The following is a 72089-nucleotide window of genomic DNA, read 5'->3' as shown; positions in this document are numbered from 1 at the left end:
GCAATTGCGTCACTTTATTTGACGCAACTGCGGCGCAAACAATGCGCCCTATTTACAACGTGACGCATCTAGGAGATGCGTCACGTTGAAAAGCACTGCGCCATAAGGAGGCGTTCCTGTGCAGGGGGGGGGAGTTCCTGCGCAGGAACGCCTCCTGAAAGTGGCTGAGTGAAATCTATGAGATTTCACTCAGTCACTTTCAGGGCAATGCTGCGTCAAAACCCTGCGCCTGCTTGAAGCAGGCGTAGGTCTTGACGCAGCATTGTGCACATGGTGTACCCTCGAGCCTTGCTGGAGCTGCGTCGCGCTTGCGACGCAACTCCAGCAATGTGCCACATTTCCGGCACAGATGCGTTACGCATCTGTGCCGTTTTTGCACCATGGTGCGCCGCATTATAAATGCGGCGCACCATGGGTGGCGTAGCTGTGGCGCACTGTGGCGCACGTTAACTGGCGCATCCCTCGGGATGCGCCAGTTAACATAAATCTGCCCCTAAGAGATCAAAGTACCAACCCCAGACAACAGATCAGGTCAAAATCGAAATATATGGCCGACAGCGAAGGAGAGTGGCTCGGATACAAGAAAGGATTGGGTCCAGCTCAGCGCTTACTTTTGAGCCTACAAGAAATTTTGTAGAAAAGTGTTGCGAAGGTAAAGTTCAGAGTGGCAAGGCTGTATGAGGAGGGAGTGTCATTGTCGGGTAGCCACTGGACAAAGTTGTGAAAAAGATTTCTACATTCGGATTTAGTCACAGAAGTTGACAATCTCTAGCTGAATGTGGCAGGAAGCTGTAGCCGACATGAGCTCCAGGAGGCTGGATACCCTTTGGCAAAGGACAGCTGAACAGGATGTGCTGCTGCTGAGAAGAATCTAGCTGAAGCTAATGCAAAGTCAGGTTGACTGCTGATGTACCCCAGGCTGGTCAACGAGCAGGTTGGTTACAGTCTTCCCTTGGTTTTTAATAGTTTTAGCCAAAAAAGGTTCAAAGTCCCAAGTCTTGGTTTTTGGCTATCTAGGCACATTTAGCACCACCAACAAAGGTTTAGGACTGAAGGGGCACCACTTAGGGGGGTTAGGAATTGCTCAGACTTGGTCCAGGTGCGTGTTGAAGGTGGTGGGAACCTGTTATGCCCCTGTGACTCTGAAAAAGAGGCAAGCAAACTAGCCCTTTGAGTTTCTCTAGTATCCCTGGATTCAACTGGATAAGCAGGTCTCAAGCAGCAAGAAAGGCTTCTAAAGGATCAAGGCAGGCTCCTGGCAGTGAAACAGTCCTTCCAGGTGAAGCAATGCAGCAAATCAGTCTTGTAGAGTACACAGCAGGCCACAGCAGCAGGCAGTCCTCTGAGAGTCCTTCCACAGGCCCGGAAAGTGAAATGAAGAGTTGGTGTGAGGGTCCTATTTTTATATCTGGTGCTTTTATTGACGTGGGAGATATTTCAAGAGGTTTCTCTTTGAAGTGCTTAGAATTTCCTGCCTCTCCTGCCCTTGGTCCAAGCTGGCAGTAGAAACAATGCAGTGGTTACATGCACTTTGTGTGAAGGCAGATCACAGCCTATTCAGTTGCATGTGGGACTGTGCCTAGCTTTTCCGCTACCCTGCCAGTCAATGCCCATCCAGGCACATCTAACCCCTCTATTGAATGATTGTCGGGGAGGAATTCACAAAGTCTAACTGCCAACCCTAGTCATATGGCTTAGGACAGGCTGCAGGCACCAAATGATTAAGGGCAGAAAAATGCCACCTTTGTCATAAGCAAAAACAACGATTGATGGACAGAATGCAGAACAATGTCATACATTCACCCCAGTACAGAGATCTGGGCCTAAATCCATCGTTTATTTGCACTCCACACCACCCCAGTTCACCCCCAGGCCATATGCAAATCAGCCTTGACCCTGTGCATCATGGGAACAGTCCAGCCTGAACTGCCAAGCCATGTCTTTCCTGGACCGGAATCAAGCATCCTAGGACTGGTTTCTGGCTATCAGCCGTCTTCAGCCAGGATAGCTTGACTCCAGTGGTGTGGAGAGCACCTTTGTCATAAGCAGCATTTTCAAAATTGTAGTTTAAAATCCAACTTTAACATTATAGAGGATTTTTACTCACAATTCCATAGATACCAAACATGAACTGCTTCTCTGTCCACAATTAAAAGTTAGCTCTTATTAAATGCAATAAGGCAACCAATTGTTATACTATATGACACGTGGACCTCATAGTAGTGAAAAAACTAGTTCGCGTTTTTCACTACCAGGACATGTAAAATTGAAAGTAAATGTCCAACCTTTTCATTAAAATGCACCCTGATCTATGGCTACCTAGGGCCTACCTTAGGGGGGCTTATTTGAAATATAAGGAGAGTTCAAGTATTGGCAAGGGGATTTTAATGCCAAGTTGAATTGGTAATTTAAAACTGTAGCCAGTCTGTATGGCAGGTCTGGACATGTTTTAAGGAGTTCCCTATGTGGGTGGCACAATATGTGCTTTAGGCCCACTAGTAGCATTTAATATGTAGGCCCGATAATATGGTATGACACTCTACAAGAGACTTATAAGTAAATTAAATAAACCAATGTATTCATGCTTAGGGGAGTGAGAAGAAGCCCTTTAGGACTGGCTAGCAGTGGTAAAGTGCATAGAGTACTAGGGACAAAAAAATGGATTTCAGCAAGATGGAGGAAAACAGGCAAAAAGTATGGAGAAACATCACCATAAGGTTGACAGGTCTAACACTAACCATGTTATAGGCAGACAGTTATTGTGTTGCAATAGTACTCTCCATCCCAATCCTGTAAGGGGCTACTTCTGCTGTAATGTATTATACACCAGTATAGTGGAGGTTTCAATGTTACAATATGAGCAATCGGTCAATAGCCAAAATCTATAAATACTGGCAAAAGAGGTGCACTCTGCTGTAGTTTACTAATGATTTAAAAATATTGCTTTCCACCACAGTTAACTTGGTATCTTTTTCCTAACCCTATAGCTCAGCATAGAGTGCAGACCTCAGTGCTTTGTTCTTATAAATTCTACAGCTGGTGAGATGGTTATAAATGTTGCTTTTTTATAGAATTTTAAAATACCAGTGGATTGATGTTTTGCATTTAGAGCACTTTTGTTGATTTGGAGGTAGCCAGTTCATACTGTTGGTCAGCCTTATACTCATTCTTTTTAGCTTTTAAAATTTCCTTGTGGAGTTTGTAGGAGTTGAAGGACATGTACTTTGTTTTAGAAGTATTTATCTCCAACTCACAGCCTTTACAAATTTCCATAAACTGATCCACCAATGTCTGTAAACCAGGGGGAGTTAAAAAAAATAAAGGCATAACATCCACGAATAGAAACACTGAGAAATGTTATAAACCTATCCAATTTTTAGTCTTTCATTGCAAGCAATATATAAATAGGTTGCCATAACGTTGATCTACAATGAAAAGAGGGTCGGGCCAATATGCATCCATGTCTAATCCCTTTTGCAACTACTATTCGGCTAGTTATTTCGCCCATAGTTTCTCACCTCACCTGGGCACATTTGTTATTGTGTATGTGTAGCTGTATTAAAATTGAGAGTATATTTTCTGGGCTTCCCATTTGCTCCAGCACATTACAGGGCTTGTGGTGGAAGATCAGGTCGAAAGCCAACCAGAGGTCAACTAACGCAACATGAAGATGATCCTAACACAATGTGACTGTGTTCCAGTAAAAGTAGCAAAATCAGAAGATGTGATAATGGTGTTAGCTTTTCTATAGAAGCTAGTTTGGAACTCTGATAATATTCTTTTTTTCTCTATCCACTTCATTAATTTAATCAATGTTTGAAAAGTGTTATTGGTTGGGAGGGAGAAACCCTTCTCAAGCAACAACCACACTCTGTGTTAAAGGGAACCACAAATGTCACTAAATTACCTGTGTTTAACCCTCTGGTAACTTACCAGAAATGCAGTCAGGTTTAGCCAAGAGTCCACTAAGTTTCGGTTTTGTATAAATTGCTTTGTGAGATATAAAGAGTTATGAACGCTGGCCTCTCTCTGGATTTTAGTCATGTCCTTCATATGTGGCCAAAGCCTAAGCTTTAGCATTATGTAATATCTTCTACTTGTGCGGTTTACTCGATTAAAGGTACATGCACCTGCTAAGTGGGAAGGGGACTGACCAATAGATGCTCTTGAACAAAATTAATGGTCAACCCCACTAATTGGGTAGATAATTTTGTATTGGTAGAAGTTCTAATTTTGCCCTAGATGTATCAAGATTCCCTTTAGCGATTCTCAAATAGCGATTTTTAAGGAATCGCTATTTGAGAATTGCTAAATGGTATGTATCTAGAAATTCGCAATTTTTTAGCGATTTCTTAAAATTCCTTATTTGCGATTAGCAATAATTAAGGAATCATTTCCCATTCATTTCTATGGGCCAGGAGGCCCATAGGAATGAATGGACAGTTAATCTCAATTTGCGATTCGTAATTTGCTAATCGCTAATTGAGAATAATTTCAAGGGTGCAAGGGTGTCTTAAGGACACCTGCTGCACCCCTGAAATTGACATGTGTGCGCATATGGCGCACATACATGCCCTAAGGGCATGTATGAGCGTCACGTGGCAACTTTAGAAATTTCAAATAGTGCTTTTTTAAAAGAATTCGCAAATTACCACCAACTACAAGTTGGTGGTAATTTGTGATTTTTTTTGCCTAAATTCGCAAAGCTTAAATGCTACATACATAGCATTTAAGGAATCGCAATTTGCAATTCCTTAAATGCTTGTGCAAAATTAAGGAATTGCAAATTTTGCGATTCTTTAATTTTGCGGTGCGATTTTTTGACACATCGCATTTGCCGATTTTTTGTGGCAAACTGTGATTTTTTGCGATTTGCAGAGTTTGCGACAAAAAAATGGCTTGATACATCTAGCCCTTTATGATCCCGACTTCTCATCATTGTCCTCAGGGAACTAGGATAGTATGCCATGTTCCCTGAAATAAGCATATATCGAAGGAATCAATAAATGATCCCTACTCAGAGATTGCAAATTTCGCTTGGATCCCTACAACATTCCATGACTTTAAATTCCAATAAGCAGTCTTTTTATTTTCAGCTGGTAAAGCATGCTGATAGGCCCTATGATCACAGAGTCAGTCCCTCTGGGAAATGGGTTTTAGGCGTATCAGCATCAGGGTATGTGAGGTTGGGCTACAGAACTAATGCTGATCTGACTGTCATATGCAAAGACAGTGAAACTAAAAAGAATGGGGCTATTCACTAAGGTATTTTGGAGTACATAAAGTAGGACGCCTTTAGTGCTTTTTTACTGTACTCTTACAAGTCTTTGAGAATGGGCCCAAATACTTCGAACATGTGATTAAACATTTAGTGCAAACAGAACAGACTGTGTCCTCTTTCTACTTTTACTAATAGATAGATGCATGTTTCAGGGCCAATTCACAAAGGCATGCAAGAGTAGGTAAAACGGTACTCCTGTAGCGCTTTTTACCATACTTGTAAATGCTTTTGTGAATCGCCTCCAGAGTTCTAAAACAATGAGCAGCACTAATTTGACTTTCCTGAAAGCTTTTCCTGAAAATGGCACAGTCAAGGTCTCTTGAATTATTTCCAATGATGCTTCCAGTAAATTAGTGATATGGTAGTTCACTTTCTCTTGAGAGTACTGGGCTTTCTGCTCTGCCTTATGGTAAGTGCACTGCTTTTGTGGAGTTTATGACTGATCAGGACCTGCGTTCCAACTTTTCCAAATCACTCAGAATGGCTTGTGGACCAAGGTGCAGACAGCTTACTAATTTGTTAGTGGGTATTAACAATCTGACTAGTGTAAACAGCTTCTCATATTTGTGAGTCACCATCTTAGCCTCGGGTCATGGATACCAAATATAGGGGTCCATTAGGATGGCGGATGGATCGCCACCTCCATGCGGGCGGTGGCGATCCGTCCACCATCCTTGCCCGTCCGCCACCTTTCTTCCCCCCGCCATATTACAATGGCAGGGGGACCGTGGCGGAGGGGAATACCGTCCGCCGCTTTTCCGCCACGGTCGCCTTGCGACCGCAGCGGAAAAAGCCTGATATGGTGGCGGTGTCTATCTGACACCGCCAGCCATATTAGGATGGCCTTGGATGAATGCCTTTGCCGCCACGAAAAGGCATACAGTTCCTGCTTTGGGGGCCCATTGCGGGCCCCCATGGTGAAGGGGGGTGGGGTGGGGGGTGCACATGGGGGGTACCTATGGTATCCCCCTGCATTTGCATGCACACTGCGGCAGGCAAAGCGGTGCCTGCTGATTTGTGCATGGAAATGCACAGCATGCATTTTTAACCTTGCGGCGGGTGCTGCTCAAAGCAGCACCCGCCACAATGTTAAATATACGGGATGTGACCGCCAGGGTGGCGATCACATTCTAATTCCAACGGAGGGGACGCAGGTCCGGCCGCCATCATAATCGACCCCTTAGTACATCATAGGATGCATTTGCCAAGGGCGATTGGCCCTTTCTTTAATCTCATGCAGGCTCGGGGGGGGGGGGGGAATGGAATGTTGACAGCACCTCTATTAAAGTTATATAAATCACAATGAACTTCTATTGCAACATATGGAGCAGAAGTGTGGGGTATTTAAAACTGCGAGGCTATACAGCGGGAAGTGAATAGGTTTTGTAGACAGCTCCTTTTAGCCCGATATCTGCTCTCCATTACATTTGTCATGAGCGTTTGGACTTACCCTTTCTAGGGGACCGTACCAGTGCCCATCCAACTCTACTATGGCTATCAATCTGGCAGAATGAGGAGGTGGCCCTAGCTGAGAGACATTGAATTGGACTGCCTCTCTTGTGATAATGGCATTTGAATACCCAGGTTGGCGTTTGTCAAATACGAATACTCTAAAATTGGTCTCAAGAGTGCCTTTCAGAAGCCAGATACCTGGTATGCCCTTAACAAAAGACAGGTCTTACAAGCACTTTTTGTAACTCTCAGTCAACAGAACCCTAGACAGCATTGCCGGGATGGCAAATTTTGTGTCTTATCAGTCCTTTAATGTATTTAACTGTCCCACTGATTACCTGTGGCCAGCACGAGGGCACTGGAATTGTTCATTTCAGTTTCGCCTAAGAGCTGATACTGTTATGTATTTGTTGTGTTTCCCCTTAGGCTTTAAGCGAAATTTAGATATCAGTCCATGCCCACGTGATCGGAATTCAGAACAATCAACAAGGCACTTTATGTTTTTTTGCAAGTTTCCTTAAATTTATACAAGATTGTCTTAATTCCACCTTAAAAAAAGAAATATTATAACACAAGGCGCTGTAGGGCAGCCTATACTTTTTTACTGCAATTATCAGATGAAGAAGCCACCCTGTATGTTGTGTCCTTTCTGAAATGTGCCATGAGGGTCAGTGGCACTATGCTCTCCAAATCTACTGCTAATTGTGACCTTTTTTATGCTGCTGTTTTTATGTGGGGGGTTACATTATTTACTGATTGTTTTTATATTGTATGTTTTAATTGTCATATTTTACTGCGTCTTTTATGGACAAAAATCGCGCCTTCGTAAAGTTAATTCTGGTTCTGATTCTGAAAGTGCAACACTCCTCCTCCTGACCATTTCTCCTGACTGCTTCCCAGTGTGAAATAAGCAAATTCACACCTACATGAAAATCATGTCTATACTTCAGAACAGCATCTTGTTTATATGTTTAAAATGGAACATTCTCATGAAGGAAGGAAGTTAATAACATATACCTGCCTGCAGCGTTAGATTCAAGGGTTTAAACCATGAAATAGAATCAGAAAGAATCTGCATATTTCCTGTTTGCCAGTGTTCCTGAGCCCGCCTGATCTACTTTCATGTTAGAGTGCTGTTATGAAACTTACAGGCATATTTACAATCCCCCATCGCCACCATAACATCACTTTTTTTTTACATTGTGGTGGTGATATGGGATTTGCCTTATATACAAGGCAGTGTGAAGCCACTTAACATTGCTTTACTCCGCCTTGTAAATAGGGCCCCCTTTCATGCTATACTTGAAGGGAAAGGGGCGAGCAATGGGTGTTACGGTAGGCGTTCCGCCGCAACACCCATTGATTTTGACGCTGCCCCATATTTACAAGGGTGGCATAAATATGGGACCACGCTAAAATGAAGACCAGAGAAAACCTGTTCTTAACAGGGTGCGAGGAGAAGGAATGCTTTATTTCTGCTTGTTTTTGCTGTTTTATGTGTGCTGCACATATAGAAACAGCAACACGTCATGCATGATTGTTCATGTGCAGGAAGGTGTCCCTTCCTGCACATCAAGAATCATTTTAAAAATGACGAGTTGCAACTTTGATGCATGCTGCACAAAGCAGCACACATAAAATTCACAAATTGCCATTTAAGACTGTTTATGTGTAGGAAGGGACACCTTCCTGCACGTAAACAATCATTCCCCACAACACAGGCACCTTTGCACTATAGTGCAAGAGTGCCTGCATCGGCGCTCGACCGCTCAATGTAGCGCAAGCACTGGGAAAATGCAGGGCAGCACAGTATTGTTGTAAATACAGTGCAGCCCTACGTTTTAAAAGTGGCGGAGCGCTGCGTGAAGCCATGAAGGCCAACTGTGCACTCCGTCACTTCCTTGTACATATGCTCCTTAGCAAGGCAATATTGGTCTTATTTTTTTTGCCTACTACTTTTTTGACCCACTGACATAATTGTTTATGTTGCTGCTTCCAAAATGTGTTATTTGATTTAGTGTATACTTAAAGAAGCAGAAAGAAAATGGTGTGGCAACTCTCCTTCTCCAACGCACATTGTCAGCACCAAGATATTTAACACTGTAGGAAGTGGAATTTCTGTACATCACCCTCTTGCGCTTTGGTACCTGTCAATATTTTGACGAAGTATCAGGTTTCAGGATTATTTTAACAAATTCGGTCTGGTAAATACATTTTACGAACCTTAAGTAAACAATTCTTACGATATTTATAACTTTAAACACGACTCGAGGTCTGCTATTAACTTATTTGGGAGCATTAATGTGCTGTTAAAAAATATAACATGCCCAAATGTATACTTTTTAACAAAATAATCAGGCTAGGTAAAACCAGTAACTAAACTTCAGATATTAAGATAAAAAATTCAAACAATTTTTAAAGGAGAAAAATCTTCCTATTTCGACCAAGATTTCTGCAAAACATCCTAAAAATGAGGCCAATTTAGCCTTTGTCAACATAAACTCACCCAGTTCCGTACTGTAATGCTATTTCATAGATATTGGGTTTGTAACCCTTTACGTCTTTCACTCAGTTCGTGTTTAAATAGCAAATTCAACTTGGTTGCTATTTTAATTGAAGTAAATTGACTCTCCTATGATGCATTTTGATTAAAGAAATTTTTCAGACAAAGGCTGTTGTAGAAAATGTCACCTTCCATTAGAAGATAACCCATCAAAATGGTTTCTATGCGCACAATGCAAATAATCAGTTTGCCGGAATCAGTCTTTGTACAGAGATACAAAATATGAACAGCATACACATCCCAACATAGGCTCTCACTGATGAGAGATCCTGTAAGATCGGTTGTCTCTGTCTTATTTGCTAGTAACAGCCCAGTCTCCTGGAAAACTGTTTTTTCAGAGTCCATGGGTGATATCAACTCTAGTACCAGCCACCTTCATGAAATAATCTTTCAAAGTCTTTCAGATGTATTGTCCCATTGAAAATATTGTCTTAGTCTTATGTAATGGACAATCTTTGTATGGAGTTCAAACTCCCAAAATGCTTTCATGGCACTCACAGTGTTACAAAGTTAAGTAGAGTACTGACGAAGTTAAGAAAACAATTGAGGGGCATATTATCAAGACCAGTCGATAAAATTATCTCCGCTTTATCGGCAGGAAACTGCAGCTAAAGTGACTATTAATGGGCTTGATAATAGGTCCTTGTGAATTCCCATAGCAGCCCAGGTTGACACCAGAACCTGGGCTGCTATGGTGAATTCACAAGGGCCTATAATCAAGCCCATTATCGCCGCTTTAGCAGCAGTTTCCTGCTGATAAAGCGGCGATAATTTTATCGCCTGTTCTTGATAATATGCTCCTTAGTGAGGAGACTGATTTTAAATTAATTTATGGATTCTTGCATGGCATGCGGTTAATTAAAGCGAGGACCTAACTACTCTTACCTTACCTTACATTACCTACAAACTCCTAATATTGGTTGATTGACGTCAGGAGAGAAAACAGAAGGTAAGAGTAGCAATGTAAAGAGCAAAGTTTGTCAATTAATCATTAAGCCATTGTTAGATATGTGTACAGGACAAGTGTACTCTAACTAGTCGGAGAGGACTAGGAAAAGCCAGTTCTGAGCAGAAAGTCGAGTCGTGGTACAGGCAAACCTTCTAGCACCATTGATTAACCAAGCTGCGGGATTCTGGATCACCTGAAGTCGTTTAAGCGAGGAGCTAAGGATGTCAATTTCCATAAACAATGTAGACCCTAATGAGGCTGACATTTCAGAAAATGAACCCTTTATGAAGTGAGGGAAGCTGGTAAAACAGATTAAAGAACCTGGCACTATCTGCTTTACTATCTGGTATTTCTAGCACTGAAAGCATTCGCTAGGGATTCAAGAGTCTCTACGGGTCACCAGAGAGCCTATCAGGTGGCAGCGACAGACAAACACACAGAGTTTGTTCATATGGACGGTTTGGTTGCATTGACATGCGTTAGCAGGTTGGTCGGCTCCTAGTCATGAGGCAAAATAGGTGAGCTGCGCCTGCATTTTAGAGACTGTGTAATGACGTCAGAAACGTGAACGATCAAGAGTGTTAATTGCTGCTCAAGCACGGTACTCAGTGACCTTACCGGGAGGGACAAACAAAAGAGAAAGCAGACTATAACAAGACTGTCACAAAGCAGACTACAACAGAAGTGTCACAGACAACAATTGCAAAAAATAAATAGCATAGAACATGAGTAACTAAATGTATGGCATAGCGAACTATCGGTGCCATGATAAACCTAAGTGCATGAGAGGGCAAGTGCAGTTCATGACCAGACCCTACTTATAAGGTTGAAAGACCTCATAGCAGGAGAAAAACCCTGGAAATGGATCTCCTGTCCCTTATTGGTAGGCATGGTGAATGGGTTTTAGTATACCCTTTCACTGTGCCCTCTCATGCAACACTGTGAGCTCTGGCTCAACGCTCATTCAAACTCATATATTAAAGTTATGGAGATTACATACAGACCATCTGACAGTTGGAAAACCTTGAAAATAAATAAATAAATAAATAAATAAATATATATATATATATATATATATATATATATATATATATAGATAGATAGATAGATAGATAGATAGATAGATAGATAGATAGATAGATAGATAAATAGATAGATAGATAGATAGATAGATAGATAGATAGATAGATAGATAGATAGATAGATAGATAGATAGATAGATAGATAGATAGATAGATAGATAGATAGATAGATAGATAGATAGATAGATAGATAGATAGATAGATAGATAGATATTTGGCAAGTGTCTTCATGATGTGAATAAACAGCACAGGGTGAAACCAGCGATGGCCCGTGTAGGGCGTTCCACCGGGCGGTGACGTGGGGCAGGGGAGGGGCAGGGTGGGGGGGGTGTAAAATACGGGAAATGGACGATTACAGGTAAGTAACGTAAAAAAGAAATAAAACGAATTTCATTGCGCACGCTGCAACGCAAAATGCGTTGCAGCGAGCGCAACAAAATTTGTTTTATTCATTTCTTATGTTACTTACCTGTAATTGTCCGTTTCCCGTATTTTACAACTTCCCGCCCCACGTCACCGCCCGGTGGAATGCCCTACACGGGCCGTCGCTGGGTGAAACACCTCAAATTCAGTACTTCAAAAATTGGACATTTGAGCACCTTCCACCTTACAACAATCTAGCTAAAAGAACTGAACACACTTCAAAGATATCAATAGATGTAGGAAACCTCAGAGTGTCCATAGACTTCCACCTATCTCTCATCCATTGTTAATGAAGCCACAAGGAATGCATTCTGAATGATGTTGATACCACAGTACATTTTCCTTCACCAGGGTGAGCCATACAAACGGTAGACCACCATCAAGTTTCTCATGTCATGGGTACAGTGCTTAAGTTGCAAAACAAAAGAGTGCTGGTTCCCTACATTCAGATCAGAAGCCCACGGTCAGCACTATTAAATGTTGGCACGCCGAATACCATGGATGTGTCTTCTTGAATCCAGCCTAGGCCTCTATTATCCACTGCCAGACAGTCCCTGCTTTATTATCTTACTCCTGCAGACACCCCTGCTTTCTCCCTTTGTCAGTGATTATGTTTCCGTCGTTCACTTCCTCCTCCTTTTCACTTTGTATGTTTTTCCCTTTCTTGCTTTCTAGAAGTCTCTGAAGGAGAAAAATAAGTTCCGGTCCCAACAGGGATTGCAAACGGCCACCCAACGACAGCCACCGGATAAAATTAAGCACTGGATGGGTAGACTACACAAATGTCATGTACCAAAGAGCACGCTGCGTTCTGCTATGCAAACAGCAAAAAACCAAAACCACAATTGCAAGACCGCCATTGCACTAAAATCCTAGGAAACACATGACACCAGTGCTTCAGGCATTGCAATGGCTACAAACATCTAGAAGCTTTCCCTACGATGGTCCTGTGAGTGCTGCAATGTGACGTTAAGGCAAAGAGGGGCCTACAATCTAAATTCCAATAATACTTCCAGAACAGAAGGCTTCATTCAAGGCCAGCACCTCCTCTTACCATTAATGAACCATATTTGAGAGAAAATAATTTTCTCGTAGAGGTTATAGGTGGTGCTCCGGAAGCTAAAATGAGAGCAATTTTTCAATAAATTTACACCATCTTCCTCAGCCATGTGAGAATAAAGCCTGGCATTCTGAGTAAATGAGTAAAACATATACTTCCAACAAAAGCAACAGCCTGTCAGTTGATTCCTACAGTTTCAATGTGGCCTTCCACAGTGTAATAATGAACAATTAGGTTGGTAAAATTCTTCAGCATAAAACCCCTCACTTCCTGACATGAGGACTCTGGACCAACCTAGAGCCCTGCCATCACAAGACTGAACAACACTGAAGCCCATAGAAAGCACTATGGTCAAAAGTACTCTGATGTAATAGGAAGCGCAACTACCGAACATTATCGTGGCTGCATGTAATCAGTTAATAGCTTAGAAGACATCTATAATTATCTTCACACTCCATCTTAACTGCCTGTAACAGGAGCAACCAGAGCCTGTATTTATAACCCAGGTTTTGGGGCCTGTGGGAAAATCAACGCTCAAGTGTATCCAGAGTGACTTTAGGTGATTAGTGGCTCGTGTGCTATACATAAAGTGAGAATGAAGACATATGAATACAAACGGGGGTCAGATCCGATTTTACAAACATATCATGCCGACAAGGAATATGATTTCCTGTTCAGTTCAGCGGATTGTGTGGACTGGTGGAGACAGCAACGTCGACGTTTCGACCCTAAGAGATGGTGCAGGTTAATATGTGCATCCAGAGCGGGTCTTCATCAGGACAGGGGATGGAAAAGGGGAGGACAGCCTGTAGGGTAAAAGCCAAAACGAGGTCATATTGGTGTGTGTAAGATTTGGACATGTTTAAAATAACCTACTGGCGTGGAGGTGTCAGCCGACGCCCAAGGCTCACAACGATAGGTCGTAGTCTGGAAGGAATAATAATTAGACCGGAATTATTAAGGTGCATGAGGGTATACAGCATGTCCTCAACTAAATGATACATCATGGATCAAACTTACCCAATTGATTATGAACCTCACCAACCGGTTGAAGTTGGAAGGTGGCCGCCAAGGCGATCCTGAGTTCTGTGTGGAGTGAAATGGAGGGCTCATATTAGATCCTGATTAAGTAAGCCCAAATGGCCAAATGCTGTTTTGAAATGCTGTTGCCTTATAGTGACTAGGAGTTAATATGCCTCTGTTATAGCATGTCTAATAGGCAGAGGGGGTCTTTATGGAGGCATGTGGTGGTAGTTATCTCACCAGTGCGTGCTCGTTAGGCGGATTAAAGAAGGACTGCATGCAAAACCCAAGGTGCGATTAGCGAAACACGACCGGATTAGGGCTCAAAGTTCCCCAATTTGGCAAAGATAAGTAACGGGCATGGCATTGGGTGATGGGGGTGGAACAACACTTGAAACTTCCCTTTGGCAGCGGTATACGGCAAACTTATGTGGATCTTTAAACAAAAAGGAAACAAGTGACTTTGGGTTAGGTAAACCGTTTAGTACCCAGAGTTGTGGATTAAAAGCGCTGTTATATACAATCAGATGGGTCGCCAATTACAGACCCATGAGACCAGAGACGGGGGAAACGAGACGTCCGAGTCCGTCGCGATCGATTTCGAAAGGAAGCCGCCAACAGTAATCCCGTCTGTTTTAAACGTGAGGACACGAGGGCGGACTTGTCAGAAACAGCGTCCTGCCAAGAGGCAGCTGCTTAATGTATTCATGTGTGGGGTGATTGGAAAAACCAGGAAGTGGTTTTCCGCATTTGCTATGTGTTTAAAGACAAATACAGCATATGTAGGGTAAAGTAGGCTGTCAAAGTATCTTACACATCCGTAACAATTCTAACATCGAGCTATAATTAAACAAAAGTAATCAAACATGAATACAATTCCTAGAATGTCCCTTAATCCTCGATTTATGAGAAACCAAGTGCATCAATGGCAACAACCCTCTTGGTCAGAGGAAATACTATGGAGTTTTACTCACATTTCTGTATGGGGTACATGTAATTTTGTATACACGGGGAAATTGATTATTGAAAAATAAAAAGCTCTGTGCATCATGTGATTGTGTTTATACAAAAGAAGTGATTTGAACAGCTTTATGCATAATGGGTTATCAACTTTGCGAGTCAATTATGGGACATAGTATATACTCAAAGTCCATTGCCGTGCGTAATTACAATATTTGCCAAGCAGGTCACGGAAGTCTAAAGGACATTTGGCCACTGAAGTTAAACATGCATGCTAAATAGCCACCAGGGGCCAAGTGCTGAACCTCACTTTATGAAGGAAACACCAATACAAGACATATGGCCTACTGGGTCAAGGAAGGCATACTTGAGATCTGCTAGTCGGCAAAGTGCTGTATGAATATCATGGATGGATGAACGTGTTGTCTATGTAACTGCTTGTGGAGCGTGTGGAAGACACCAATCTACAAGTTAACCATCTGGTTATATGTTTCCTCATGCTCATACAGGCCTTGGTTTACAGAGTTCAAAATGTGTTAAAAAAGTCCTTGTAATTAAGAGTGCTTGCCATGCTGCCTCCCCTAGGGTGCAGCGTGACCTTCTCCAGTACCCACCATTCAATGTTGTCGGTTGTGTGGCCAGCACTGTGAAAGTGTTCAACTAATGGTGCTCCCTGAACCGTGCATTTGATTCTGCTGAAGTGCTGTAGGATCCTATTCTTGACTTTTTGTGTAGTCTGGCCTACGTAAATCTTTCAACAAGGGCATCTGATGGCATTGATCAGGATCTGGCTATTACAGTTGGTGAATTGTGTTAGGCGGTATGTTTTGCCTAAATGTGTGAATGGGTTCCAACTAGTGCGAATTTACATGCCTTACAATGTCCGCACTTCTGGTGGCCAGTAACTGGAGGTAAGCATAGTTATTGCCTGATATCTGGGGCCTTTCGTGTTTCTAAGAAGGAAGATACCACAAAGTCTTTCATCTTTTTGGCCCGTTTGAATGATAACATGGGTTCCTCTGCCATGTTGATTTCACTTCTTACAAGGTTCCAGTATTTCTTGATAAGCTTTTTGATATCATGGCTTCTGGTGTTGAAGGTGGTTATGCAAATGAGCTTGTTCATCTGTCCATTCTTAGGCTGTACTTCACGCGGTCTGTAGTTCAGAAGAACTTTCGGGTATTCTCTGTCTTTCAGTTTGGAAATCAGGATATCAGATTCTTTAAAGTAATCATTGCGTCTTAAACAGGTGTGACGCAGTCTTAAGAATTGCCCGTAAGAGAGGTTATCTCTTAGATTCCGTGGGTGATGCGAGTCGTATTTAAGAAGAGTTTTGCACTGATTTTTTTTTTTACAGATTCATCACAATCCCCCCATCTTCAATTGCTAGTGTAATGTCCAGAAAGGGTATTGAGTCTTTGTTATGGGACATAGTGAACTGGATATCCGGGGAATGTGCATTGAGCCAGGTGTTAAATTCAATCAAAGCTTCTTCCGCTCCTGTCCATACCATCATAATGTCGTCTATATAGCGCTCCCATGTTGTTATATTGTTCAAGTATGGATTTAAATCACTATAGATGTTTTGATCATCGTAATGGTCCATGTATAGATTTGCCAGACTTGGAGCAAATCCAGCTCCCATTGCAAAAATGTGTCTTTGAAGATGAAATAATTTTTTGCTATGGCAATTTCGATTAATTTTAGTATGAAGTCTGTTGGGAGCCAGCTTGGTGATGGGCGTTTTTCAAGTAATTTCCTTATGACTTCCATAGCCTCATCTTGTGGGATGCTGGTGTATAGTGAACACACGTCAAGTGTCACTAAGTACGGTAAAGCCTTATCGAATGGTTGGTTCTCCATCAATTGGATCATATGCATGGTATCACGAAGGTAGGAACATGTTTCTAGTACCATAGATTGTAGAAAGCTGTCTATGAATTGGTTCAGGGGTTCAAGTATAGACCCTCATCCCGAACTAATCGGTCTTCTAGGGGGGTTTTGGGAGTTCTTATGTATCTTTGGAATAGTGTATATCGTTGGTATCCTGGCATTGGCCTTGTTCAAAAACTTGTACTCAGGTTCTGAGAGAAATCCTTCTGCGAGTCTGTTGGAAGTGAGTTCATGTATTGTTCTTGCAAACCCCTTGGTAGGGTCCCATTGTTCTTCTTATAGCTATCCTCACAACTCAATTGTTGATGGATTTCCTTTGTGTAGTCTACCGTATTCTGAACAACCACCGCACCCCCTTTATCGGCGGTCTTTATTACAATGTTCTGGTTGTTGCTCAAAGAGTGCAATGCTTGTCTTTCCTCTTTGGAGATATTATGGTGGCCACCTTCCAACTTCAACCGACTGGTGAACTTCATAATCAATTGGGTACATTTGATCCATGATGTATCATTTAGTTGAGAACATGCTGTATACCCGGATGCACCTTAATAATTCCGGTCTAATTATTGTTCCTTCCAGACCACGACCTATCGGTGTGAGTCTTGGGTGTCGGCTGACACCTCCACGCATCATTGCTCCAGTAGGGTTCCCAGTCACAAGGATCCTCCACTACTGGTAAGCTTACACATGCCAGTAAGTTATTTTAAACATGTCCAAATCTTAAAAACACCAATATGACCTAGTTTTGGCTTTTACCCTACAGGCTGTCCCCTCGTTTCCAACCCCTGCCCTGATGAAGACCCACTCTGGATGCACATATTAACCTGCACCTTCTTTTAGGGTCGAAACGTCGACATTACTGTCTCCACCAGTCCACACAATCTGCTGAACTGAACAGGAAATCATATTCCTTGTCGGCATGATATGTCGCCGTTTGTTTGACAGCCATTCTATGGCATGTAAAGGAAAAATACTAATCACTGCTGATTAAGTGCCGTGTTAATTTCTGATCTTTTGGTGTGCTGTTTAAAAATGCTTCCTGAGTATTGATTACTGTCTACAAATGTTGTTGTCCTACCTGACAGAACCACTTTTCTTTGCTGTATAACTTACCCAGGTTCTGTGGGACACAGGGTCACCCCACTAATTCTAATGGCTGTGGGAAAATCAGCAACAATAGACCTGATCTAAGCCACAAAACAGTAATGAGGACAAGCACCGCAGGTATGAAGAATCAAACAACAGCTACCACATCATGACTTTAGTTGAGTCCATTCCTGAAGGTTCCGACCTAGTAACTCATCTGTATCATAATTGGACATTCCAAAGCATTATTACAAATTCCTCTCAGCACAACTGCAATTTGCCTAGGAAATACTGTAACACGGACCATTCAGAGAGAGTGCTATCAACTTTCTCCAACATCCACAAAGAGGCCGCCTGCTGCAACCAGTACAAAATGAGAGTTGAAGGCTTGGTAGTCACCAAACACCCCATCATACACCTACAAAGTAGCTCTTAGCATCTGCTTAATTCAAATTGTGAGATATAGATCTCACATGTCATTTTCGTGGTCGGCTTGACAGCGCAGTGGTCGCTAGATGATTATGTAGGCATCCCTAGAGAAGGGCTTTGGCTTCACCCACCTGTGAAGGCTTAAGTACGTTTTGATTGGTCAGAAGTTGTGTGCTTACACAAAGAAAGTGCTTGCTTTCCACTCAGTTGTGATCATTTTGTTTATTAATCCAGCTGCTTAAGCTTGAACTTTTATGGGGAAACACCTGACATTCGATAACTATGTCATTTGTTTTTCCTGGCAGAAGCACAGAAGGGCGGATGGCAGTCATTAACGTACAGGTGCAACTGTCACTTGAACTCTTAACCTACACCAATAGTATTCTAGAGTTCTTTGCTTCCAGACAAATACATATCTATTCCCATGGTATTCACTTGTAAAGCTTCACATTACTAAGAGGGCCAGGCCCATACATTCTAGGCCTGTTCCAGAGACACTCTCTGATGGTTCTTTTTCTCAGCATGAAAGTGTAAAGGGGAGAAAATAATAATAATAACTGACGAACAAGTACTTCAGGTTAGTTAATTTATTATAAAGCCAAAAATAACTGAACATAATGACACCTCAACATGAGGGTATAGAAATACAAAGGTATTAGCATGAAGCTAAATGTGCACTTCCAATTTAGATGGTGCAGCATAAACAGCACATTTAATTCAAGAAGTAGAATACAGAAGATCAGGAAGCATGAGTCCAAATTTCTCTGCTTCGAGGGTTGGTGAGTAAAAAGAATTACATCTATCCCTACTCTAACGCTAAGGAGACATCCCTAGCTAAGTATTACAGGAAGAATAAAAGGAGTCAGCCCATGTAGTCTTTATAAGAAGCCTCTCCAGGACCAATGGGTCAAGTAGCCTAAGGATACCAAGACAGAGCTTGTTCTAAGATGCTCTCTATCTGAAGGCATGAAAGACGTGGGGCACTATGCCTAACTCCAACAATCACTTATCCACAGGTAGAACTCCGTGGTGCATTTTGAATCACGCCATTGACTCTGCGTACAGTCCTAAAGATATTTTTGCATGATGTCGACAGTGTATCTTCCTTGGTAAAATTTATCCTTGGTTCTCAGGCCTTCTTCCAAGTGAAAAGCAACGACCTTCTTCTTTCATCTCAAGTCACATGATTGTAACTTCTGTCCTTACCTAGCTAGTAAAACAAAGACATTATTCTATCTAACAAGAGCGCTTCTGCAACTGCAGCACAAAACTTGAGAAAGAAATTCCGCAGCACTCATCAAATTAAGCTATTAATTCTAAAGCAAGAGTTTTCCAGGGACCTTCATTTCAGGCCTACGAATTTCGACCAACATAAGAATGCTAAAAACATGAATGTGTGGAGGGTCAACATAAGAATGCACCATGTGTGGTTTATTAATCCACATAGCATTAATGCAATTTCAATTAGTACAGTTACTTATATATAAAATGACATAATTAATAAGCACATTTATTACACAAATTATTATCAGCTTCACAACACAAGTTCTTCATGTTAACGTTTCTGCTAACTACATTCATTGTCTTAGTCACTTCTCCAATCTACTTGTCAATAGCCTAAAATAGGTCATTTATTCATGTTAATACATTTCACAATTCTAACACTTCACGTTAATACAGTAAATGATTTCATGCAGGTGCGCTCTACATGTTAATATAATGCATCCATAGAAATGAAATGAGATCTCCACTCAGGGAAACCTTATCGGAACACGGATCACGGAGCATTGTAGGAGGTGACTTCTTGCCTTCACTGCCTGTCATTGGATTTACCAGCAACGACTTGCCGGACCCGCTGCGCGGGTCCCGCTGCGGAGAAAGACACCCTGTGGGGCGCTAAAAGGGAGCCCTATTCCAGCTACTATTTTGGTCACCGGCAGGGCTGCGAGCAGCCGAGCAGGGACTCCATTGCCCAGGAGTCCCTGCGTGCAACACCTGTGGCCGCTCTCCCTGCCGGCAACGCCCCTTGACAGTGGAATAAAAGTCTAGCGTTTCTCCTGCCAAAGCGGGAAACCTTATCGGAACACGGATCACGGAGCATTGTAGGAGGTGACTTCTTGCCTTCACTGCCTGTCATTGGATTTACCAGCAACGACTTGCCGGACCCGCTGCGCGGGTCCCGCTGCGGAGAAAGACACCCTGTGGGGCGCGAAAGGGGAGCCCTATTCCAGCTACTATTTTGGTCACCGGCAGGGCTGCGAGCAGCCGAGCAGGGACTCCATTGCCCAGGAGTCCCTGCGTGCAACACCTGTGGCCGCTCTCCCTGTTGGCAACGCCCCCTGCCCTGCCCTATTTCATAGGGCGGAGCACCCGCTGTGCGGGAGCGCGCGGGAGCGACCGGGGCAAAGACCAGGCAAAGAGCGGGCCGTTTGAGGCCGTTCGAGTACGGCAGAGTCCGGCCCGGGCCCACCCCCCCTGGCCGATCGGAGGGTCTTAAGGTAGGCGGTGGCCCTCTCCATTCTAACCCTTGCCTTCTGGCTCTGCAAGGACGGACTGTAAATAATTGTGAGATTTTTCATCCCACCTACTTGTTATAATGCCCTTAAGGTCAGGCAAAGAACGAACAGTGCAAATCTATACCACCAAGGGAGTCGTATCAGGCCCCCTTGACGCCTTCATTACACGGGCTACGGGGATACTGGAGAAGGAAATTGCCATTGTCGAAAAAAGACTCTCACTTGACCTAATCAGTGGCAAGCGCTCATCGCTGGGGGGTCTAGCCACGACTACCAGCCCTGTACCACATGCCGCCTTAAATTTTGTACAAACCTCTTCCACGGACGCTATCGTCCATCTAGAAAGTGTGGGGGTGAGCCCAACTGCCCCTATCCTGAAGGAAGATGGGTACAGTCTAGATGATTCACAAGCTAGCCAGGGGGGCGATTCACAGACTAGTGGGGGGCTTGAACCTAGCCAGTTATCTGGATACCTTCCCCTTAATATCTCTAACTCTGCTGTAACTACCGATTCTCCAAATTTAAATACTGATCTTAACAACAAAAAGAGAAAGCAGGACTCCAGACTGTCGGGGGGAGGGAACGAAAGATTCCAAAAATAAATGAGGTCCCAGACAAAGGGAGCCAGGGTCCTGAGCATCCCCTTGATACTCAAAATCCCTCCGCATTTTCAAATATGTTGTGCCCTTCCCTTACGTCAGTGGGTTCTTCTAACACCTGCCCTTTGTGTCTTAACAGCGACGAAATTTTGTTAGTAAAAATGGAGGCCATGTTTAAAACTTTATTACTACCTGTTTTGGAGCGGGCAAGGCTAATGACCTTAAAAATTGACAGTATGGAGGCTATAATTAACTCAAACCATGCTATGCTAATTAACCTCTTCGCCGCTAATGACAAGGGTAACTCGTCATGGACTTTCCATTGATTTCAATGGAAAGTAAATGGCAATAAAAATAATGCCTTAGCAGTAAAGGGGATAAACTATCTGGCACTAGTCATACGGGAGTTAGCAAAATACAAACAGCCACAAAAAACCTAGCTAGTAATAATCTGGCAATGAGTAACCTATCCCATAACAAAACCTTAGGGCCAATCACCAACACGCCCACAGGGGGGGAGAAGCAAAAAACCACATCCTCCAAACCAGCCATGAGTACTCTAACACAGACATCCAAGATAAAGCTCACGGACATACCCAATTCTGGTGGGCAACAAAGTACGGGACCATCCCTACAAATCAAAACAAACCCGGCCCCCCCCGCCCACATAGAGATCCTGCTGGCCAACGCACTAATACCAATTACAGGGAGGGGAGTCGCAGAAGATTTACCACCCCTCGCGTTGATCTACCGATCGAAGCAACCCAACATACAATAGTCTTGACAGGTGTAGCCCCGTTAAAACCAGGCAGTAAGGAGTCATATGGGGATCTCCGCAACAAAGTAATCTTCTGGTTAAACAAAAATCGACCTCTACCCCCCTCCTCTCCTACTGAGATATTATTTGTAAGAAGAGTAGACTGGGTGGGTCATGGGACCAAGGACCTGGAGGGAGATTGCATCTTGATCTCGTTTAAGGATGCATGGGTGGTAGATTCCATCCGAAGAGAAGCCAGATTTGCTAGACAGGGGGATGTACAAACTTTAGGCCTATCATACTTCTACCCTCAAAGGCAAAGACCCATCCAACCATACCCCATCTTCCGCCAGGCCCCAGCCATAAGACACCCTTTGGCACTAACCCCTCTAGACCGACAACGCCCATTCCTCTTTAATCACTTTGGCCCCCTCTCCGATCTAGAGGCCATAGATTGACTTCCCACAACATCCAGTGAGTCTTCCCCTGCTAAAGTAGCTGGCCACAAGCCTATTGGGTATTGCATGGTGACCCCGCATTCAACAGACAACTTAGTTGCAGTTCGGGGAGGCCTAGAGACTAGGGGACCTAACTTACCTGCACCCAGAGATGTTCAAGAGGCTATGATATATGTTGACTCCACGGATAATGCCAAGCTCATGGAGAATAAGAAGGATAGAGGGCACAAACAGGCAGCTACCCTGGTTCCACCTTTGCAATCTCCCCCTGCGGTTCCATCCCATGATAACATGAAAATTCTATCTTGGAATATCGCAGGAATCAAGGCTTTTCCTCTGCAGATTGGCTGGACTTTGTAGATAAATATGACATTATTTTGCTCCAAGAAACCTGGGCAACCGAACCAGTCTTTAAGTTGGGCTATGCCAATTTCTTTAAACCTGCGATTAAAGGGGGCAAAGGGCGGGCCTCAGGTGGCCTAACGATCTGGGTGAAGCAGTCACAGGGTCTTTATCCGACCGAGCTTCCTGTTCAGCACCCGGACCTTCTTTTAATTAAACTAAGCAAGGCTAACCAACGGGATCTGTACATCTTCAACATATATGCCAGAGGCTTGCCTGGTGGCCGAAGCCCGCCATTGTTGAACATTATCGACCACAAAATCGTTGAAATGGGCAGTGGGAATGTCACCATTTTAGCTGGAGACTTAAATTGCACCATAGAGCCATTGTTTGATATGGGGGACAGTTGGAGCACGGCTGAGGATGCTGCCTGGGACATCCCTTATTTAATAGTTGATAAAATGGCCAAAGCAACCGAGGCGGCAGTGAACTGGATGGCACTCTGCCTAAACAGGGGATTTCGAGCTTGTAATGGCCGCACAAGTTCGGATAAAGAAGCTAATTGTACTTTCGATAATGGTCTAAGGCGGAGCCGCATTGACTATGTCTTGTTAAAACTGGAATATTGGCCCTTATTAATAGACATGGTAGTAATACAGCGTCCGGAAAGTGACCATAATCCGCTGTTACTATCATTGAAACTACCAGATTTAAAGAGACTAGAGGAGCCAACCACCTCACATACAGGGGACGTGTTGCTAACCAATGACAGGAGGAGGTTGAAATGGTCCCGGATCATGGAGGACAAATCGCTATGGGACAATGTTAACACAATGGCCAATAATGTCATGTTAAAAATTGATCTGCTGGGGGCAAACCCGGCCTCGGCAAATAATGTTATTAATCTTCACATTAGCTGCTTTGACCAGTTAAAGTCCCTACTTTCCCTCCCTTGCCGGAGTGCTTCTAGCAAAGCTAATCCCCTCCCCCAGAAATGGTACAACAAAAAATGTAGAGAGGCACACTCTGATCTTATCAAAACTATTAAATCTCGGGACATGGTCGCAGTCAAAGCGGCTAGGCTCCATTATAGAAAAACCCAGTGGGAATCCAAACGGGAGTGGGAGGATAGGTTCTGGTCAGATCTCTTGGATGCCTCCACCTCAAACAACCAGAAAAAGTTTTGGGATCTAGTCAAGTGGGGGAAGGACTCGGACTCGTGTACCCCTGGACGAGTGGGTAACATTCTATTCTGCCCAATTCAGAGCCGATGACTCCAAAGCCCTAAAACCCTCGGGCAGGCCACCCCCGTTATACACCCACGGGGAGAAACTAATTTTCTCAGTTTCAGAGGCCGAGCTGGCCTTGGGCTTGACCCTGCGAGGTAAAGCTCCGGGCATGGATCTGATACCAGCGGACTTATTTAAATCTAATCCAGTCTTGTGGCTTCCTTATATAACCATGATCGCTAACTCCTTAGCCAAAGGAGCCATGATCCCAAAATCATGGAAGGGAGCGGAGATAATTCCTATATTTAAAAAGGGCGACAGGTCCAAGCCAGGGAATTACCGCCCTATTAGTCTCATTGACTCCATACAAAAAATAATTGCACGTATGGTCTTGGGACGGGTCCAGGGCTGGATTGAAACAGAGGACATATTATCCCCCATGCAGGCGGGCTTTAAATCAGGAATAAGCACCATAGATCAGGTGTTTAGACTCTGCCTGATCTATTGGAAGGTGGTCTGGCTTGGCGGCGGCACCATCTTTGCTGCATTCATTGACCTAAAGTCCGCCTTCGATCTGGTGCCAGGGGACAAACTGTGGGGTGTGTTGGAAATCTTAGGATGTCCACCAGAACTACTGGACCTCATAATTAAATTCCATGAGGATAATTATGCGAGGGTGAGGTGGGGAGGCCAGGGTCAAGTGACGGAAACATTTCCCGTAACTAGAGGTGTCCGTCAGGGGTGCGTCCTGGCTCCTACACTTTTCCTCTTATTCATCGACCAAGTAGTAAAATTCTTTATGGACACCCCCACTGATGCACCAATGTTGGCTGGGACGAGATTCCCACTACTCATTTTCGCCGATGACACCCTACTCCTTTCCAGAACACGCAGCGGGCTGCAGCGGGCTTTGGACCGCTTTGAGGAGTTTTGTGCCATTAACAATCTCGCGGTGAATGTGGGGAAAACAAAGTTTATGGTTTTCTCTAGAAACCATCCTGTCCGGAGTTCCGTGAGGTTGAATGGTGTTAATCTCGAGCAAGTCGAGACTATGACCTACCTGGGGGTCACCCTTGACAGCCGCTTGAGATGGAAAGATCAAATTAACACCCAACATCTTAAGCTTGCACGATTAACGGGCTGTCTTATTAAAGAGCAAAAAAGATCCACCACTAAGCGGGTCCTTCCAGCCCTCAAGATCTATGACGCCAAAATTACCACTGCTATTCTATATGGCGCAGATCTTTGGGGCTATATGGATCTCCTTAACCTCTTTAAAACCCAATGCAAGTTCCTTCGGAACCTAGTAGGTCTACCACAGTCGACCCCTTCAATCCCCCTTTGTCTGGACTTAGGGTGCCCTCCGATCAACGAGATGGCTAGATTCAGGCTGGTGGCCCTTTGGAGACGAATATGGACTTCTCCTGACCTGTCTCTTTTCGCAAAAGAACTAGCTGAAGTCAGGTCAATCAGTGGATCCGGAAAAATCCCATGGCTCCTAGCTGTAAAAACCACACTCATTGACATGGGTCTAGAACAACTCTGGTTATCCCCCTCATCCAAGGCTTTCCCTTCTAAACAAGAGTTCAAAACCCTGTACTGGGCCTCGATTCGCCTAAATCGAGTCCCACTCTCCAGCAATGTCAGTCTCACGGGCAGGTTTCTAACATTCAAACTAGATCTATCCCGAGAGCCCTATTGGGATGTCATAACCAAACAGCTGGATAAGAAACTGTATCATCAGTTCAGAGTGGGGGCTTTGCCTTTGTACTCTTTTGCAAACAAATGGTCTACAGGAGTTTCGATTTTCTGTAAAGGCTGCCCGGGACAGAAAGAATCAGAGGGTCATTTTCTTTTTGCTTGCCCTAGATATTCAGTGCCTCGAAAGAAATGGTTAAAACCATTGTTCCAGCGCTTACCATTCAAAACATCTGCCGAAGCCATTTGGGCGCTAAAGACTAACATCGCTGAGGTCTTTGTAGTGAGCCTGGCTAAATATTTGGGTTGGGCCTGGCTTATAAGGTTAAAACATACGTCATAGCTGCCAGAGCCCACAGATAGTGCTTTATATAGCGACAAACTCTGCACATTGTTTAAACCACCTGTTTTTCTACCTTTTTCGTTTTTTTTTTGCATTCTTTGCACATCAAGCAAGAAATGGTTTCCTATTTGATCGAAATGAATCGTAATGTACTACTACTACTCTATGTTTTTAACTCAGGTCTCCCTTCCAGCCGTTTAATACTTTTTTAAATTATTCTAAATTCAACCTACCTAAGGTTATTATTGTGTGGATTAGATGTTTTGTTTGAAATGTACATAGTCTTTGCCCATTTTCGTTTTGTATTTCTTTCTCTCCACAAGTTTTTTTTAAAAAACTTATTGTGTGATTTAATAATGTATAATAATGTGTCTTTTATGATTTGCCAAAAATCGAAATAAAGACTTGAAACCTGAACCTGAGATTTCCACTCTATCATTACCCTACAACATTGTATTAAACCAAATTATATGAATGTGGTCACAGCCGTAGCGTCATATTCTTGGGTTAAGTGGCCCTGCCTGAGAGAGTTGCCCTCTACTCTAGGATTATGTTTAAATAGGTAAGCTCCATGAACCTGGTTGTTTCCCATAATGCAACAAACTGTTACTTTATGCAGAAGTTGCACAATTTTGCACTACTTTTATGTACTGCACTTTTACTCCAGGTGGGTTGACCAACTGTTCCATCTGAAAAGAAGATAATTCCCAAATATTCTTCTGTTTTTTAATTGATAGTAATGCATGTTTTCTCTTATTCAGGATGTTGCCTCTGATGGTAACGTGTACCTATTCAATTGCACTTACACTTTACTGTATCTGAAGAATCTAAACATGCTCTTTTACTTAGGTTGTATGCCTTCGATGAAAAGTATTTTATTGTACTTGTATTTTAATTTTTTCACTGAATTTATTGATAGATTGCTGTGCTCATGTTTTTACTGAGATTTCCTATGTTGCATGTTTTTAAAATATTGTCAGGCTGTCAGCTGAAACAATAAATAAATTGACAAAATACAACATTCCTTTAAAGCCAGACGCGTTGGCATCGCCAAAGCTTGTTAAGCACTGCGGCCCAAGACAGGCTATCAGCACTATTCTGGTCACTCACACCAAACACAAAAACATTTCCCTCAGAGGTTTCTCATTTGCTAGCTCAATGCTCTTTTAACCAGGGATTTGCCCCTCAAGTAGCAGGATACGCCTCCAATAATGTCCTTCACCGCCTCCCATGAAGGCATAAAGTGTCAAGGGTGGAAGATGGAATAAACGAACTTACCATCAATCTAAGTGGGCGTCATTTACATATTCATTAACCTAAAAATTGTACATGTATACAGCAGTCACTAAATTTAGACAACCTTTGGATTACACATTGTAGTGAATAATACAACAGCAAAATGGCCTCTCAGCAAGGATGCCGCTTGAAGCACACAGTTCAACAGTCACGAGATTCAATTAAAACATTTTGAAATCTAGATTCACTGAGTGAAGGAATATGCAGCTGTTTAGAAACACATCTCATTAGAAAAATTGCGAACGTTTTGCTTCACTGTATCCTCTTTGTATATATATATTTTTTTTTTACAGGGTACGTGTTTAGCAGTAAAAAAAGAACAGAAGAGTGATGTGTCACTAAAAATGAGGTGAAGAAAGAAAACGTAGAAAAATGGTAAAGGGTTAATTGAACACAACCCCGGCACTCATAGTGCAAATCATGCAATTACTGTCATTCAAGCAATTGCGTGGAGTGAATTATAGAATGTTCTCTTTAACATGCTGCTGACGTGAATGCAAGGCCCCTCTTAGTGCACAAGTAATCTTTATTTGGTTAAGCATATGAATTTTCTAATGGGGCAGAGTATTTCTATACAAAAGACATCATTAGCTGCACTTGCTGCATGCTACTAATGGGGCCAGATTTGGTATAGGCGGTTCATTATAGCATTGAGTATTCTGAATCAAAAAAACCATGGCATGTAAAAGCCACTTCTGCTGGCTGGACTCGCGTGAAGAACAGAAGCCGCCGGCACAGGTAAACACGGTGGGGCGGGACGCAGCGGTGGGGAAATCGCCAGACGACGGAATAGGTATTATTTATTTAATTATACATATTTCGTCGTCTGTCGATTTCCCTAACCCTCCCTCCCTCCCGTCTCCGACCCGACTTACTGCGCTTACCTGTGCCGGCAGCCGCTGGTGAAGAAGTGTACTCGTGTGAAGTTATACTTAATGGTGCTTATGGAGCAGCCATGTAAGAGTGACAAGTTTGAGAACACAGCTGTTCTAAGAGACGCAAATACTGTTTTGGCATGACGCGGTTACGCCCTGTTTTAAATGTGGGCGGGTCACCTCTTTTGTGGTCAAACTGATATTTGAACCCAAAATTGAAATTTCAAGTTGGGTTTTTTATTACACCTGATGCCATAGTTATAGGAAGATTCATCATTGAAAAATCGGCTCGCAAAGGGCCAGATTCTGAGAATCTGGCCCTTTGCGAGCGCAATTTTTGCATTTGGGATTCATCATCCCAAATGCAAAAATCACTAATTGCGAATTCGCTAAATTGCGAGGAATTACATTTAAGGAAGATCTATTTGAAATTCCTTAAATGCAATTCATTAACCATTTTTAAATTGCGAAATCGCAATTTCAGGCCGCTATTTACCGCGAGGTCAAACCTCGTGGTAAATAGCAAAAACTTAGAAAAATGCTTTTAGATGCATTTTTCTAAGTTGCATGTTGCACACACACATGTCCTTTGGACATGTGTGTGCGCAACACCAATGTAGATTACATTTCAGGGGTGATACAGGGTGTCCTTTGGACACCCCTAGCACCCTTGAGATTGCATCCTTATTTGCAATTAGCAAATTGCTAATCGCAAATAAGGAATAACTCCCCAATCATTCCTATGGGCCTTTAGACCCATAGGAATGATTGGGGAGTTATTCCTTATTTGCGATTAGCAATTTGCTAATCGCAAATAAGGAATGTGTAAGAATCGCAATTTATTTAGCGATTCCTATATGAATCCTGTTTTGCAATTCCTTAATAGCGATTTCTAAATAATCGCTATTAAGGACTCGCAAATTGGGACTTTCATGAATCTAGGGGTTAGTCCTTGTGAGTAGGCACAATTTTAGGCTAGGAAAATCACTGATAAAAATGTGGTAAGCTTACGGTTTACGCCTGTGAAATCATGCAAAAACAGTGTGCAATTCCCTTTTGTTGGTGGTGTATATCACAGGTAGGTGCAAACTGAGCACCTGTAAATAATTTCACACTAAAGCAGCAGTGGTAATTAGTGTATGCACAGTTTGCACATGCGATTGTCACCGGACAAGAAATAAGTTGCTGTGTCAGCAATTATAACCCTCACTGGAAATTCCAGAGGTCCCTAGATCGATCCCTGTTACTGCTCATATTATATTATCCGGCATTTGCATGGCATGAAATGCACTAAAAATTCCAAAGCAATTACAGGCAGGCGGGTATGTTTTTTTGGGAGAATGTGTGCTTATAATATTTTCTCTGTGGCAAGAGATCAATGTGATGTGTTGCCCTGATTACTTACCAGTAATCCTCATTTCTCTTAGACCTACTCGTCCTTGACCCAGTCATAACTAAACTAAGTAGTATCCAATCACAGACAGGAAATAAAACAGGAAGCGCTTGCTAACCCCACCAACCCTCTTGCTAAGGCTATAATACCATAGCCTTACTATAGCATTTCCTGAAATAACAAGTAACACAAAAGCCTGACACCTGCAGGGAAGGGTGGGTAGGAAGTATGACTGGGTCAAGGACAAGTAGGTCTAAGAGTAAAGAGGATTACCAGTAAGTAATCAGGGCATTATCTCTATGTCCCTCGTCCTCGACCCAGTCCTAACTAAATGAGGTATACCAAAGCAGACACCCAGAATAGAAGGCCTTTTGAAATACCATCTGTAACAAAGAACCACACAGGATAGAAGCCCACCACAGTGAAGTTTAATACCACATCCAAAGAATAACTCAAACAAGAAAAGGAGGCTCCACAGTCTGCAAAACCCTACTCCCAAAAGTCAAACGGTTTGTCTGAGCCCAATTCAAACGGTAATGTCTGATAAATGTATGTTCAGAGGCCCAGGTCCCAGCCCGACAGATCTCCACCAATGGCACTCCTTTAAAAGCGGCCCGTAAGGCTGAAACTCCTCGAGTGGACCTGGCCTGGACATTGGAAGGATGCAGCAAGTCAGCGCCCTGATATGCCAAAGAGATGGTGTCTTTAATCCAAGGCCCCAGTGTAATTTTAGATGCAGCCTTCCCTCACCCTGCAAGACCAAAGGTTACAAACAAACTGTCAGAATAATGGAAGGCAGCAGACCTAGCCACACAAACAGATAAGGTACGTTTTACATCCAGGGTGTGCATCAACTGTTCCTCAGGAGAAGAAGGAAAAGGACAGAGAAAAGGTAAAAACAGCCCCTAAGAGTATGAAATTGAGAACGAACCTTGTAGAGGAACCCAGGATCCAACCTCAACACTACAGCATTCTCCAGGAAATGCAGAAACGGAGGGGAACATCTCAAAGCAGAAAGCGCCCCCAACCGCCTAGCTGAAGTGGCAGCCACAGGGAAAGCCACTTTAAAAGATCTTCACAATTAACAACATGCCAGAATCCAAAACCTTCTTTTAAAACAAGATGCTTTACACACGGGATTGAATGGATAATCATCAATTGAAACTGAACTCTGACAAAACTGAGTAAGTGGTGACAAAGAACAAACTGCAGCTACAGAACCCTTCCTTTGGGTTTCAGAGAAGGGCTCTCTTCCATTCACCAAAAAAGTGGTGAAAAGCCTTGGCATCCTCATAGATGTCGATATATCTATGAAGCATCATATAGGCGCAGTGATCTCATCCTTTTTCCAGCAACTTGAGAAAATAAGGAAGATAAGAAGGTACTTTACCTTCGAAGCAATTAGTCAAATTTGAATCGCAATAGTAATGTCCTGTATATACTACGCCAATGCTCTTTATATGGAACTTCCTTCTGGCCTTGAGCAAACATTGTAGATAATACAAAACCAGGCAGCCAGGCTGGCCTTTTGGCAGCCTAGATATTGCCACACCAAACCCTTGTGGAAAAAACTGCACTGGCTGCCGATAGCTCAGATGTCTATCTTCAAAACAGGGTGTCTAATCTTGACTCCCTCCACGGTAAAAGCCCTGCTTTCCTTTTTAATAAAAGTCAGCTCTATATCCCTAATCACCAGCACAGATCAGCACATTTAAATCTTTTGGTTGTTCCTAGAAGCAAAAGAAAGCGACTGGGCGGACCCAGATTTTCTTTGTTGGATTGCACCTTCACCTTTGAAATGCAATCTTCTGTTCCCTAATAGGGATTCAGGAAAAAACTGAAAAATTGGTTGTTTAGACAAGCTTATGAATAACTCTGACAGCAGCAGCCACCATCTACCCCAGTGACAAGAGACCTTTTTGGTGTACGTGTGCTTAACAAATGCTCTTTAACAAAACAAAACATAATATAACCAGGCCCCCCAGATGGAGTAACATTGGGGAATGTTCAACACCAGATGAGCAGGTGTGATCTGAACCTGCTGTAGTCTGTTTATCAATTCTTGAGGAGACCCAAGATGAAGAACATTTGCATAGTCTAACCTTGATGTGATTAAGGCATGAATTATGATCTTCCTGTTTTTTTCTGAAAGAAATTTGTGAACCTTTTCCAGTGATTTCAACAGCAAAACACGCTCCAGCAGTGGCCTTAACTTGGGGCTTTTTGAGAAAGCGTGGTGTCTATTTTTACCCCCAGATTTCTAGCCACGGCCATAGGGGCTTGCACTTTACCTAATTCTTTCAACCAAATTCAAGACATATCTAGTGTGGAGAGTGTGCCAAGGATTAAGGGCTAGATGTAACAAGATACACTTTTGCGATTCTCAAATAGCGATTTTTAAGGAATCGCTATTTGAGAATAGCAAAATGGTATGCATGTAGAAATTCGATATTTTTTAGCGATTTCTTAAAATTCCTTAATTGCAATTAAGGAATAATTTCCCATTCCTTTCTACGGGCCAGGAGGCCCATAGGAATGAATGTGAAATTATTCTCAATTTGCGATTCGCAATTTGCTAATCGCAAATTGAGAATAATTTCAAGGGTGTCCAAAGGACACTCTGTTGCACCCCTGAAATAAGCATGGGTGCACATGTGGTGCACACACATGCCCCAAGGGCATGTATGTGCATCACATGGCACTTTAAAAATGCAAAAATTGGCATTTTTCAAGAAATTCGCAAATTACCACCTACTTGAAGTTGGTGGTAATTAGCGATTCCTTAGGGACAGTTAGCAATTTATTTTTGCATCATACATTGCATTTAAGGAATCGCAAATTTTGCGATTCCTTACATGCAATCGCAAAAATAAGGAATCGCAAATGTGCGATTCCTTATTTTGCACTAAAATTTGCTACATACATACCATTTTGCTCAAATGAGTTCGCAAACGCAGAAATTCTGCGAATTTCGGCGTTTGCGAACCCATTTGAGCTTCATACCTCTATCCCTAAGATCTCAGATTTATTTGAGTTCAGGCAAAGGCAGCTCTGGTGCATTCATTTAGCTACTGCCAAAATGCAGCCCTGAATGTTGGCCGTGGCCGCAGCCATATGCTGAGTGTCACCAGCATATGGCACAACATTGAAGCCCCAAAATTGTACAATAGAGGAAATAGGGGTCATATATATGTTAAATAGGGTGGGTCTAAAAGCTGAACCCTTTGGCACACCACAATTAACCTCTTTAAATTCTGAGATGTAGGGGGATACTTATACTGCTTGCTTTCTGCCAGACAGGAAAGATTTTATACAACTCCACATGGTGCCTACTATACCTGTGTCTTCCAGCCGCAGCAAACAGATGCTATGTGACACCATATCAAAAGCGGCAGATTAGTCAAGCAGGACTAATATGGACCTTTTTCCGATGTCAAGCTGGATTTTGATGAAATCAGTGTGGTAGCGCGGTCTAGTGGTTGCACGTCACGCACTGACGTGACGTGCTGGCGGCCATGTTTGGGGCTGCGCGCGCATCGCGCATTCAGTGTTGTGAAAGCCGAGCACCGACAGTTAGCGGCTCGGCGCTCTTTAGGGTAGATGGCCTATTAAATATTGGTTAATCACTCAACTCCTGTAGCGTCCTCATTTGGGGAAAAGCGACATTACAATGGCGACGAGGATGGGATGATAGATCCCTACCCACCACAGAGAACCAACCCCCACGGCAAGAAGTCACAGAGGGAGACATCAACCATACCGGTGGACAGAAGACACTCAGCAGCGAGCAGAACCACGGAGCCAGGTGGCCAGTGGAACAAGTGGTCAAGAAGAGACCAACAGCTACCACACAGGTACCTCACCCTAAGGAGCGTGGCAGAGCCCAGAATCACCCAGGAGGGCAGAACAACTAAGCTAAGGGGGGTGGACAGACCCCAGAGGCACAAAGCAAAGCGTGCCAGATCAAGCAACAATCCACAAGACAGGGTGAACCGCGCTGGATACCTCACAAAAGAGCGAGGGGGCTGACTCAGGTAGTCCCCAGGCCCACGCAAGTAAAGAAGAGCAGGACAACACACCGGGGAGTCCCAGAAGCCAAGGGAACACACAACCCACGATCAAGAGTGAGAAGATGAGTGCGCAAGCAGGATACGCAATGGCGCCAGTGCAGTTTCTGCCCAGACCAGGGGAACCACTAATGAAGTGGGAGGACTGGAGATAGTATATTGATAATTTCATAGGAGTCTTGGAAGATGAGAATGAGGAACAGTTCAACCCCAAGAGAAAAAAACGCATCCTGTTGCTCAACCTAGGCCCGGAAGGTCTGAGAATCTACAAGAGCCTGGTGCCAAAACAAAGAGGAAGCACTGACGATGATGTGTATGCCCACGCCATCGATGACCTGAATGAACACTACAGACCGGCGGTGTGTGTATCTGTGGACAGGTTCAATTTCCAGCAAAGAAAACAACGCCCAGGGGAGACGGTAGAGGAATATGTGGCGGCCTTGAAGAGACTGGCTTCCACGTGCAGATATGACAATTGGGAAGAGGAGTTCAATAAAGATCAGGTGGTGAAGCACACCACGAGCACAGCAGTGCAGGACAAGCTATGGGCCAGCGGGAACACCACACTAAAGGAGGTGATGGTAATCATCAAAAGAGCAGAGCTGGCGCGCAGGTGTGCGGAGGCAACGAAGAAGGAAACAGCGCCCAGCGCCATGGTGAACACAGTAGACGATGAGGAGCACCGCAGAGACTACACGTACAAGGGGTCGTCGGTGAAGGGACCCAACAAATGGCAAGGCAATCCAGGCCCCCCCAGGAAAACAGGCGGGAAGCAACAAGAAATCATGCTACAGGTGTGGGAGCTTGTCCCACGAGGCGCACGACAGGAAGTGCCCAGAATTCTGCGCCAAATGTATGTACTGCGGCATAGTGGGCCACTATGAGAAGGTATGTCGGAGGAAGGCTGCTAAAGGCATGGTGAAATATATCGGTCAAGAAAGCGAAGAACAAGAAGAAGGCACAGAGGAGGAGGTTGTCACGGTACTCTGCATCTACGATCAGGTGCTGAGCATGGATGGCCAAGTGCTGAGCGTGGATGGTAGAAGAACGACGAAGCCTGTCCTGGAAATGTCGATAGGGGGAATTCTGCTGAGCGTGGTGGCTGACACGGGTTCGCCCTACACCATCGTCAAGAGAGCGTTGTGGGAGGAGAGCTTTGCACCACATCTAGGCCCAGAACTGGAGAAGCTGGATATCCGCCCAGTCACGTATAATGGGGACCGCATACCCCTGGCAGGATTCAGACCATTAAAATTCCAGTTTAGAGGCCGGTCCGCTTTCTGCAAACTCTACATATCGGAGAGAGGACCCTCGGTCCTAGGATGGCTGGACCAAGGCGACCTGGGCATCAAGTTGGATCCTGGAGGAAAAGAACAAATACTACTTACGGAGCCGGAAACCTGGCCAGACCTCGACAAATGGAGAAGTGAGTACCCCAAAGTATTTGGAGGCACAGTAGGAAGGATGGAGAAATTCTCACACAGCATTATCCTGAAGGAAGATGCCATACCGGTCGCCCACAAAGTGAGAAATGTGCCTTTGGCAGTGAGAGAAGCAGCACAGGTAGAACTACAGGACTTATTTATTTATTTATTTATTTATAGGTTTCTATAGCGCTGGAATCGACTCCAACCGGAGTATCTCTGCGCTGTGATACCAGATAGAGTCCAACACTATGCAGATGGAGGAAGGGTCTAGATTTTATCGGTGAATAGCAGAGTTTTGAGTTGCTTCCTGAACTTTAAATGATCTGTGCAGAGCCTAAGGGCCAAAGGCAGTTTGTTCCACAGTGTAGGCCCTGCAACAGATAAGGCTTTCCCTCCATGTCTAGTTTTTTTCGCGCGAGGTACAGCCAGCAGAAAATTCTCACTAGATCTCAACGATCTGGAGGGAGTATAGAAGGTAAATTTCTGCTCCAGATATGTAGGGCCATTTCCATTCAGGCATTTATGAATGATACAACATATCTTGAACTTGGCTCTTTGTCGGATGCTCAACCAGTGTAGTTTCTGCAGCAGAGGTTTTGATGCTGTTCTAGGGGGAGCATTTAGAACAAGGCGGGCTGCCGTGTTCTGGACCACCTGAAGCCTGTCTAGAACTCCTTCATTGGCAGAAAGGAGTAACCCGTTACAATAGTCGATACGACTCAGTATAAGGGCTTGCACCAATGTTCTTCTGGAGGAGTCCGGTAGCAGTGGAAAAATTCTACGCATCATGCTTATGATGTGGAAGCACGCGCCAGCTACCATATTGCTGTGCTGTTTGAGAGAAAGGTCCTGATCAAGGCGTATCCCCAGATTTTTGACAATCTGTTTGGGCTCTGGAACGACACCGAGATCCGAGGGCCACCAGTCAGGGGTCCACAGTAATTTGGCGTCTCCAAACAGCATTACTTCCGTCTTGCTGACATTGCACTGTAGGAAGTTGGTGGACATCCACTGTGCGACGGCTTTCATGCCAGCGGAGAAGGAGTTTCTTATTTCTGTGGTGAGATTACGAAAGGGGAAGAGGAGCTGCGTGTCATCCGCATATGACACGGGGATGAAACCAAATTTGCGCATCACTCTTGCCAGGGGTGCCACGTAGATGTTAAAGAGTGTTGGGCTCAAGCAGGAGCCCTGTGGCACCCCTTTCGTAATCCCTACCTCAGTTGATCTGTATTTGCCCATGGTGACAGTCTGGGTCCGATCCGTAAGAAAACTCCTTAGCCAGGCAAGGGCGTTGTTCTTAACCCCTACGTTCGACAACCGGTCAATGAGGATGTTGTGTGACACGGTGTCGAACTTAGAGATGAAAGGGATTATTGAACCCATTACGTGCGCGGAGTGGCTGGCGCCCCTGGTGGTAATGAAACCAAGCGGGAAGGTCAGGCTGTGTGTCAACCTGCGCGAACTGAACAAGAACATTGTGGTGGAGAAGTTCCCCTTGCCTAGAATTGAGGAGATGCTGGCCAGCACCAGGGGAATCAAGTGGTACTCCACTATAGACTTGACCTCAGCCTACCACCAGATTGCACTACACCCGGAGATCCGCAAACTAACATCGTTCATCACCCCATTTGGGTGCTATCAGTTCCGCCGCATGCCGTTCGGGTTGGCCTCAGCGGCTGCGGTGTTCCAGAAGCTGATGCACCAACTGTTTAAAGACACGGACGGCGTCCAATACTTCCAGGACGAGATCCTGGTAATGGGGCGAGACAGACCAGATCCTGACGTGAAACTCGGCAAGGTACTGAAGACCCTAGAGGGTAAGGGCCTCACAGCCGAATGGACCAAGTGCCGGATAGGAATGGAGTCAGTGACCTACTTAGGACACGAAATAGGGGTGCGAGGAGGGACCCCGAAAGCAGAGAACGTGAAAGCGATTTGTGAAGCGCCACCGCCCACCAACAAAGAAGAAGTCAGATCATTTATTGGTATGGCGGAATATTATAGCAAGTTTGTGCAGCACTTCGCCTGAGGCAGCTGTCGAGAGACAGCACGGAATTCCGCTGGACGGAGGAAGCACAAGGTGAATTTGAAGTCATCAAGAAAGAAGTAGCAGGGGCAGTACCACTCCAAGGATATGACCCCCAAGGGAAGACAGTGCTTACCACAGACGTCAGTGACAAGGGGCTGGGCGCTGTCCTGATGCAAGACCGAGGTCAAGGAAGGATGGAGACGCTCAGCTTCGTATCCCGCACACTGAGTAAAACAGAAAAGAAGTACAGTGTAATAGAAAAAGAAATGCTGGCAGTCGTGTGGCCTATGACCAGATTCAGGCAGTTCCTATGGGACACACGGTTCCAATTGAGAACGGATCATAAGCCCCTACTGAAAGTGCTAACATCCAGTGGACATGCCAATGCAACGCCCAGGATCTCCAAAATGACTCTGAAACTGCTAGAATTCAGATATGATGTAGAATACATCCCCGGCAGTAGGAACAGAGTGGCGGACTATCTGAGTAGAGCAGCGGCCAAGGAGCCGAGCGGGGAAGACCAAGCGGGAGTAGAAGAACTGGTAGCACTCACGGAAGACCAGGAAAAAGCAATAGGTAACCAAGAATGGAAAGAGGTATACGATGAAGACCAGACCCTAGAGGAAGTGAAATCATATATCACAAAGGGATGGCCAGACAAAAGACAGACCTGTGGGGACCTCAAACCATTCTATGAAGTCAGGGAAGAGTTGTCGATGGACGACCAAGGAGTATTTGTGTACAGAGGGGAGAAGGTCATCCCCCCGGCAGGCATCATCCCCAAACTATTAGACATGCTCCACAAAGGACACTTGGGAATAGGAAAATTGAAGTTGAGGGCCAAGCAAAACTACTGGTGGCCAGAGATGGATGTAAGGGCCGAGAGGCACGTCAGGGACTGCTCACAGTGCCAAGGGGCAGATAAAACACTCAAACCACTGCGCCCAGCTCTCGGCAAATTTGACCCCCAAGGAATCCATGGGAGAAGTTGTCTGTGGATATTCTGGGCCCGATCCTGGATGTACATGGAGTCCAAAAGTACGTGTGCGTCCTCATGGATAGGTACTCAAAATGGCCAGAGTTGAAGGTAGATGAGGCGATGGACACAGAGACCATTATAAAGTTCCTGGCCGACACTTTTGTGAGGGAAGGCATCTCAAAGTCCATCCTGAGCGACAATGGCCCCCAATTCAGATCAGAGAAATGGAGCAACTTCATGCAGAGGAATGGTATTCTAGCAAAGCACACGTCCATATACCTTCCCGCTGGAAACGGACTAGTAGAGCGATTTAACAGAGTGGTGATGGGATCAGTCCAGGCTGCTATCTCCAACAACAAGGACTGGGAAAGGGAGATATGGCACATGGTGTGGGCGTACAGGATCACCCCCACAGGGACAGGTTTCATCCCTTCCAAATATTGAGGGGCCGCGAACCATTCACCCGGGACAATCGAGTATGGAAGGAGAAAACCATAACGAGCGAGTGGTCCCCTGCAGTGGTGCGAGCCAACTTGGAAAAGGCACAAGCCATTTACTCGAGACACTACAACAACAGAAAAAACGTGAAAGAGACAGAATTGGAAAAAGGTGAATGGGTGCGAGTAAAGTTGGCCACACTACAAAGGAAAGGAGACAGTAAGTACAGTAAGCCCATGCAGGTCAAGTAAGTGCTGGGCAGAGCGGCCCTGCTGAGTGATAGAAACGTGTGGTCACAGGACCGCATGGCAAGATGCAACAGAGTCCTACGATGGGACCAAGGCGGAGCAGACCTAGGAGACGAGGAGGAAGGAACCGCCGAGCAAGAACAATCAGAGGTGGAACTGGACGTGGGAAGAGGAGAACAGCAAGGAGAGAGGACTGATAATGGCAACCAGGAGTTTGTGAGTGAAGGGGACATGAGCAGACGAGATGGAAGCGTGGCTGCGCTTGGGAGAGGAGGAAGGAACGAAGGGACTCAGGAAGGGGAGACCACAACTACCCCGGTGAGGCTGACCCGGAGGGGTAGAGCGGTGGTCAAACCAGCAAGGTTCCGAGACTTTGACATGAACGGCGGACTGTGAGTTAACAGTTTCTTTGTTGGGAAAAAAGGGAGATATGTGGTGGCGCGGTCTAGTGGTTGCACGTCACGCGCTGACGTGATGTGCTGGCGGCTATGTTTGGGGCTGCGCGCGCATCGCGCATTCAGTGGCGCGAAAGCCGAGCACCGACAGTTAGGGGCTCGACGCTCTTTAGGGTAGATTGCCTATTAAATATTGGTTAACCACTTAACTGCTGTAGCGTCCTCATTTGGGGTAAAAGCGACATTACAATCAGTCACCTCAAGCAAGGCTGATTCTATGCTAAAGCCCACACGGAAGACGGACTGTGACTGTGAATGGTGTAGAAAAGTATTTTCATCAATAAATTTGGTGATATCATGATTCACCAAAGATTCTAACATCTTTCCTAGCACAGGGAGTAAAGAGATGGCTCTATAGTTAGCCAGGTTGAGTGGGTCCAAGTTAGTTAGTTGTTTTTTTTTTTTTTTTTTAATGGAATCATCAGTACATTTCCAGGTTATGGGCACTGATTCAGATTCTAAGAAAATATTAAATAAGCAATTAATCTGTGAATTTCAGGAATTGATCGTACGCTTAATCACAAGTGTTGGCATACATCTAGCGAGGAGCCAGATTTGACTTTTTGGCTGATCATTACAGTATCCTTGAGATGAATCTTTCTAAATGTAGCTAGCTGCGAGCCATTGCACTGAGATTTTAGTGGAGACCTAGGGGAGACATGATGCTCATCTTTAAAGCTGAAAGAGATATTTCAGGTTCATCTTGAAAAACATTTGACAAATTGTCATCAAACTCCTTTGAAGAAGAGATAAATTGTTTTCCTGTATAAAATTCAAAAAGGAATCTACAATTTAAGATATGTTTCTGGGTGTATTTTCTGATTCATCAATTAGTTTTGCAAACATGCAAGCCTTAGCACTTATTATGTTTTTTCTGAATTGTTTAAGAGCAGCTTTGTAAATAAGTTTATCCTCAGCTGCATAATTACTTTGCCACTTCCTCTCTAGTTTTTTGCATTTGAGTTTTTCTGCTTTTAATCTGGCAGAAAAACATGGAGCTGAAATTGAAGCCCTTTTACTGCTGTTCTTTTTCAGGGGCAGTATTGTCTCAAAATTCCTCCTGAGATGTAAATTGAAAGATGTGACAGCAGTATCGATGTGACAGCAGTATCGATGTCTTCTGACTGATCAACCTTGATTTAAGAATAGATAAAATTCAAGATTGTGTCAGAGATGGAATGCCAAGGGTGGTATAAAACACCTTATTTGCTTTGAGTACCTGCTGGGTTGAAGATTTTAAGTGCATAGGCACTTGATAATGGTCAGAACAAGCTAAAGGTGCTGGATTCCCTACTTCTAAAGTGGGAATATTAGAGAACATAACATTTAAAGTGTAGCCACCTTTATGTGTGGGGCCCACAACCATTTGTACTAATTTGAAGTTACACATAACCTAATTCCGCTGTTCAGCAGCTTTACAGAGCGGGTCATCAACATGTAAATTACAGTCACCAGTATCATAAAGTTAGAATATTGTAAAAAATGGGGGCATGATGACATTGGATGGAGTCTCTCTGGGGCAGATTTACAAGCCCTTTTGCACCACTTTTGCGTCACTTTTAACATGGGAAAAGTGACGCAAAAGTGGCGCAAGGGGCTTGTAAATCTGCCCCTCTGAATTTGTGGGCAGACCTAGGTTAGCGATATAAGTGTGATCTGAAATTTATTAAACATGCTTTTATAATCCCAGCTGTAGGCGTGTTTCCAGTGTGAGCTAGTTTCAAGTAACCCATGTAAGTGAGTCTTGTGCATGAGAACATTTTAAATCCACAATTAGGACATCTAAATAGACAGTTACTCTCTAAGTCACATGAGAGATGATAGTTACATTTAGTTGGCTGGGTGTGCATGAGAATTTATTATAACATGCTCTTCTTGCTACTTCCGGAGAGGGACGGACAGCGTGGCTAGAACTGGTCATGCTCTGGGCACGGATGGGCGCTTGCATCCTCATTAAAAAGTTTGAGGAAAGGTTAGATTGAATGCCCTACCCCTGCAACTAGAGTGAGCGGCAGTGTTATAGCAACCAAGAAAGCAGCGCTATCAATCCGCCACTAAAGCCCAACAAAGTTCAGATGCAATAACTTTGCAAAAGAGCAAGCACATTTAAAAATCTCCCTCAAAGTAGACTAGGTAACAAGAAATAGAATCCTGACAGAACCCTGTTAAAATGAATTAAACAAGTCGTCTTTCTTACTAGCAACTACATGCTCGGTGTTGGAGTGCTGGCTTGATAGGCTAAAATAAATGCAAAACAGGGGGCATTACAATTGAATGAAATAGGTATGTTTTATTATTTTGTTAATAAATTAGGTTGGTGTGGAAATGCTAAACAGGAAGCAGGTGAGAGTGGCAATGTAATGTCTAGGACATACCTGACCAATCATTAATCAAGCTTATTAAATTGGCCAAAGCCATATGCCTGTTATCCGTGCCAGAGTGGTAACCTCGTGACTCTACCATTAATAGGAGAGGTGCAAACAATCCTCACAAATGAACATTCAATACGAGGCCCACCGTGGGATACATCACCATTAATGTGCCTCTTTGAATATTGCAGTGATTGGATTGATTATTTCATACATTAGTCATGATCATCATTCTAAGGAGTTTTATCTGGAGCTTGTGCTTTATGGTCCACAGATACATCAATGCGTTCCTTGTTAGGTCTGTATTCGAGGTGCTGACAGAATACACAGAGTGGACTTTGAGCCCGTCGCTCTCAACAATTGGCTGTCTTTGACCACACTATTTCAGTTTTTGGCTTGAAGTTCTTTCAGTCATAGCTTAACTTATACCAGTCGAATTTTCATCTCTCATGAAATGGTATTGCTTGTTTGGATTTATCCCTTTGCCTCCATGTCAGTGCTTTTATTGAACAGCATAAGAGACTACTTTACAACTGTAGGCCTATCTGCATGCTCCTGCTGGCTCCCTCCCTTTTGTCTGTCTAGCTCTAATGTGCTAAAGGATGCATGTATTGTCACTTTAAACCCACTGTTATTGGCTTTGCCAATGCTTGTTGATAATGTGGCTGTTACACGGTGGAGGAGTTTAAACTCTGTTATTCAGTTCTATAAAGTTCTGCAGCCAATATTTTGGGCAGGTTCAGTAATGCAACATATGGCTGTGTAGAATACGAAGCATTTGCAGTACCTATACAGGTTATATAGAAGAAGCCACGTGAGTGGAGTAGCGGAACCCTAGCCAAGCTAGAAATATAACTCAGTTGGTTTAGAAGCAGCTGCTGAGAGATGTGGATCTGTTTGAAACATGAAGTTTCCAGGTTAAAATAAAAGCATATGACATGTGAACCAATTATTTGCTTAAAGCATTTACAAAATATCAAGCAGTAAGCAGATAAAAATGTAGGTGTATTGTTTTCCATAACAGTTGGAACCAAATGCTGAATAAAACCCAGAAACTTTATGACATAATGTGTGTTGTTGAATTTTTGTACACAATTTCAATTTACGGACACACTAGCCTGACAACTTTAAAATTATTCACAGTAGCATTTAAAGCGCAGTCTTCAAGAGGCAACTTCGAGACTTGGATCAAACCGGCCTACTGCTGTCTGAGGCTAACCTGGATATTATGGTTTGCCCTGATCTCTTGTTCGCAACTTATAACAGAAATTTTGTCTAAGATGATGAACTGTAGTCTAACTCAAGATGGAAGATAGCTCAAGGTCACTTTTCTTAGCCAGCTCCGAGGATAGTAATATTAGAACCCAATGTTTTGAGGAAAAAAAACATATTTAAGCAATACAAAAAAGTTCCAGTTATGGTGTGCATTTCATGGATGTTCAGTATTAAACAATTATAAAGGCATATATAACAGCATCTGCAATACAAATCTGTAATTATGTCAATCATCATCATATTTTCTTTATTTCGGTTTAATAGAACCATAATAGGTACAATGTACACCATTAAAAAAATAGGGATATATTAGAAAACATACGAATTCATTTAAGACATGGTTTTCTAGGAAATACTAATTCACGTGGGAAATTACAGTCCAACAATACAAGTCTCATCATATTTTAAAATCCAAATAATATACTACATCATTAAAAAAACATTGAAGGATCTTTGCTAAATGGAAATTGTGGATCTTTATTCAAAAGATAAAATGTGTGTTGTAAAATGTAAGCATACAAATACCTAAACCTCCTACATCCACCTGTTATGGACAGCTATGCACCCATATTACCCCCAATGCGTTGTTCCTGACCTCACAGTTATTATCACAAATGAATCACATGATCATTCATGTTATAGAGGGCATTGTTCAAGCTGCAGATGTTTGCTCTGATACACCTATTGCCTGCCCGTGTTGAAAGGCCAAAGCCAATGTCCTTGTACAGCACTGGGTGAACTACCGGCTGTTAATTGTTCTACTGTCTGTTATTGATCCGACAGTGGACAGCATTAGTCCATAATTTATCCAAGGTTTCAACTGTAAAAGTCAGGACGATTTTCAACTCGCTCATGTCTCTGCCGCTGTAAATATTATTAGGAAACCGGAGAGAGTTGCCAATACTGATATGCAATTTGACTCCAATTTATACCCAAAGTACAGACCACAGTTCAATACTTTGATATACTATTCAATAGCTGTTTATTCAAAAATATTTTGATAGTACACATCTTGAAATTAGTGTAACAGGTCAAGCAATTTTATGTGACAATAATGGAAATAAGGACACAACAAGTGGGATAAACCTCATACATACCATCACTCATTACTCATCAGACATATCACAATCAAACCAATTACATTCAAACATTCAACCTAGGTACTTCACACAATCTGGAGGGTCAATGAACCAGTGGGTGAAATACGGAGTCTGCTATATAATCTAAAACAATCCCTAATATTCTCAACAATACACTATGAAAACATTCAGTACAATCATAAGGTTTTAAACACAATCACCAAAATTTCAGTGTATAAACACAAGTGTAGGTGCAAAACGAATTGACACCAAAATGTAACCAGCAGACCCAAGGGTCTACGCGTTTCGAATCCTTATCAACTTCTGTATTCTCGTCAGGGCCAATCAACTCTGTAAAAAAGAGAAACAGAGGCAACCGTGTATCTGATATTTTAGATCAAGAAGACTGAAGAGCGCTACTACACCTATACAACATCTCAGCTTACCAGTTTGTCTTTAGCCAATAGGTCGTATTCAAAAGTTTCGCCTCCTAAAGCAGTTTAGAAAAGGAGAAAAATAGAAAAGAAAAATGGAATGTATCAGCAGGACATATTTTCTGCATCTAATTACCGTAAGGCAGCGTTTCTCGAGAATTACTTATGAAGGAGTGCACCTACACTTGTGTTTATACATTGAAATTTTGGTGATTGTGTTTAAAACCTTATGATTGTACTGAATTTTTTCATAGTGTATGGTTGAGAATATTAGGGATTGTTTTAGATTATATAGCAGACTCCGTATTTCACCCACTGGTTCATTGACCCTCCAGATTGTGTGAAGTACCTAGGTCGAATGTTTGAATGTAATTGGTTTGATTGTGATATGTCTGATGAGTAATGAGTGATGGTATGTTTGAGGTTTATCCCACTTGTTGTGTCCTTATTTCCATTATTGTCACATAAAATTGCTTGACCTGTTACACTAATTTCAAGATGTGTACTATCAAATTATTTTTGAATGAACAGCTATTGAATAGTATATCAAAGTGTTGAACTGTGGTCTGTACTTTGGTTATAAATTGGAGTCAAATTGAATATCAGTATTGGCAACTCTCTCCTGTTACCTAGTTTTAGGCTCAGCCTTACTGATTAGAGACAGCCCTTATTGTTAGCAGCTGTAAATATTATGGCAACAAGAGACCTTCTGCAGATTGCTGGCAGCATTTAAATAAGAAGCAGACCTGGCCAGCAGTCCTGTCTAGACCGGTGCTTAATTTGAGCCGTTGGTTTCTGGTGCTGGGCACCGGCACTTAATTGTGAAAACACCGGAACTCATGACAAACAGCCACATGGTGGAGCTGTCTGTCTAATTAGAGATGAGCACAAAACAGTTGTTCCTTAATTCAATATATATTAGAAATGACTATTACTTGCAACCCAAGCTATCCTCGTTGCTTTGGGAGCCTGGAATAAACTGAACTGTCACACTTTTAATAGTGTGATAGTTAGTAGTTGTGTTGGTACTGTCCTTAGCATCCCTTGAAGGGACACTGGGCAGTGCAAGCTGCAGTGGCCGAGTGACAAGGCACCTGGCACTTTTTTTTACAAATTAATTTTTTTCTCAAATTAGTGGCCGGCCATTGTTAGTGTTCATGAATACTCAAGAGAGCCAGTGGGACATCCAGCATGCACTCCATGTCACTGTTCGCTCTCCTGTGTCAGCACTGGCAACGCTTGCCATCACTGTCCTGCCTGCTGCCATGGGAGAGGTGTGGCGCAGCGGTTAGAGCAGCTGACTCTGGACCATGGGGCTTACTGTTCGATCCCTGGCTCCAGCTGCAGCTCACCTCAGCATCAAGTGACTATGGGTAATAGCTCACTTAATCTCCCCGATGCCCCCCCCCCGCGCCTTGAAAAACTTAAGGAGTGAGATATTCACACTTTAAAAATAGGAATTATTATTAGATTATAATTTCCTTATGTGCTTACAGAAGGCTGACACATATAGTGCATAAGGATGGCACAGACATTGCCTAGTGTTACAATAGTGTGTGTGCATTGTCCATATTTTCTTTCTTCCATGAGTGCATTGCATGCACTTTCCATGATAAAACTGTAATAGGAAAGTGGTACAAATTATCTGGGTGCCTCTGAACTCCTCCACGCTCCCAGCCCATTTTTGATGTAAAAAAACAAAGTTAGTCTTCCATGAAAGAATTCTAAGTATTTGCTCTCCGCATCCTATGAGTTGGTTGTTATTGCTGATTTATCTCATGCACAGCCCTCAAGTACTAAACTAGTAAAACAATGGGTGAATGCACCTGCTGACAAGATCTTTCACAATATATGGCTCCTGACTAGTTCAAATCTTAGTGGGGCCCACAAAGCATTTGGGGGCATATTTACAAGCACCTATCGCCACCACGTCACTTTGAGTGACGTTCTGGTGGCAATAGGTGCTTCGCCTTATTCACAAGACAGCGTTAAGCCACTTAACGTGGCTTAAGCTGCATTGTGAATAGGCCCCCTTTCACGCTTTGTTTTGCGTGAAAGGGGTGTGCAGTGGGTGTTGTGGTGGGTGTTCCACCGCAACACCCATTGATATTTACGCTGCCCCTGTTGACAAGGGCAGCGAAAATAGGATCTAATGCCAAACTTAACACCAGAAAAACCCTGGTCTTAAGTTGGCGATATGAGGAGAAATGCTTTTTTTTTTTGCATTTTCCATGTGTGCTCCCTTGTGCATTACACATGGAAATGCAAAATGCCATGGTTTGTTTATGTACAGGAAGGGGTTCCTTCCTGTACATAAACAAACCTTTTTTTTAAATGCCGTTTTGTAACTTAGATGTGTGCTGCATGAAGCAGCACATTTGTAAGTTACAACCTGGCATTTTAGGTTTGTTTATGTGCAGGAAGGGACACCTTCCTGTACATAAACAAACCTCCCTGCTTGCAGACACCCTTGCACTCTTGTGCAAGGATGCCTGTGTTGGCGCTAAGTTGTTAAACGTAGCGCCATCGCAGGGGGAACAGCAAGGCTGCATCATGTCCTTGTGAATATAGTGCTCTTTGCTTTTCCAAAGTGGCGGAGAGAGGCGTTAAGCCAAGAAGGCTAATGCCTCTCTCCACCACTTCCTTGTGAATATCCCCCTAAGCTTCTAAAAGCTATTTAAGAACTGTCATTGATGTTGAGCAATTGTACAGCATTTGGTGCTCTCTAGTAAAAATATGTTAATGTATGAAAAATGTGAAATGAGGGAATTAAAAAATGCATTTTGTTAAACGGAATTGAAGCTTATCATGTTATGAATATCTGGGTATTGGGTGAACTTAGTGGTAGCAGGTTTGTTTCTATTTTTAGTCTCAAATTTGCAGTGAGGAGGGGTAATAGCAATTACTGTGCAATTAAAAGTAATAAACAGCAGCCACTTTTTTGCCATACCATTGTTCATACACCTTGAACTGCGAGTTTCCTTACTGGACAATGACATATCAGGCTGGCATTAGATGAAAGGGCATTTCTTTCAACGCCCACAGTTTCAGGTCCCTAGTCAGGGTTTTTGTCTTCACTTTAGTATTCATGGACTATGCCGGAATGTCTGGGTGTGCCTGAGTGTGGGGAAAGGCTGCCATTTCTTGGCAGCTACCTGACAGCTCAATCTTGAAAGGGAGAGGCCACCTATGATGTATATTCGCTACTTGTTAATAGAGAATGCTGTTGACTCTTAGAAGATCATGAATTTAGTGGTTGCCTGGTGGTGTTGGGTGCCAACTTGTGGGTCCATGACCTTCTATACTGGCTCAGGGTAACCCAGCTACTCTACTCCCACCACCAGTTCTGAAAACAGAAAGGAGGTTACCATTTTTAGACCAGGATCCAACTAACAATGTTGTAAGCAGGATCCATCGCCATCTGCTATGCCATCCAACAAGCTGCTGTCTAAGCCAGTCAACAAGCTTCCCATAGACCAGGTCAGAAAATGCAATTTATTCCACAGCTGGAGGTATTGGCCAAAGAGTCTGTGACGCATCGCAACCATTTTACGTCCCACATTATCTCAAGCTATGTGAAATTGTTGCTGTGTACAGGCAGGAGACCATGGCCTAAGTTGAGTGCCTCTGCCCCGAACCAGATATATCTGAAACTAGGGTAAGAGAAGTTGCATGCTACCTTGGACGTACCATTGGCGCAAAATGAAAGATTAGTATACCAGTACTTGGAATATTGCATATATGTGCCCTTGGGCAAGGCCTCTGGAAAGGGCAAACTGACTTACAGCTCATCCATTCACAATAAAATTCATTCTTCCCTACACCTGTGAAAAGTGCATAAGGACATTTAAGGCTGTGACTGCCTATTGTGATAGAGGTAGATTGTGTTAGAGGCTGCCAGGGAACAGATATTTGGTCACATGGTGACTGGCATGCAAGTTTCAGAATCAAAATGAGCTTTGCTAGAAACTTGTGGGTTTCACAGTACAATCACACAAACCTAGAGTGAAACACGTAAAAGATTGCCCCTGGTGTTGTGGCAGGGTGACATTGATTGTACCAGGAACAGGATAGACATATGCAGAGTGTAACAGTGTAAGGGATTATTAGAAAGTCCATATATTTGCACCGCTGTCAGGCATCCACATTCACACATACTCCATTTCATTAACTTCATGACTGCACACATGCTTCATCCGGAGGGCCTCTAGCCATGGGGGTCAACAGCACATGATGTGTAGATGTGCACATCAACATATACGCTTGGCCAACAGTAGTCCCATATCTACCAAACGGCATATCCCTAATGGTAAGGACCTAGAGTAGCCCTGTAAGGCCAGGGTCGGTTCGGGCACAAGCGCCTGCCCTATCGTCGCAGCCAGTTCAGAAAATACACTTTCCCAAAATTTAGCTATCTCCGGGCAGAGCCAAGCCAGATGAAGAAATTCAGCCACTTGTGCTGTACAATGCTCACACTGCAAATCTTTTCTCAGACCATACCTTCTGAGTCTCTCTGGGGTGTAGTAAACTCTATTAAAGAATTTAAAGTGTATCAGTCTGTGTCTACCATTAAGGGACACTCGATTTGTTCTTCCAGGTCATTGCCTAACAATTGTAGTAGTGCTTGTCTAGTCCCGTGAAATTGGAACTTAGTAAGGAGAATGGGCGATTCCTCACCTGCAACTATGTCTTCCCATGTCTTCCCAACACCTCCGACAAATAAGTCTCCCACCGTATTGACTGCAATGGAAGCAAGCGCACGTCAGAGGCAGGCAGACTTGTCTTTGAAGTAGACACACCAGTAAGCAAGGTGGCTTTACCTGGAAGATGTACATAGCGGGGTGTTGCTCAGTTTTACCTTACAGACTCAGTAGAATTCCAAGTTCCTGAACAAGCCAATGGAAGAATAAATATGAACTGTGCAATTTTTCCACTTTTAATACAGTTCCTGTTCAAATAAATCCTGTGGAATGCGTCATATTTTAAATCGAAGTCTCAGGTCACAATTCCTGTAACAACAAGCATTTGCAATGCAATAGGTCTCGCATTTACGTGGTTTTTAAGCTATTGGCATTGTAAATGACAATGCCTTTTATATATGCTTTAAAAACCAAAACATAAATAAAGGGCATTGGTATTTACAATGCCAATAACTCAAACTCACGTAAATGTGAGACCTATTGCATTACAAAGGCTTCTTTTCACTCGCTATGATTGTCCCTAAGCCCCGCCCCCTCATGCGAGGGAGGGTGCTAAATGGGGAGCCGAGCGCGGACTGGCTGAGGGGAGGGAGTGGGCAGCAAAGAAGCCAAAACTGCTCCTGGTTCAGCGCGGTGTCCCTGAAGCGGGCCCCGCATTTATTATAAAAGTTTAACCTCCTGCGCGCTAGCGGAATTCCGCTCGTACGCTGAGATTTTTTAAAACTCATGTTACGTGACGAGCTGGGCTCGTCATCAGCGTGCGAGGAAGCTACGCCATGATGAGCCCAGCTCGTCATCAGCGTGGAAGGGGTTAATAAAGTAAGCATTTGCAATGCAATCAGTCTCGCCATTGGAACCATATATGTATTTAGCTATGCAGCACATTAGCCTGGGTCCTGGAACATCTACTGTTCTTTAACATGGAGGGAAAGTAAGCACCAAACTGCGTGACACGCCAGGTATGGGCACACATGGAGAGAAATATTGCCTTTCAGCAGGAAATGGTATAGTCCAAGCTCTGTTTTTAATATATAATCAGGGCCTTTTGTGGTCATATCACTGACAATACAAGATTTGAAAAAAATATGAATGTCTACGGGTGCTCTTGGCAGACAACTTCTTTGGACTGGAATCTAGAGAATGCTAAAGTGATTCTGGTATTTTACTGACCTCGGCTGGTCGTTTTCTATCAAGACAATTAAACAGGCAGTTAAACAGAAGAAAAAAGTCCCCAAGCTGATTGAGTGCTTCGTGGTGTCCTGAGGCGGAAAGCCGGGACTCTGAGTATTTGTGTGTACTTGTGGAATATTTGCTTGTACATTTACCCATTTTCCATCTTTTTAAAAATTGTCACTGCGCCGGATTTTAAAATATTGCACTGGTTGTGTAATTGGGGGCATATGGTTCCTGGCAGCTAAGGGATCCCCTTCACCCTCTACCAGCCTCCCGATCAAACGCCGACCTTTGTAGCCAATTTGCTTGCTACCTGGGGACCGCGTTTTAGGCTCCGCCATCTTGGGTGAGGGAAGAAGTAGGCGAGCGGACTAGTGCTCGGACCCTCCCGCCCTCGCAGCTACAAAAGCCAATTAGAGATACACGAGCCCAGACTGATTGAGTGCTTCGTGGTGTCCTGAGGCAGAAAGCCGGGACTCTGAGTATTTGTGTGTACTTGTGGAATATTTGCTTGTACATTTAACCATTTTCCATCTTTTTAAAAATTGTCACTGCGCCGGATTTTAAAATATTGCACTGGTTGTGTAATTGGGGGCATATGGTTCCTGGCAGCTAAGGGATCCCCTTTACCTTCTACCAGCCTCCCGATCAAACGCCGACCTTTGTAGCCGATTTGCTTGCTACCTGGGGACCGCGTTTTAGGCTCCGCCATCTTGGTTGAGGGAAGGAGTAGGCGTGCGGACTAGTGCTCGGACCCTCCCGCCCTCGCAGCTACAAAAGCCAATTAGAGATACACGAGCCCAGACTGATTGAGTGCTTCGTGGTGTCCTGAGGCGGAAAGCCGGGACTCTGAGTATTTGTGTGTACTTGTGGAATATTTGCTTGTACATTTACCCATTTTCCATCTTTTTAAAAATTGTCACTGCGCCGGATTTTTAAATATTGCACTGGTTGTGTAATTGGGGGCATATGGTTCCTGGCAGCTAAGGGATCCCCTTTACCCTCTACCAGCCTCCCGATCAAACGCCGACCTTTGTAGCCGATTTGCTTGCTACCTGGGGACCGCGTTTTAGGCTCCGCCATCTTGGGTGAGGGAAGGAGTAGGCGAGAGGACTAGTGCTCGGACCCTCCCGCCCTCGCAGCTACAAAATGGAACCCCCCTCCAGGGAGCGCAGCGGGCGCACCTAAGGCGCGCCGAAGGTAAGCCAAAGGTACGCCCGTCTGTGCCCGTCCGTGCACGGGCCGGGCATAGGGCAGGAAACGCTGCCACTACCATGCCTCTCACTACCTATAGCAGCCAGGAGCTGATGGCTATTGGTACCTCTGTTACTACCTGTAGCTGCAAACTAGATATAGCAACACTAAAAGGCCCGATAAGCTGCAGTAAATGTCATAGAGTCTTTCACTGGACGCAGATTGCTGCATATACTAATAACAATGCAGAGTTAAAAGGGGCACTGATCAACGCCAGATCCTTATCGAAACACGCACTTGACATATACGATGTCATCCTAGAAGAAAATCTAGATTGCCTGTTCGTCACAGAAACGTGGCTCAAATCATGGTCTACACCAGATATAGTACACGCACTCCCCCTGGGATATCAGATCCTAAGAACAGACAGGGAGGAGACTCGGGGGGTTGAATAGCAATTATATACAGAGACTCTTTTAACTGCACCACAATGAAACTCCAAGAGCTTAAGGATGCGGAAGGGATGGGCTTCTTACTTAAACTCACTGACTCCTTTACTTTTGCAGGTGCCTTAATTTATCGCCCCCCAGGCTCATGCAAAAGCTTTCTGGAAAGCATTGGAGAGGCACTGAGCCCCCTGGCCATGCGTTTTTCTAACTTCACACTACTAGGGGATATCCATATTCATCTTGAATCCCACACCGATGCCTCAGCAATCTCCTTCAGGGACACAATGGATGTACTAGGCCTCAATATATGCATCACACAGCCCACGCATGAGGCTGGTCACACGATGGACTGCATATCAACTAATCTGCAAGAAATACAAATCAAATGCCCCATAGCCCAAACTTGGACAGATCATACCTTAATACCGTTTGTATTACCATTTAAAACGTCTAGAAAAAATAAACTAGCAGGGAAAACAACACACGGCAGTCAAGTAGAATGGAAAGACGTCATGAAACATCCAGAATTTATTAATTTGGCGAAAGAACATGAACCTTCATGGTCAGGACAACCAGAAGTTGATAATGACAACTTCAGAAAATAGATGTCAGAGCTGAAAGAGATAGCAGCCCCGGCAAACCGCAAACCTAGGCTAGCCGCTAAGAAACAATCAGCACCATGGTTCAACTCCATGTTAAAAATAAAACAAGGAGAGGTACGAAGAGCCGAACGCAGATGGAGAACAAACTACTGTAATGAAGACCGTAATAAATACAAATCAACTAGAAGCGCATATCATGCACTGATTAAACAAGCCAAAACTAATTTTTACACCTCGGAAATAGAAAATGCCAGAAATAAACACAAAACTATCTTCAAAATTGTCAATAGCTTCAACAAACTCAAAATACTAGAACAGGAAATCCCGCCGTCAGAGTGTCTGTGTAACACTATTGCAGACTACTTTGAAGACAAGGTACTAGCACTTACAAAGGACTTCATCACTCCCGAGGTTAGGGTAGATGATGAAAACAAGGAAAGGAACCAGTTGGAGACCTTCCATCCAATTAGCTTGGAAGAGACCTATAAGGCTATTTTAGCTGCTAAGTCCGGTTCTCCCTTCGACCCATGTCCCCCAGCACTGCTACACATGATGGTTGAGGTAGCCAACCCCGTGATTAACAGCATTGTTAACTCCTCTCTGACTACAGCAACAATCCCAGCTGAATGGAAACTAGCGGCAGTCAAACCACTACAAAAAAAAACACTTCCTGATCCCACCACTTTATCCAATCTAAGACCAATATCTCTACTGCCAGTGTTATGTAAAATTACAGAGGCCTGTGTAAACAAACAGATCACCAAGTTCCTGGAAGAAAATGAAGCCTGGCATCCCAATCAATCTGGCTTCAGGGCACAACACTCCACGGAAACTGCCCTCCTGCTCACCTCTGACACCATCCGTATGGCACTGGACCAGGGAAAGAAGGCCGTCTTGATTTTATTAGACCTGTCGGCGGCCTTCGACACGGTGTCGCATGCCATCCTGATTAATAGGCTTGAAACATCTGGCATCTCTGGTACAGTGCTGGAATGGATTAAAAACTTCTTGAGTGACAGGAGACAAGTAGTCACCCTGGGGGAATTCCGATCTAAGGAAAAACAAATAAAGATGGGCGTTCCACAGGGTTCGAGCCTCAGCCCAACACTGTTTAATGTTTACACTGCTCCTCTAATTAAGCTAATATCGTCATTTGGAATTGATGTTGTGGCCTATGCCGACGACACTCAATTGATATTGGTCCTAGACAAAGACACACAGGAATGGGAAGAAAAGCTCAAAGGTTGCCTCACGGCTACATTCAACTGGATGAAATCTAATCATCTAAAATGCAACACAGGCAAGACAGAAATCGTACCTGTGGGCTTAAATAACAACTTCACTCCCAAAACCTGGTGGCTGGAAAAGGCAGAAATCCCACCCAATACAACTCAATCGGCACAAAATGTTGGGATCACATTTGACAGCAACCTGTCTTTTAAGCAGCAAGCCCTGAAGGTCGCAGGGAACTGCTTTGCCATCATTAAAGGACTCAGGAAGTTTTTCGACCTTCTCCCACTAGAGGCTAGGAAGACGGTAACAGTTGCCTTAGTGACGTCGAGGATAGACTACTGTAATAGTCTATATGCAGGTACTACCAAAACCACCACCCATAAACTTCAAATGGTACAAAATGCAGCAGCTAAGTTAGTTCTCAAATGGCCTAAGAAATCTTCTGCAACATCGGCACTAAACACACTGCATTGGCTACCAATAACTAAGAGAGTCCCTTTTAAAATATTGATTATTACCTTCAGAGCTACCCATGCCCTAGGACCAAAATACCTACAGCAGAGATTTGCCAGATACCATCCATCACGCAATCTCCGATCATCTAGTTCGAATTTTTTGTCAGTCCCTAGTTTCAGGCTTAGCACGAGAGGTGGCAAATCCCTCCCAGTACTTGGAGCAAAAGCCTGGAATACTCTTCCACCCTCCTTACGTTCACTAGACAATGAAAAAGACTTCAGAAAGGGATTGAAAACCTGGGTTTTCAAGCTACAGGACACTTGCGTTAGAGCCCTAGTGTAACAGTTGGATGAGCTCCCATCTACTCCCAACCTGTTTCCTACATCTCTGGATCAGTATCTGGCGCCTTGATGCTCCTTGGAGCGGTTGCTGCGCGGTACAAATGCTCTATTACATTACATTACATTACATTACAAGCGGAGGCAGACAAGTCCTAGGGCTGATTTCCAGAGCCCACAAAGTACATACAAATAAAACTATACACTAATGTACATAAGTATATATTAAAGTATATACAAGAGGTCTTGAATGCTCAACCTAAAAAGTGCAACTTGCAATACACTGTAGAAAAGTGTCTTTTTTTTACAAAATGTGTTCTTTCTAATGGCAGGGCACAGGCACCACTGAAGTCTGAAACCCAGAAACAGGACTTTCTGCAAATTGGGAACTTGACAAGGTAACTATGTCTCATCTGTGTGCCAGTGCTCAGCACCAGCACTTTTATCAGGGTTCTCCATTTTTGCCCTCCCCCTCAGGGTAAAAAAAAAAAAATCTTCACTCTGAAGTAATACCACCCTCCAGTGCCTTTGATGTAACTTCAAAGAGACTCGTTATCGGGCCTTTCACAATCTCATGTCAAAACTGAAGGATTTTCAATGTTATATACAACATAGCCATAGTTATTGCTTATTTATCTAATGCAACTAACAACCATTGACAAAGTCAATAGTCCTGGCTTGTTGTAGGAGTAATGTTTCTTGTATTATATATCGAGATGCAGTGACAAAAGCAGCAAAATACCAGTTGGGCGGCACACTTTGCTAAGCACAGATTTGTAGCTTATGTGTGTTTAAGCCACGCCCTTCATTACAATTGTCACAAACCTTAGAGACACCCCCCAATTTTTTCATCCCACGTAAAGTTCTGGTGCCAGTTGCTAAATACATAATTGTAACTGATTTTATGACACTGCACCAATGTTGATAATATCGAAGTACAAAACTCTCACATGCACTACATTGCCTACCACAGCAATGTCAATGGAAGTATATGTACTATTCTTACATTCACATCTACATACCTTACTTACCTTGCAATGTAGTGGTTAGGTCAATGTAGTGCATGCTCTATTTCTATGAGATTAGAATGTAGGGAATATATTTATTAGATAATTTAATAGATCAAGATTATGAAACCTGCAGGACAAATAGACTTGGAGTTTGCATGTTTAACTTTGCGCTCTATTGAAAGTATTTACATACACTTTCCAAGTGAAGTCCATGGCATGGAGCTGGGCACTCATGACCAGACAGGTTATTAGTTTAAGTTATAGGATAAGTGGAAGTGGTTGTTTTCTAGAGGAAAACTGATAGTTTTCAAAACATAGTGCATCATTTCCAGTCCTAACATGTGGGCTCAGAACTGGAAGAGTCAGGCAAAATAATCGGGAGTTCTGTGATTCTTTTCTATAGAATGCATAGTGGTCTACTGTAAATTCCCTTGATAATATTTTGACAACATAATTTAAAACGAAAGAAAAATCGACCTCATGTGCGTGGCTGAATGCCAAACTCTTGAATCCAAATTTTCCAGGGCTGGAGTTAAAGTTTTAAAGGAAACAGTTGCCTTCCTCAAGGGAAAACGGATGTACATCCTCCACCCGCCAGGGAATCCATACATTATCAGCCAACCCTTTCAGTATGAATATGATGGCATATTAATTCTCAGGCTGAAGCACATAGCACCAGCTAAGTCCTATTCCTCTATTGAGAAAGCAGCACTACAAATGCATCCACATCTCTGACCTGAAGCTACCACGCAAGGTCCTCTTCATGCAGAGCAACAAGACTTTCTCTGGGACATACAAGCGTTTCATCGCGAGATGTGTCGTGAACATTATAGGGCATGAAAGGGTTAAAAATCCACCCGCTGCTTTCACGTTCCAGCTGAAATGCCTTCATGTTTACTGCCAGGCAGCAGACACCAGCATCCTCAAAAGACAGGCGCTCTGCTATGAATTCACTCACCCCCCTGGCAATCCTGTTGCAGAGATCCTCTTGACGCTGCTATTGTCCTCCCTCCTGCCCCGGAGCAGGACCCTGAGACATCCAAGGAGCATCTCTCCATGGCCCTGGACCACAGTGAGCTCAATATTACCAGCAAGGAGACCTTTATCAATTAAACCCAAATGTAGTCTTAATACCCGTTGAACCAACAGCTAACCAAGCATCTCCAAAGTGGTTAAACTTCAGCCACTTCACAAATAAGGCCTTTGAAATGCAAATTACTATTATTTTCCTCATTGATGAGAAAAGTTTAGTGTCAAATGGAGGCGAGATTTTTTCTGTAAAGGATATAATTGCGCTCAGAGAATAAAGAAATAAACGTGGCAAGTGGGGGGAAAAAACAGCCAGGATGGACCTTTTAGCACGAGCCATCAGCAAAATGTCCTGTAACAAAGGAGCTGTGATGCGCTGAAATTAAAATACTATTATGGGGAAATTAGGGCTTCAATATTTTTAGCAGCTTTAATAGACTTCGCCGTTTAAGGGACATCTGATAATGGATAATTACATTTCATCTTCAAGGAGCTGAGTTGTTTTCTTACCGAATTTTTCTTTTCTTTCTTCCCACAGAGGTTACAGCCTCGCCATCATTAGAAGCAGCAATAGGCTGCGGGTTCTTGCTTCAGCTTGGGGAATATGTATTAGCATATAAATAGCCTTTGGTGGCTGCCTGATTCTGCTACTTTGCGTTTCAATGTGGCATCAGAATGCACTTAGCAAAGAATGTTCCGGGGGTGGGGGGGCGACAAAAGGAGGCGTAATATGCAGCTTTCTAAGAAGGGTGACTTTTATTAAAAAGATTGCCCCCGCTCTTTTTTCGACAATCCGGGATCTTTTCAATGCCCTAATTGCACACTCCACACTGATACAATTGGGACGCCACTTCTGGTTGACAGAACAGATCTTCACCTGCACGCTCTCAAAAAGGTTGTCAATAAAGTAGTGCATTAAAAATCCAACAATAACGGAGGCTTAAACTGTGCCTCCCTGGATATTGGAACTGGTGTGTGCTTTGTCAAATTTTTGTATCCTTTTTTTTTTTTATTCCTTGCTTTATAAATCTACATGTGTGCTGGCCGCTCTAATTTTACATATTTTTTTTACATATTGTCTGCAGGTTCAGCCATAGGCATGCCCGGCTCTTTCACGTTCGGACGCGACCCTCGAGATGTGCTGCTTCAAAAATATATATATATATATTCATTATCGCGAGCAATATTTTCTGCGTCTTTAACGGGACTGTGGGTGAGAAAGGAAACAATAGAGAAAGATAAACGGTAACAAACAAACAAGAAAAAAACGGCTGGTAGCGGAATAGGTGCTATTTTCGAAGAAAAAGAATACAAGAGTGGGATCAATCATCGCGTTTTCCTCTTTGAAAAGTATTAAAAAGCCCCAAGCCAAATTGGCCGGCCTGGCAGCCTTAAACCCATTTGAGGAATATCGGATTGCCAGGGGTGAAATTCAGTGCGCTATGAATAGGCTAATGAGCTCTCAGACTCCCCCATTTTAATCATATGCCAGTTCCACATGCAAGGCTTCAGCCAGCAAAGCAGGCGACTGATTTATTGGCACTGAGCGCAGCGGGTGCCACATGGGCTGTGGCCATCATTATGGTGGAATATGAAGCTGCAGGTAACAACATGGCGTCAGAAGCAGCCAGAGCTTAGAGTCGACGAGCAGTCCTTCCCTACAGCCCTGGTATACACATTCAGGTGATTGCCTAGTGGGAATGTACTGGCCGCTGCTGAGTGCCCACACTTCTTTCATTTGATAGGGAGGGCCATCCGCACTTCCCAGCCCTCCTGCAATACATCTAATGCGAGAGTACCGGCACTTTTCAGGAGCAAACAGGCACTCTAAATCTAAGGACACACACTATATTTCAATTTGTACAATGGTTTGTTTTTGAACGTTCATTTCATAAAAAAGCATATTAAAATATATTACAGTGTCTGCATTGTTTGGTAACATAAAAACCAGACCATTTACTGTTCGTCATTGTAACTATAGTGTGCAAAAATTCTTAGTAATGTTGTTCCTTCGAGTCAATAAACTTGAATTAAGCTTCCTCAATAGTTGTTAATAAGGCAGTCTGCTATACAGGCGAAATGCTTTCCCTGCTTCGGTAAATAAGCGCTTCTCAATGATGTTTAGCACCAGAATCCACATTTCTAATGATCTTTGCTCAACACGAATAAGACTCTAAAAATCATTTTCTGAACTGAATGCAAACAGCCATCATTTTTAGGTACAGGACAAACACCTTTTACTATGTTCAGGGTTGCCATGGATGTTTTCCTCCATTATTACTACGCCAATTGAAACCGATTGGTGGATAACATCTAGATCATTAAAAGTAAAGTGCAAATGCTTTAGGCGCACCATGAAAATGTAACTGTTCAATATCACTAAAATGTATCTATGTGATCATAAACACTCAACGACTTTTCAATAACACCTTCAGGGCTATGACAACATTTAAAAATGCCTCTCTTCCTCCGCAGGAGTCCTCATACTCAATACCATGTGCGGGGATGTATCACTTTTCAAGGCCCTGATGGCTTCTAAATAATTCCTGAAACCTTAGTTACGACATAAAGGACGAATCCGTTTCTTTCTAGAGCTTAAATGTACAGAGCAAAAGAACAGAATATGTGCCACATTTTCTTTATCTTGCAAATGGCACAAGGTACAATTATCATATTTCCGTTTCTTTGTGGAAGACCTGATTTCTAAGATGTCATAACAAAACTATATATAAAGTGTTTTGGCCAAATGGGTTTGTATGTCATCCATTAATACTTCAAAATGTGGTATGAGTTTAATGGCCAATAATTGTGCTGACAATCTCCCCATCCTAGAGCTTTGGTGTAAATTAACCTTCACACATTCCCAGTAAATCAATTTGAGTCTCTATTTGGAAAGTGCAGGCAATGATTGAGAGTCATTCCAAAAAGATATGATGCCTTATTTAACAAGCCAGTGTTCAACATGCAGGAACCATGGGCACCTGGTGGACTTGTCTAGCTCCAATAGTTCCTTCATGTCCTCCCTGTATGGGACGTGCTCCTGCACAGTCCACATTTTCACGCAGTTGGGTAGAGGTCTCAGAGCTGCCACTTGCTTTACTCTCTTAAGGGCTACGTCATGAAATAGAGGGATGAGGGGCATTCTTTTGAGAAAGTATAACAAGGACCGTAAGAAATTATTCTCACACAAAGTCAACTTTTCAATATTATCTACTCCCATAGTCCAGTTCCTTATGAGACGGCTACCTGGACCTTTGACTTGTAAACTTCAATAGCCAGGGAGATGGCTCTAGATGTCATTGCCTGTTGCTTTCTGGGTATTGCCATAGCACTATGTAAAAGAACGGCACCGCACTTTTGGATGTCTGGGGTCTACAACAGCTTGCAGTCAAGTGTTCTGCTCAAGTACTCATATTTTGTTCCATGTTCTATTCTTTTCTGTCGCAACCCTATATTTCCTCAAATGCTCTTATGAGGTCTACTCGCCATATATTTGGTTTTATTGACAATGAATTCTAATTGCTTGGTTTCACAAAAGGCGTTGAATTTGTCCTATAACATCTGCAGTCCCTTCTTGGTTTGAGACAATAAAATGGTATCCTCAATGAATAACAGTGCAGGCACAGGAGCCCCTTCTAACATGGAGAAGTCGAAATTGCCCCTGGGGAATAGGTCAAATGCCACCCTCAGGTCAACAAATACAAAGTATAGATGACCTTCCCTCAATTTTATATACTTCCACATAATGCACTAAGCCTGAACACCTAGTCTATTGTGTTAACCTGCGAGCTAAAGTCAGCTTGATGAGGTGATCCACTCAGTAAGTTTGTTCAAAATCTGCTTAGCGTATACCTTTTGAAGGGTATCAAGGAGACTTATTTGTCAATAAATGCCCAAGCCATGGAGATTCCCATTTTAATACTAGGGATTATCTCGGCTCCTTTCCAGGAACCAGGAGCCAGAGCTCCCGTGGCATGAGAATTACATAGCAAGTTGCCGTAACGGGCCCATATCAATGCATTATGTAACTATAACTGAGATCTATAATGTGTACTCTAACATTTTGACTCCGTTTGCTGATCTTCCTCTACCTGACATTCCCATAGCAGATATTCACAATATCCTAGTTGAAAATCTCAAACCTTATCTAACTAAAGCCTCTTCTACAAGTATGGAGCATGTGACCAAAAAAAACCTCAGCGAATTCCCTGGTATACAAAGGATAAGCGATTGGCCAAAAAGACATTAGTTATGGCCATAATATCTAAATCATTGTTCTCTGTCCAAGCGGCTCTGGTACAATACAAGACAGGGCTAGCATCTGCTCAACAGAGTTGTTGTGATGCTAATTAGATAGATCTGATTGAGGCAGTAAAGGTCGGTGATATTATAACATTCTGGAAAATCCTAGCCCAAGGGAGTTAGGACTCTGCACACAGATTAATTGCTTTTGAAATCTAAGCAAATGGGTTGAACCGCCTCCCGCTTACAGAGTGCGGGTTAGGGGCCCCAAACTTCGAGGCATACTATTTGGTGGCCCAACTCCATTGGATGACAAGATGGATTGATGGCAGGGATCTCTCTACGTTCTCACTCCCCGCTGGGGCTTTATATACACGGTTACTTCCCAGAATTCTTAACCGTCGTCAGAAGATTCTCAATATGGGAACGCTACTCTTAGTGGCGGGGCAGTGTTGGGACAGATGTGTGGCCAGGTCCCGAATGCGACAGCTATACGCCAGAGTCTTCCACTAGTGGGCCCCCCTCAGGCAGGGCTGAGCCCCCCCTCAAGCAGCGACAATTGATGGGTTGGGGGGAGGCGGGTGTACTCACGGTGGGCGACTGTTACAGGGATAAAGAATGGCTCCTGCTGGCTGAGTTTCTTACTTAACAAGAACTCCACTCGAGTCAGTTCTTAAATTGTCATAAGCTCCGTCAGGCAGTGTCGGAGCTTTAGGATGCAGCCTCTAGCGACCGGACACACATCCGGCCTTGGAGGGGATGGTGACTCTGGGTTCCACAGGACATTTGATACGTTGGCTTTATATGGCCATAAGAGAGCTGGCGCCCAAGAAGCTTCTGGGTATACAGGAAAGATGGGACAAACTGTTAATGCGACCATTGTCGGATAAGGAATGGCAGAAAGTCCTAATGAGCCCAAAAAAGATCTCAAGGAACACAGCCTTTGAGGCCCTTCAATTCAACATGCTGGAGGAGAATCGTGCTTCATTGGAAAGCAGGGCACCCGCCACTGGTTACCATGTGGAGGTGGACGTGACCTGTTGGGTACAGGCTGAGGAACGAGTGCTAATCTCTGAAGATAAGATCACTAAGTGGTGTAAACCATATGCGGAGCCATGGGGTGACAGCCAAATGGTTGGACACTCGACATAGAGTGGAGCGGGACACACAGGAGAGTGGGGCTGAGGTTCAGAGTAGTTTTGTGAGGGGAAGCTGCCCTATGCATTTGCCCTGCTCGTTCTGGGCTGTGGTGTGGATTGGGCCCCTTCCCGAGGCCCCCTTCCCGGGGCCCCTGCCCCTTCCCATCCGCCTATACTGTTGACAGTTGGCTCATTCTTGGCAGTTAGTTATTAGTTATTGATTTTTAGGTATTTTGGTTAAGTTTCCTTTTTTGTTCATGTGCGAAAGGAATCTTTGTGTTTGAAGAATGCCGGTTGCGGCTTGTGGTACTTTCTTTAATAATCGAATTATATGGCTTCTTTTATTTAGGAATACTAGTGAGGTCGCTTATAGCCTGTCATTTGGTTGGGCAATTAAATGTACCATGAAGCTGGTAATTGCTTATTTGTGCATGGACCTGGGCTCGCACCTCACGCATTGTATCAGAACTGAGCTCACAGTTTCGAAACGCGGTGTAGGAGAGATGTAAGAATTGATTATGTATAAGATCAATAAGTATAGCTAAAGAGTGGGTACTGTGCTAATGGACAGGGCGACACCCTGTCCCTCGATAGGCGATAATGTCTTTGCATTGTATTCTGCTATTATATTTATAAGTATGGTGGCAACTCTGTTATTATGGTAATACATTTCTGTAACTGAACTACGTTAACATGTCTTTTCAAAATTTAATAAAAAAAGATAATAAAAAAAATGGGTTGAACACTTCTCTTATCTCCATCCACTTGGCATTGAAGATAATAGCACACTTCTCCCACTTCCATTTCATTCACATGGCAGCCATTTAATTATTGGTGAGGTAAATCAACCATATTGTACTATGGAAGAGACCAAGCTGGCCATAGAGTTTATTAAACTTAGTAACGTCTCAGTCAGGGTCCAGATAAAATCCCAGAGGTTTTAGGGGGACATAATGCATTGATGTAGGCCCTTTATGGCAACTAGCAGGTTGTTTTTCCTCCATATGTTTGATGAGCTGCCGGTTGATTGCCTTCTACAGGACTTTGTGGGGAAAGGGAGCAGCAAGATGGGGCGGTAGTTCTGGAGTGCACTCGGGTCAGTGGTGGGTTTTCTGAAGAGAGATCTGACTTCTGCGTGTTTCCCTGTGTTTGGGATAGGTAGCTATGGTGATGGATGTGTTGGGGATGGTGGTGAGTTGGTGACTGATCTCTTTGCTTCCTAAGGTGAAGAGGCAGTGGAGGCAGGGATCCGTGGGTGCTCCCGGGTGAATGGTGTTCATGATGGCTGTGGTGTTCGGTGTGGTGAGCTGTTCCCATAAGGTGGGTTGCTGGGTGGGGAGGCTTACTTTGAGGTGAGGAGGCTGAGGAGGTCAGTGGGTTGGGGTTTGAAATTCCTGTAGATGGTGGAGATCTTGTTGTTCAAGTGATTCGGAGGAGCGTTGCAGAGTTACTGTGAAGGAGGAATCGTCTACTCAGTGGTGTTGGGCAGGATAACTCTTTGACGTTGCAAAAGAATTCCTAGGTGCGGTTGGCACTTGCCTCAATGCAGTCTGCAAGGACGTCCTTTTTTGCGTCTTTCAGTCATTGGTGGTATTCATTAAGGTCTGACTTGAATGTGTCTCAGTCTTTAGCATCTTTGTAGGGGAACTATCTTGTCTATACTTGTTTCCAGCTACACTTCTTAGTTCTGAGATCTGGTGTGTACCAGATGGCTTGTTTGGTGGATCTGTGGGTTTTGGATGTTTTGGTGGGGGTGACTAGTTCAGCAGCGTTGGTGATCCAGGTGTTGAAATTCTGGACTGCTTGTTCTAGGGTGGTTGCAGCATCGGGCTTGCTGGTGTCAAGAGCATTCATCCATTGCGTCTATGTCACTTTGATTCAGGTACAGAGGAAGTTGTTGGGGTTGTTGGAGGTGGTGCACGGTGTGCCTGCGATGGTGAAGTGGATGATGGAGTGGTCGGTCCAGGTGAGTTCTGTCGCCCTCTTCTGCATCTCTGGCACATAGTCTTAGGGTAAATAACTCATGGATTCTGGGAGAGCTTCTGTCAGTCTCTCACAGTGATGTTATCACTTGGATACGCATACACCGCAATCAGTGTGGGTGGGGCACCAAAAATAACAATCCCTGCATGTCAGGGCTGAAACTCAGACCTCCAGTTCCCCATGTCCAAACATCACTGCAGAAGTGTCCATACAATTCCTGCTGATTGGTCTAGGGAAAAGGCCTTACTTTTCCTAGAAGCACTTCTTCAAGACAGAAGAGTACTCTTGTGCAAGGCAGTCTTTTGGTAGTGAAAGGGCTTGCTTTTAAGAATGTTTGAGCTTATGTTTCCTGAAACGAGCTCATTTGATACAAAACGGTGTTATCCTATTTGCTCTCAAAGTAGCTTGATGGAAGAATAAATCAGTGCTTCTCTGAACTGTAGTAATTGAAGTAGGTACATTCGGGAGCCTAAACTTAATAAAATGGAACTCCAACTAAACTAGTAATATTTCCAATTTTCTGTCTGAAAAGGGCAGGAAGAATGCTTACGGATGACTCCTAGCCCCTCGTCAGTGCAGATTTAAAGAAGTTTTACCTATGGGGAAACATTTACTCACATCTAAGTTATCAACTCCACCGTTCGAAATCAGGTGCTTGGATTTCACTGCTGTTAAATGATCTTCTTTACTGACCACTAAGAAAGAAGTTTCAAGGTATCTTATTGTAATAGTAATTGAGCAAGGAACGACAGGGGTTCTACATAAGACATCTAGAAATCAGTTGATACCGGTTTTAAGAGGCTCCGCTCACCTCAGGTAGAGGCTGCAAGGGAAACAGTTTGAGCTCAGAAGCTGGAAGAGCCCATGGATATTTTTCTCTGTAACACAGGGCAGTATACTTTCAACCCACACTTGCTGCTTGGCTAAACTTGGGAAGAATAGATTATTTAAAACTCCTAGAAGAGAGTCGAGTGCACACTAAAGATAGCTGGTGGCTCTACGGGGGCGCGCTGCTGATGGGGTGAGGGACTCCACGCTGTTGCATATAGGCCTCCACACTAGTTTGAAGGTTTTGTGAGGGTCACTAAGAGCTGATGGTGTTTTGTGGCCTACCAATGGCCTGTGAACTTGTCCATGCTCTTCTGGGGGCACCCATGCTGCGGTAACATCTACCCAGTAAGCAGTTTGGACAAACTACATCTCATAACTTGAGAAAATGTCAGGAACAGCACTTTCTTGACAGCAATAAGTAACCCTAGGTTTCTTGCCAAATCCCCTCTAGTGACAATTTAGAAGCGCATCTAAACTCAGTAACTAACTATTTCATTTGACAGAGTCATCGCCTTCATAGATACATGTTAACAAAATGTCACAATTTGTATGACGAGTTAGCATCAGCAGCCATGCTAATTCGAAATGATCATTTGAACTACTGTCTCGTCCCAAAATGCAAGGCATGGGTTACATCAGTCTGTCGGAGAACAGGCACATATCCGCTCTTTTGCAAGAGCCACCCCCTGCGGCTGTTGCTTCTAATGTCTCAATTTCTAACTCCATGAATTCTTCAACACAACAATTTATTTTCCCCTAACTTTACACCTTTACCACTTCTCTTCACAACCAGCGCCTTCTCAAGGGCCGGGATAAAACTAACACTCCATTAAACAAAGTCCTTTGACCCTTTTATAATGATTATCCTTGTTTTAACCGTGAAGCTATCAGACAGCACCCTGCACTTAGTGTAATTTCGTCTCAATAATTCTCTCCTCTCAGCACATTCAGTGTCCATTCTACCACCCTGACTTCCAGCAAGGCAGCACATCCAAACTGTACTATCTAATAGCATAGTTTATGTGCTCATAGATACATTTTCCTCTTATTACATATGTTTGGTGATGCTTTTTGCTCTCTCGCCATGATTCTTACTCGCAGTCGCTGTTTGATAAATGGGAGATTACCGTCTCATTCTTTAACTGTGTATCCATTTATCCAATCGTGTGCTACTCAGTGTCCCACCTGCTACTTATTACCGAAAACTATTTATTTCTCCATCATGTACTAGTCCATGGGTACTCACAAACTTTCTCTAGGGGGCCAAATATACAGTGTGGTTTGTGTCCGAGGGCCGTACCAGTGAGGGCGGGGTCAGTGAGGAAGGGGGCGGGGCTAAAAGCTGTGACCATGATGTTGAACACAGGTTTCCGCAGCGGACGCCTTTGTCCACTGAGCTACCAGACCCGGCATACACACATCTCTTTTTCTCTTTCTTTCTCTCTTTCTCTCTTGATCGCTCTCTCCCTCTCTGTCTCCCTCCCTCTCTCTCTGTCTCCCCCCCTCTGTCTCCTTCCCTCTGTCTCCCTCCCTCTGTCTCCCTCCCTCTGTCTCCCTCCGTCACCCTCCTTCCGTCACCCTCCCTCCGTCACCCTCCCTCCATCACCCTCCCTCCGTCTCTCTCCCTCTCTCTGTCTCTCTCCCTCTGTCTCTCTCCTCCCTCTGTCGATCTCTCTCCCTCTGTCTGTCACCCTCCCTCTATCTGCGTCCCTGTTTCCCTCCCTCCGTCTCTCTCTGTCTCCCTCCTCTGTCACCCTCCCTCTGTCACGCTCCCTCTGTCACGCTCCCTCTGTTACCCTCTGTCTGTCTCCCTCTGTCTCCGTCCCTCTCCCTTTCTCTGTCTCCCTCCCTCCATCTCCGTCCCTATGTCTCCCTCCCTCTGTCACCCCACTCCCTCTGTCTCCCTCCCTCTCTCTGTCTCCCTCCCTCCCTCTGCCTCCCTCCCTCTGTCACCCTCCCTCCCTCCCTCTATCTTCCTCCGTCTGGGACATGCCGCCTCACAACGCCTACCCTGTCGTCCTCCTGTGCTCTGTGTTGGTTCCAAGGCTTGTGATGTCACTGAACACCAGGCAGGGGGTGCACAGCTCTGGGTCTCAGCTGAACTGGCGTGTGTCCACTGCGCACCCTGGTCCCGCCTGTGTGTTGTTGGTCTAGTGGGGGTAGGTAGCAACTCCCTCCTCCTCACTCCTCAGGTTGCTGGTGTGGCCCCTTCCCATGCTTCGCAGGTACGAGCGATGAATCACTGCCTTTATGCCCCCAGGCCGCCTATTCTCAGGCTATTGCTATATTGACGAAGTGAAGCTGGACGAGGATTGGCAAGGTTGCGATGTATGTAACTAGTCTTTCCAGGGCCCCTTGGCCTTTTGCGTGCAAGGCAGCCTTATTTCCTAGCTCACGGTAATGTTTGAGAGGTTCCTGTGCTCTTTTGTACAGCTAAGCTTGGCCCACTGTATGCAGTATGGTGCTTTAGAGGAGGACACGTCACTCAGATGCAGGGAGCACTCGTGTTGGGCTGGGACATCCCCCGTATTTTATGCCTCCTTCTGTTGCACAACAAGGAGGGATCCCGCTGCGCTCGCATAAATCACACTGTGCCGTCCAGCTCCCCGGAGTGCACCCGCGAGCTGAGCTCTCTGGCCAGGAATTGCTTCGGAACCACCCTCCTTCCTGCACTATCCTCCGTGCTCACTGGTCTTGGTGGGGGGTGTGGGGGCACCCTAGAGCTCCATATTCTCCCCCGACCCTCGCTTCTTACACAGCATCACGAAGCAGCACAGAAGACTGGGCCACCTCACCAGCCAGCAGGGGGTCTGGAGCTGCATCGTACAGTCCTCTGTCTCCTCGGGCGATCTTCTCCCGAAGGACCGCTCCTACCAGCCGCTCCTGGCTCGGACTCCCACTGTGTTCCCCATGACCCTGAGTGCCTGCCGGGCATTGCCTTCAGCAATTGCAGCAGCTCCGCCCAGGTCGTTTTCAGCCGCCTGCATCACACACACAGCCGCACCCGAGCACCCCACAGGTCTTTAAAAGACCATTAGCTTGTTAATGGGACTGTGCACCTTTTCTTAGGCCCCTGCAGCTCCGCTCTAACACAGGAATCGGCCCGGTGCGCAGCAGAGTCTCTCAGACTTGCGCTGCGGAAACCCTCCGTGTTTAAAGACACTCTAAAAAAAATTTCTAAAACACGGGTACTATGTCTGCAAGGTCCGCGGGCCGCCAGAGAAGGCTTGCCGGGCCGCCACTGGCCCGCGGGCCGTACTATGAGTACCCGTGTACTAGTCAATACCATGTACACAGTATAGTGTCATCTGCCAATCGATGCGATCATCTGACTAGGTTGACCCTCCCACAACATGCTAGTCAGCGGCTTCATAGGCCCATGTATAGTTGTCATTATCTAAAAAAATATATGTCAGATAGTCAGCAATTGCCAGTCAGCGCCCCCATGTGCACAGGTATCTACATCAAACACAAACCCTTTCCTGCACTTCCCACATGTTGTCTTTTAATGTATTATTTTACAGACTCTAAATAGAAGGGTTTACTCCCTGTAGCTCCATATAATATTGCGAATACCTTCATGGCCTTAGGTTTTGACTTTTCTCATTCTCTGCACACTGCAAGTTAAGTTTGATACATTACTAATGTTGGTTAATTTCCTCTTGCGGTTATGTGTGCACTTAAGCAGGACCAAAACTGAAGAGTTGGCTGCCAAGGATTCTACATGAAGTTGACACAGGTTGGAGGCAGTAAGGGGTCGGCGTTAGGAGAGGATGTCGTTTATATTAGGACGGTTTCATACTCTGACTTTGCATTGAACTGTGGGAGCTCCAAGTTCCGCCTAACCTCATTTTATTTCATCTTTGCTATTTTTCAATGGTTAGGCTGGAAATGTTACCATGTTTCAAAGTTCGCGTATTAGATACAATCAATATCACTGTTTTGCTAGTGAGCACTGGAGTTTGTCTTCCAAGGGCCATGGCTATTTTTATTTTTATTTTTACACTAGACATTTTCATTTGGCTTGCTCAGGATCATCCTCTTTTCCTGCTTGAAGGTAGGTTGTCTTTGATTGCGAGATAAAGGTTGCTAATATGGATAACTAGAAGCAGACTACATGCCTAGACTCAACCTGCACACCATCCATTTCCCTTGGTCTCCATTCTCTTATTGGGCAGCCTGTGTTGGGTGGAATTGCTTGGACAACTCCCAGTCTCTTTAGTCAGTGATAGTGTGATAAGCTAAAGACACAGAAGTATAGAGAAAAGCCATACAAGCAGACATTAAAAAGTAGGGTATTTAATCTAGAGAGACAGCAGCAGTTAACATCGGTGACCAAGGTGGGTCATTTGGTGGACAGTGGATACTCCATCGGTCCACCAGTGCTCTGCCATCTTGGAAGAGCGCTGTCTGCTCTAATTAGAGATCCTTGCCTCCCTGGCAGAGTTCCCTCTGCTGTGAAATGAGCCTTTGTCACAGCAACTCCACTCACAGTTCTGATGGTTTGCTGACCTTGAGCTATCTTTGGAGCACCCCCTTGGCAAACATTTTTGAATTGAGGAACAAGAACTCTCAAAGTGCTAACTTGCTTCTCAGTACCAAAAAACAGGTGGACCTGAAGCGCAGGTAGGTTTCCCTGTGCAAGGGTCCATTTTAAATTTCTCCTTGCCATGTCCGCTATGCCTTGCATAGTGGCCACAAGCACAGAAAATAATAGGTCATTTGACTTCATGACCCCTTGGTGACACCAGCAGCATCTCTGATCGTGTAAATCTGGTGCTTCTCCAACTCAAAATTAGAGCAGGGAACCACCAGCTTGATGGAGCAGGAGCTGCACTGATTTACAGTAGTACTCCCTAATACAAGTCCCTAAATTCTCATTTTTATTGGTAACTTCAGTCTCACTGCAGTTGCTTTGGAAGCAATTACACCTTGAAATATGTGAAGAGTGCTCAGCTATCAGCAACCAGCCTCCCCAGTCCCATGTCTCCTTGAAACATTGATACCAAGAGAACCTCTCACTCAGTTGCATCCTAACTAATAAACATACCTGGACTAGATTCACAAATACATTTTCCTTGAAATCCAGCGAATTCACTTCTTTTAGTATGGAACTGGGATGAGCTATTCGAGGATGTCTAAAAAGTCCCAGAGTGCATATTTTAGGACAATCATTGACCATGTCAATGACTTCAATTTAGATCATCGCACATTCATGTTTTGCATGCTGATATAGAGAATGTCTGGCAAAGTGTACCTCCTGGTCCTACATGGGGATGTCCTAGATATAGTACACAAAGTTTAGATATACTGAAGAGGCAACTCCTTGTATCCACCTCATTTAAGGCACTATTAAGATCCAAAAGGCTGGTTGAGAGAACCCACTTACTTTTCACAGTGTTTACCTCCCCTATAACTGGAGGCATATTGAAACATTTCATTAGTGCAAATAAACAGGCAAAATACCCTTTTCCTCACACCACCACATCAGAGAGGAGCAAATCAATCTCACACTTGTTTTGATGAGACAAAGTTAAGACAATTTCAGTGCATTCCTTTCTGATTACAAGTATAAAACAGCAAGAACCAGTTTGTACTTTATGCAAGTTGATTCGTGGTTTCTTTTTTAAACATTTAATTACACAGAAAATTGGTTTATAAACACTAAGGGGCATATTTATAAAAAAGTTGTGTGTGCGCTGCACTGTGTCACTCGGAAAAGCAGGAATGCGTTGTATTAAAGCATAGGGTGCATTCCTGAGTGTCCCCCTGTGCTAGCGCACAATGGGCTGCCCAGCGCCAACGCAGTCACTCTTTCACCATGATGCATGGGTGCCTGCATTGCATGCAGGATTGTGTTTGTGTAGGGAGCATAGCTTCCTGCAAAAAACACAATCCTGAGAGGCATATTCCTCTCTCTATGTGTTCTGCTGAATGCATCACACACAGAAAGAGGAAGTTACAAGGAGAAATAAAGATATTTCTCATTGTTACGCCTCTCCTATGGAGGTGTATATTTTTGGCGCATTCACAAGATCTTGTATATCTGGGAATGTGTAAAAAAGCAGGGGAGTTGTGTGGGTATTCCCACGCAATGCACATGGAATGCCTTCCTGGGGCAGAGTAACTCAACACAGCGATTTGTACTGCGTTGCATTATTCCAGATTTTTGGAGCCACTCAGAGCCACGCAAAGTGCCTTTGCATGTTTTAAAAAACATGAATTACGGTTTGCACCACTCTTGCACCACTTTGCGTGGTGCAAGAGCAACAAAAACGTGGTCATAAAGATGGCCCTAAATATGTTATATACGCTTAGCAATATTTCCAGAATCAATTTACTTCATTTTTTGTACTACTACAAAAATCTCCCTACTGGAGTTAAATGTGCTTGGTTCACTGTGTATTACACAAGCAGTGCTTTGTTTTAAAAGTACTTTGGCCTATTTTTCACACTAATTCCAAATTTCCGCAGTATGATCCGTAGAGCTGCTACACTTTACCAGTAACCACTGTGCACTTGTTTAACCTGCGCACCAATCCTTCAATAAACACTCAGGGCCTCATATATGAAAGCCTTGAGCCACCGGTACGTCACTTTTTCCCATCCCATGTTAAAAGTGACGCACCGGCGGCGCAAGGCCTTCATAAATAAGGCCCTCAGTGTCTTTTTCTGAATTTTTGGACAAGATGTGCCTAACCTGCAAATGTTAAACTCATGGACTTTATATGTAAAACGTTATCTCATTGTAGTAAAGATGATTTATTGTAGGTTACATGGATGAGGGGCCAGTTTCAAGCCAACCAGCTCCAACAGACTTCAACTCAAGAATACCAACATGTACATTCCAATGTAACTAAGCACTATCAGAGTCCCCTTTAAGAAACACTACACAAATGGTTATCACAGATTACTACATTAATGCATAAATCAAGTGATAAAGCAGATAAACTGCTGAATCCCATTAGCTGACACATAGAACCAATTATGACACTTTGAGAGAAAAATGACAAATGTGCACCAACTGAGCTAACAATATATTGAAGAATCATAAGAAAGAAAACATTAAGAAGACTTAGTTACTGCATCGTAAAAGCATGCAGATAAACTGTATAGTAGATGGAAACATATACATTAAGTGGTAGTTTAACACGTTTCAGGTACTAATCCAATATGTATCAACTAAAAGATAAAGGTGAT

The sequence above is a fragment of the Lissotriton vulgaris genome, chromosome 2_1 (assembly GCF_964263255.1).
Source record: "Lissotriton vulgaris chromosome 2_1, aLisVul1.2, whole genome shotgun sequence".
Lineage (NCBI taxonomy): Eukaryota > Metazoa > Chordata > Amphibia > Caudata > Salamandridae > Lissotriton > Lissotriton vulgaris.
The sequence above is the reverse complement of the archived record's forward strand: the minus strand, read 5'-3'. Positions refer to the sequence as shown.